Source organism: Onychomys torridus, chromosome 8 (genome assembly GCF_903995425.1).
Source record: "Onychomys torridus chromosome 8, mOncTor1.1, whole genome shotgun sequence".
Taxonomy (NCBI): domain Eukaryota; kingdom Metazoa; phylum Chordata; class Mammalia; order Rodentia; family Cricetidae; genus Onychomys; species Onychomys torridus.
In genome coordinates, this window is record NC_050450.1 from 50,992,812 (window position 1) to 51,064,407 (window position 71,596).

The 71,596-nt window shown below is 42.9% G+C and overlaps 2 protein-coding genes and 2 non-coding genes across 7 annotated transcripts; all 4 read right to left on the minus strand.

The window, feature by feature from the left end:
• Window positions 1–466: 466 nt before the first annotated feature.
• On the minus strand, window positions 467–538 carry Trnaw-cca. Its single transcript has one exon. It is a non-coding gene; the product is annotated as a tRNA-Trp (tRNA).
• An 8,175-nt stretch (window positions 539–8,713) lies between these two features.
• LOC118589395 (zinc finger protein 624-like) lies at window positions 8,714–27,546 on the minus strand. Of its 2 annotated transcripts, XM_036196650.1 has the most exons (4): window positions 26,993–27,546; window positions 15,704–15,830; window positions 14,027–14,122; window positions 8,714–10,103 (listed from the first exon to the last, which is right to left on the minus strand). In XM_036196650.1, the coding sequence occupies exons 1-4, from the start codon at window positions 27,008–27,010 to the stop codon at window positions 9,958–9,960; spliced, it is 387 nt and encodes a 128-aa protein (XP_036052543.1). In that variant the 5' UTR covers window positions 27,011–27,546; the 3' UTR covers window positions 8,714–9,957. The 2 variants fall into 2 exon arrangements, 1 of the variants encoding a protein (XP_036052543.1); XR_004945668.1 differs by lacking the exon at window positions 15,704–15,830.
• A 9,313-nt stretch (window positions 27,547–36,859) lies between these two features.
• Znf286a (zinc finger protein 286A) lies at window positions 36,860–60,641 on the minus strand. Of its 3 annotated transcripts, XM_036196649.1 has the most exons (7): window positions 60,549–60,641; window positions 60,092–60,260; window positions 59,227–59,312; window positions 55,340–55,454; window positions 54,175–54,267; window positions 43,736–43,826; window positions 36,860–37,216 (listed from the first exon to the last, which is right to left on the minus strand). In XM_036196649.1, exons 2-6 carry the CDS (start codon window positions 60,120–60,122, stop codon window positions 43,783–43,785), a joined length of 369 nt encoding a protein of 122 aa, XP_036052542.1. In that variant the 5' UTR covers window positions 60,123–60,260; window positions 60,549–60,641; the 3' UTR covers window positions 36,860–37,216; window positions 43,736–43,782. The 3 variants fall into 3 exon arrangements, with proteins under 3 accessions (XP_036052542.1, XP_036052540.1, XP_036052541.1); XM_036196647.1 differs by lacking the exons at window positions 36,860–37,216; window positions 43,736–43,826 and adding an exon at window positions 49,460–50,853; XM_036196648.1 differs by lacking the exons at window positions 36,860–37,216; window positions 43,736–43,826; window positions 60,092–60,260; window positions 60,549–60,641 and adding exons at window positions 49,460–50,853; window positions 59,017–59,136 and having other exon boundaries at window positions 59,227–59,292.
• Window positions 45,198–45,325, minus strand: LOC118590525. The gene has a single exon (XR_004945815.1).
• Window positions 60,642–71,596: the final 10,955 nt, after the last annotated feature.

Consider the following 71,596-nt stretch of genomic DNA (forward strand, 5'->3'; position numbering starts at 1 on the left):
TTTTAATTCCTCTCATTCCTGGGTTTTAAGTCTCTGCTGTCCTCCACAGCTTGAAGTGTGGAGAACTTGAAGGGTGGCACAAAGGACTTCAGCGAAAAATTTTTGGTCACCTCAACCCCAGCTTAAATGTGTTCAAGCCTCTAACACCCGGAATAAAACTAACCAGCCAATCAAACAAAGCTCAGAGTTTAATTTAAAACTTAACTTTCATTCTGTTGTTTTCCCTCATTTATTTATTAAATAACACACTCTGCTAAGTTTCTAGCACCTGTTTGTTTCATCTCCTGTGAACTGATTCGACCCTTTGCTTTATTCATAGCAGTAGGGAAGGTGGTTTTGCATTTAAGTGGCCAATTTCCCCGGTCAGCATAGAGAAGCGTGGGGTAAGTCCTTTTTATATATTTGAAAATGTCGCCACTCTGCCCTTCCTAGTTCGCCGAAACGATTACGGGAAAACAGGTACACATGACCCCGACGTGATTTGAACACGCAACCTTCTGATCTGGAGTCAGACGCGCTACCATTGCGCCACGAGGTCCCTGGTACACAGTGATTTTTTTTGATCACTCTAAGGCTCCAGCATCCTGGCAGCTTTCTCCCTCCTCCTCCTCCTCCTGCTCCCGGACCTGCGCGGAGAGCCCGGGCCGCAGCGCTGCAGGCCCAGCCCGAGGCAGGTCCTGTCCCCGGCGCGGGGAGCAAGGAAAACCGACCCCCAGGTGACACTTAAGGTGACTCTGGAACAGCACCAGAACAGAACGCTCCGAGTCGGGTCATTCTTTTCTCTAGCCATAAAACTTAAACGTAGAGACAATTGGACATCGTGGAAAACGCCATAGGCGTTCGCTGCTGACAGCAGGTGAAGGGGCGGAGCCAGCCCTGCAGACCCAGCTTTGCCAGCCAGGTGCAGCCACCCCTCAGGGCGTGGTTTACCGCCCCAGGAGCATCCTCCAACACTGTGGTTTTGTCTGACACGCAGCTCACTTTTAATCTTCGGGAGGTTTACTATCCATCTACGTCCCCAGCCCCCATCAGCTAAACGAATGGCGTGTCCTTCTCAGTATCTGCCATCCTGAGACTCAGGAGGTGCGGGTCTTTAGTAGGTCTGATTACTTAGATCACGTGGTTACACGAGGTCCGCCTGAGTTTCTTCATTGTAAAGCTACTCTTCTCCCATTTATAATGATGAATAGCTGGCGGGTGGGGATATACTATCCATCGTGCACATTTTTCTCCCTCCTGCAGCCACGGATCGCAGTATCCATTTTACCTGGAACAACTGTTAACCCGTGGTATTTGACTAATGGCGCTTTTCATCTACAATTACCATTATATTTCTCCTTTGAGAGAATGCTGGTTTTTCTTATTTGCATATGTATTTGCACTGGCTAGAGTTATGTCAACTTGACAACGATCTGTAATCTTCTGAGAGGAGGAAACCTCCATTGAGAAAATACCTTCATAAGATCGGGCTGTGCAGAGCCAGGCAGATCTCTGTGAGTTCGAGGCCAGCCTGGGCTCCCAAGTGAGTTCCAGGAAAAAAAAAAAAAAGGATCAGGCTGTGCACCAGTGTGTAAAGCATTTTCTTAATTAGTGATTGAAAGGCCCAGTCCATTGTGGGATCACCCCTGGCCTAGTGATCCTGGGTTCTGTAGAGAAGCTGGTTTACAGTAATGTGGAGCAAGTCAGTAAGCAGCATACTTCCACGGCCTCTGCATGAGCTCCTGCCTCCAGGTTCCTGCCCTGCTTGCGTTCCTGCTTCAGCTTCCTTCAATGATGGACTACAATATGGACGTGTAAGCCGAATAAACCCTTTCCTCCCCAACTTGCTCTTTGGTCATAGGATTATGCACCAATAGAAACCCTGACTAAAATAGTAATTCAATTCTTTATTTGCATCATACAGACTCATGGATATTGTTAATTCATAGAATTTTATTATTAATTTTGTTGCTGAAAACATTTAACTTTGGCCATTATGAGCTCCTCCAGTACACCACCACCTTCTGACCAAAAAAAACATTCAGTGTATTTTATGTTTTTGATAGCCTTTTCTTTCCTAAATTTTCTTCACAATAAGCGATTTAGAGACTTCTTTAGCATCTCACCCAACTGCACAGTGTCGCTTCTCATTACCGTCTAATAATGTGGCCCCTTTGTCAACACAGAGTGATGCAGACTCTCACCCCAATCCTGGACATGCCTCTTCGTAGGGGTGAGCATCTTCTGCATCTCTGTTGACATCTCAATAAAATCTCACCCTTTGAACGGCACACTCACAGGAACAGCACCAAAGACAGATGCTAACAACAGGTGCTCACATGTAGACAACCAGGAAGAGCAGTGAGCACGGATGGCATCCACTGTGTAATAAAAGTGCTACAACACATGCTAACTGCTGTCAATGGGAAATTTTCTTTTTTCTTTTCCAACACGAAGGCTGGTAGTCCAGGAAAGTTCAACAGGTTTGTTCACAATGGTCTTAAAGTGGAGCTGCTGAAGTTGGCTCAATGGAACCCGGATGCACACACAGAGGAAAACAGAAAATGGCCAATACTTGATTCCCACCTCTCATTTTTCCACTTAAAATTACATCTATTATATATATTACATATATTTATGTAGTTTTTTTTTTTCTCCCATCAGAAGAAACATCCTAGTATTCAGAAATGCCAATGAATGTGAAGAGCAGACGCTTTTGGAGCGCATGTGTGAAATGTTTCTCACTGGGTTGGACTGGGAAGCAGCTTTTCCTTGCATGCCCGTGCCCCTTGGCACAGCTGTTGCACATCTGCACAGAAAGTGTTTAAGTTGGGGGCCTGGGGTGGGTATCCTTCCCCTCATTTTGTATTGGTTAGCTGAGACAAAGAAAGGGAAGTAAACAGGTCCAGGACTGGCCTTGAGTTTATCTGACCAGCCTGGACCAATTGGTTGGAAGGGGAAGGGGCTGCTGGTGGAGGAGAAGATAAAGTCTGCCAGGCCTTGTCAGAAATTTGCTATCTTTGTTACTTATCAGTGGTCTCTCTCCCTATTTGTGTCGTTCCCGGGCTCTCACATTCTCTTCTCAGAGGTCACCCTGTTTCTGGAGTTTTTTTTTTTGGGGGGGGTGTTGTAGACCACTCTGCTTAAAGCTGACAAAAGGGGCATCGTAGGAAGGGGCCAGCAGTCAGAATCCCTCCCAGGGGGTTGGTCTAAGGGGCGATGGTGGAACTCAGTCAGTGGTGGAGATCCACAGTGGAGAACAGCCGTTTGAGGATAGCGCATCTCCTTAGGGTGTGCGATGGTGAAGTGGTGTCTGTAACATACACAAAGTAAGGCTATTAGTATAATTATAATCCTGCTGAGAGCGTAGTTAGGAAAACAGTTGGTCAGGCTTCCCTCATTAGAGGAAAAGAACAGGCAAAGCAAAACAGAACAGAACAAAACAAAACAAAACAGAACAGAACAGAACAGAACAGAACAAATCATCCAAAGAACCCCTGGCCAGCTTTGTCACAGGTGTTAGTGAACTTGATGATATCTTTGCCACCACTGCCCGCCTTAAGGTAGACATCTTGAAGACGGGTGTTGGTCTAGCTCAAGAACTCGAGGAGGTTTTCATGGTCCAGTTTCAATGCAGAGGTCGGCTGTTGGTTCTATTACAACTTTGTGGGAAACACTGAGAGATAAGGCCAATGAAAATTCCTCAGATCAGGGTTACCTTGTCTTGTTTAATAAGGTGAAATAAAGAAGCCCAGTGAGATCTGGTTCCTATTCTTGAGGATACAAGCAGACACCAGCCTCTAATTGTCAGTCTAAGAAAGAAATACACTTCACTGGGGCTTGTCTTGTAAGATATACTGGGGTTCTCTGTGAACTCCACTCAGGTATCCCAAACAATTTCCTTTAAACCTGTGAGTTCGGCAACAAGATACTGGTAGCCTCTTTTAATCAGAGAACATGGGTGATTAGGGTACAGAAGGCCATGTCACAGTTTTGATAAGCAATCTTTCAGAGTGAACATGTTCCATAGTTGGTTAAAAAAACAAAAAACAAAAGAACTTTACATTTGTTCCCAGTGTCTGAGAAGGTGAGCCTGTTTGTTTTAGCTGCAGGGAGGGGCTGCAGTGTTGAACTGAGTGAGGGTCATGAAGTCCTATGGCTGAGCAGCATTCTCCTTATCAAGGAGAAATCATTAGTGAGAGATCTCTAGGTTAAGCCTTACGTCTGAATCCTGTAGTCCCTTGGACTGTTTCAGAACCGTATCAATCATTTTAGTCTTTGATTATACTTTTCTGCTGGGCACTTAAGACCACACAGGTGGTCAACAGTAATAATTTTCTTTATTGTCAAGGCCAGTTGAGGATCTAGTCCTCAGGGGTACTTGGACTTGGAGGAACCTCTGGCTTCTCTATCCTTCCTTTTACCAGTTATCTATCTATGTGAGGATAAGTCAGAGGCCTTGCTTGACTTGGAGGAACTTTTTCCTGGGTGTTGACCCCCCTCTTTTCAGACGAGATCCTTGGCTAGAATTCACCCAGTGGATTTTCCATGGCCTTCTGAACAAGATAACAGGAAACTCATCAGAGGCAAGGGACATTTTGAGGATGGTCACAGTTTCCTGGGATTTAGTTGACTTTGGAGGGTAGGGGGAAAATATTCTCCATTTTAATTCCTCTGACCATCAGTATTGGCCTCGAAGCACGGTTACTGAGCATGTCAGTTACTCCAGTCCAGTATTTTTAACTGTTGTGCAGTGTTTTAAATTAGCTTTGGTGAGACATACATCATGTTTTTTTAAATCAGTATTTAGAATTATTACCAAGAGTAGTTTAATAACTTCTGAGAACACCATTGTTTATTTTATGTAGAGGTTTGATATTAATCAGTGTATTAGACTTTAAACTTGGAAATTTTGATATTATATATATCATCTCAGCTTGTTTATGACTTATTTTAGGCTTTTTAGATTTTCTTTCCATTTTGGAAAAACATCCAAGTATCTTCATCACTGTGTACAAATAATTTAAAAATATCTTTATTTCTATACCCTTTTAAAACAACTCTCTTACCTACTTACTGGTTTTTGTTGTTGTTTTTGTATGCATTGGTGTTTGACCTGCATGTCTGTGTGAAGGAGTCAGAGCCACTGGAACTGAGATGCCATATGGGTGCTGGGACTTGAACCCGGGTCCTCTGGAAGAGCAACCAATAATCTTAATCACTGAGCCCCCCTACTTACTGTTTTTTTTTTTTTAAATACCCTTAAATGAGAGTTGGAGCCCAAATTACATAAATGACATATTGTAGTAAATTATGATTTGTAGTGGGTAGCCATCCCAGCATTGGCCTGGAAATTCCAACCCCCATTGAGGCTTCGGTAATGGTCACGCCCACAAGGCGGGGCTGAGGGAGGAAGCTGAAGACCCAGGATTGAGAAGAGAGGGCTCTCTTGGTTCTAGGACCCTGGACGCTGGAGGTAGACTGAGCAGAGTTCTCCAGAGAACCCCGCCGGACTGCGCCATACCTTTGCCAGACCCTACAACCTATCCTTTCATTTGTAAGTTACCTCACAAAATAAACCTCCCTTTTAACTACATGGAGTGGCCCTAATAATTTCACCAATATCTGGCACCCAACATGGGGCAAATTCCAAAGGTCTGGGTGGCTCCCTCCCTCAGCCTCCTCCCTGGCTGGTGGGTATCTAAACCCGCCTGCAAAGTTCCATTTAACCAGGGGATGCCTACACGATTCCATTCCTGAAAAAGGGAGCAGCTAGTCCTGCCTCAGTTCCCTAGCTTAGCCCTCAGACCAGCAAAAACCACTGTGAGTGAGGTGTTTCCACTCCTCCCTGAGTGCTGTCTCCCCACCATCTTGGCTCCTGCTATTATGGTAGACTATCATATACATTAATAAACAAATTTAGTAATATAGCAGCCTTAGATAATTTGCACTGTTATAAATTCTTATATGTTGATACAAATATAAACTATTTATATTCCTATTTAAGATAATTTGTATATTGATACAAATACAGAACTATGTTTGTTATATTGTACACATATTTTTATTCTTATTTAAAATTTTTGTATATTGATACAAATGTAAATTTATATCTGTCATACTGTATGTATGTTCTACTTCTGTTTAAGATATTCTGTATACTGATATATATTTAAGATTATTATCATATTGCATATTACACTATACATTCCTACCTCTGTTAAAGATATTTTGTGTATTGTCACAATTTAAAGTCATTGTCCTTTTACTGTACATTTGCTTACAGACTGTTTGCCTTATTTATAGGAAGCCTTAGTCCTTAGGTTGTTTAGGTAGATAAGACTTACAGATTTATTGTCACCTATGCTTGTCATCTCTATAATTATGTTAGTTAGGTTATCCAGATTTATAAATACATAGGTCAGATGGACAGGTAATCTTCAAACGCTTCATGGACCTAGAGAATATGGCATTTAAATAACTTAGAATTCTGTTGACGTGAGACACAATTGCTCCTGGCAGCACCAATTTGATCCTGAGAGAATGTTGGGCTTCTAAGACATTTCCATTTGGAAGTTTGTCTTCTTGGCACAAAATGGCCTACTGGGCAAAGAACTGCCCTTGCCTCAACTGCTGACAGTACAAATGCTGTCCTTTCTGGACAAGCGGGACACAAGGAAAGCAACCACTGTACTTTGCCAAGACAGGGTAAGATGGTCTTTCAGAGTTCCTGCTTCTGAAAATGGTCTGTCAGATACTCTAGGCCTGTAGCCAATTTGAATGCACCAACGATGCTGAGAAACATTAGGTGACTGTCCAGGCTGCCAGCTGTCTCTGTCTACTCTTGCAAGACTCCTGAAAGTTGCTTGCGCCCTTCTCCCATTTCTCAGGTATTATTATAGTCCTTCTCGGGTCTTTGATGAGGTTGAAGACTAACAGTTATAGTTACAACTTAGTATATATACATGTATAATATCTTAGATAGAATATATTAAGTATTAGACTCAGGTTCTTTAGGATAGAACACCTTTTGGAATGATCTTTGTAACATGCCACCTACCCACGCTCTAGACTTCCCTGGATTTTAGTATGTGTTTTTTGCTTGACATTGTTTGCACTTACTGTAATTCCAACTTATCTAGGTCATTATCCCTCATTACTCCTGGACAATATTTGATAACCATCTCTTTGTATATAGTCTTGTATTAGGTTGGAACTTTCTTATTTAGACAAAAGGGGGAGATGTAGTGGATAGCTATCCCAGCATTGGCCTGGAAGTTCCAACCCTCATTGAGGCTTCAGTAATGATCACGCCCACAAGGCGGGGCAGAGGAGGGAGCGGAAGACTGAGGATCAGGAGGAGGTCGCTCTCTTGGTTCCAGGACCCTGGACGCTGGAGGTAGACGAGCAGGGTTCTCCAGAGAACACCGCTGGACTGCGCTATACCTTTGCCAGACCCTACAACCTATCCCTTCATTTGTAAGTTACCCCACAAAATAAACCTCCCTTTTAACTACATGGAGTGGCCTTAATAATTTCACCAATAATGATTACTTATTGAAGTGGTTTGAATGAGATGTCCCCCATAGTCTCGGGTTTTTGAATACTCCAGGGGTCCCCAGTGGGTTTGGGGAAGCTTAGGTGTGGCCTTGTGGAAGTGTATCACTGCAGGTGGGCTTTGAAGTTTCAAAAGCTATGTACCATTCTCCATTCACTCTCTCTGCTTCCTGTTTTAGGTCTGGGATGTGAGTGCTCAGCTGTTCCTGCCACCACGCCTGTCTGCTGCCACGCTTCCCACTGTGATGGTGTCCCAGTTACTTTTCTGTTGCTGCGCCAAGACACCAGCATATGACCAACGTATAGAACAAAAGGTTTATTGGAGGCTTACAGTTTCAGAGGGTGAGTCCTTGACCATTATGGTGGGAAGCATGGCAGCAGGCAGGCGTAGTGCTGGAGCTTACATCTCAATCTACAAGCATGGTGCAGAGAGGAGGAGGAGAGATTGAAAATGGGAATGGCCTTGGCTTTTGAAACCTCAAAGCCCGCCTCAGTGACACACCCCTTTCAACAAGGCCACACTTCCTAGGCTTGTTTTGTTTCTTTTTGTTGGTTTTTCTAGATAGAGTTTCTCTGTGTAATTCTGGCTGTCTTGGTCCTTCTTAAATAGTTCCACCGTCTGGGGACCAGGCATTCAAATATACAAGCCTATGAGCGGGGTGCATATTCTCATTCCAACTACCTCAGTTGGTATGGACTCTTATCTCCCTGCAACTGTAAGCCCAAATATACCCTTCTTTTTGCAAGTTGCTTTGGTCACAGTGCTTTATTATAGCAATAGAAAAATAACTAATACACCTGCACAGATGTTTAAAAATATATTTACTTTTATGTGTTTTGCTTGCCTGTATGTGTAGGTACCACATGTGTGCAATGCTCAAGGAGGCATTGAATCCCCTGAACTGGTTGTTACAAATGGTTGTAAGCTGCCATGTGTATGCTGGGAATAAAACCCAGGTTGTCTGGAGGAGTAATAAGTGGTCTTAACTGCCAGGCAATCTCTCCAGCCTCATGTTCTTTTTAATTATTATGTTGGTCATTCTGTATTTTTTGTTTGTTTGTTTGTTTGTTTGTTTTTTGAGACAGGGTTTCTCTGTGTTGTTTTGGTGTCTGTTCTGGATCTTTCTCTGTAGACCAGGCTGGCTTCGAACTCACAGAGATCTGCCTGCCTCTGCCTCCTGAGTGCTGGGATTAAAGGTGTCCACCACCACTGCCCGGTAAGTGTGATTTTATTCTGAAAGATTCCACACATTTATTCAATAGGTAAGGTTTTTCTTCAGTGTGAATTCGCTGATATATAATGAGAGATGAAGAACACATGAAGGCTTTTCCACATTCACAGCATTTATAAGGTTTCTCTCCGGTGTGCATTCTGTGCTGGACCATAAGGCATGAATAGTTAATAAATGCTTTTTCACATTCATTACATTTATAAGGTTTCTTTCCTGTATGGATTCTTCTGTGTTCTGTGAAATTTGCTATATGGTTGAAGGCTTTCCAACATTCATTACATCTAAAGAGTTTCTCTCCAGTATGGATTCTTTGATGGACATTAAAAATTGTGGTATTCTTGGAAGATTTTCCACACTTATTACATTTGTATGGTTTCTCCTCAGTGTGGGTTTTCTGATGTGCACTAAGATAAGATTTATTTCTGAAGGTTTTCCCACAATCATTACATTTGTAGGGCTTCTCACCATTGTGAGTTTCCTGATGTCGTGCAAGTTTTGACTTATCACTAAATGCTTTCCCACATTGGATACAGTTATATATAGGCTTTCTCTCCAGTTTGAATTCTTTGATGCTGATTAAGGTGGGCACATTGGCTAAAGGATTTTCCACAGACATTACACTGGTAAGGTTTCTCCTTAGTATGAATCCTTTGATGTACCATAAGTGACGAAGAAACAATGAAGGCTTTCCCACATTCATTACATTTATAGAGTTTTTCTCCAGTGTGGATATTTTTATGTTGACTGAGATATTAGTGCTGGCTGAACATTTTCCCACATTCATTACATTCATGAAGTTTTTCTTTAGTGCAAATTCCCTGATATTGAATGAGTAGTGACATAACAAAAGTCCTTTTCACATGTGCTACGTTTATAGGGTTTTTCTTCAGTACTAGATTTCTTTCTCAAAATAAATTCTGAAATCTGCCTTATGGTTTCGTTGCCTTTTGTATACTTGCAAATTATGTTCCCCAAATGGGTATCTGAAATCAAATCTAAATTCTCTGTGAAAATTTTCCTCATGTATTTGGAATTCTGGATTGTGCCAGGATCTTCTGTGACAATTCCTGGTTCTGGAAAAAGAGCAGATCCAAATCTAAAGCCCCTTTGAGCAGCAAGAGTTTTCTTTTTTGTTATTATTCTTTGGTTCAGATGACTCTTCTGATTATTTTGCAGTCTTAATATCTTGTCATTCCATTTCCCAAACCTTCCCATTCTGGAGTCCCATAGGCCATTCTCTGTCAGTTTCTTTTATAATGATCTTCTGTGATAAATCTTTTTCAAAAACATCCTCTGAAAGTATAGCATCATTAGTTGTAGATTTGGTCTCCAGTTCTGGGGGAAGAAGAAAAACAAATCAAATTGCTTTTATTCCCTAAGCTGGGGGAACATTCACTAAATAGGTTAATAAAAAGAAAAGAATGGGCATATAATGAACATATAGTCTTACTCTTTGATATTTAACTTAATTTTCTAGGAAAATAAAAAGTAGAATAGAAAGTTGAATAATGGACCAAAATAATAAATGTATGTATGTATGTATGTATGTATGTATGTATGTATGTGTGAGACATGTATCTCAAGTTGGCCTCAAAATATGGAGCCAAAGGTGATCTTAAGTCTTCCTTCTTCCACTTCCAGAGAGCTGGGCTTCTAGGCACCACCACACCTAGTGTATATGGTGCTGGGGATTGACACCAGGGATTCGTGAATGCTGCGTATGCACGCTCCCATCTGAGGCACAAACTATACTCCTATCATTATTTTAATTTTACTATTTATTTTTAGAGTAGCATATTCAATGAGAATTTTCTCTATTAAAAATTATTCAGGAGGAGGCCTATAGAGATGGCTCAGTGGTTAAGAGCACTGGCTGCTCTTTCAGAGGACCTGGGTTTGATACTCAGCAACCATATGGCAGCTCACAACCATGTGTAACTCCAGTTCCAGGGGACTCCAACATTCTCTTCCCCCCTTCATGGGCACTGCACACACATGATGCATAGGCACACATGGAGGAAAAGCACCCCCCCCCCCAAAAAACAAACATAAATCTTATAAAAAAAAATCATTCAAGGGCTAAGGAGGCTCAACAGATCAAGTACCTGCTGTGCAAGAATGGGGATTTGAGTTCTGACCCTCAGGGCCCATGTAAGAATGATGGCCTGCTTGTAGCCCCAGTGCTGGGAGGTAGAGACAAGAGGATCCCCAGGGCTCACTGACCAGTCAGCCTACCCAATATGAGAGCTCCAGGTACAATGAGAGATCTTATCTCAAAAAACAAGCTGCATATAAAAACTTACCATTTTTAAGATCTCTCTTTCTCTCATGATTCTTCCCTCTATCATACACATATATGATTTTAATTAGAATTATCCTACATAGGAGATAATGCTCCTTCCAGAAGACATAGGTTGCTAATAAAAATCCCAGTGCCAGATACGTGATATCTCTTTGAGTTGTTGTTGGTCAGAGGTGTCTTAGAAATACCTTCCTAACAATATTGTCATTGCACTTGGTTGTTCCCAAGAACTTGACAGTAAGATCCTATTGCTGAAGACACCATACATTTTGATCATTAGAACATGGAGAAATCAAGTTGGTATCAACCTTTCTTCCTGCAATAAAAGGTGCTATGCAGGCTGTTGAGGGAGAACTCACCACAGTCTTATCCAGCTCTGACCCTGTGAACTATAATAATGACCAACATGGCAAGATATGATCATGGGCACAATAGTGGCATGAATGCCGTGTGTTTAATTAAAGAACCAATCACTTTCTGATCAGATTCAAGGCCTGCTCCACAGGATGAAACACATGCCTGGTACTGTAAATCTGGCCAAGAACCCTCTGTTGGGGAGCTCATAGGCATCAAGGTGAACACACTACTGTTATTCCGCCAAATGGAGACAGTATCAAACTACCCCTACCCCTAACTTAAAAGATTTTGGCAGTTTAAGGCTCCTGGAGAAGGGAACATCAGTTTTCTTTAAGGGTGTGGACCCTTGAAAGTTAACAATGCCCCCCTGGATGACTCCACACCCATGAGTATATGGGCATGGCAGCATGTGGTGTAACTCAGTACTGGGGACAGAGAGATGGACCTGGACAGCTTGCTGGCCAGACAGCCTAGCTGAATGTGGAAGGTTTCCAGTTCAGTTGAAGACCCTGTCTCAAGGCAAGAAGACAGGAAGCAACAGAGGAATACCTAAAGTCTTGGTTTGGCTTCAGCATGTGCAGACATGGGCACACACCCTGCATACTCACATACATACAAAACAAATAAACATGAATATCAAATAAAGACATTTTAGGCAAAACACTGTGGGGAATGTCACAAGCACACTTGAATAAAAGGAAATACTGGAGTGTTCTTTTTTTTTAAAGATTTATTTATGTATTATGTATACAATGTTCTTTTTGCATGTATCCTGCAGGCCAGAAGAGGGCACCAGATCTCATTACAGATGGTTGTGAGGTACCATGTGGTTGCTGGGAATTGAACTCTGTACCTTTGGAAGAGCAAGCAGTGCTCTTAACCTCCGAGCCTTCTCTTAACCTCAGCCCCTGAAGAGTGTTCTTTAGGCAGAAGAAAAATCCTAAACACTAGCTTAGAAAAACAAAACAAAACAAAACGGTAAAAGGAAAGGCAAAAATGTAAGTAAATTGAAACAAATATTGGCTTAATAGGATGATAACAATACTTTCTTATGAGAATCAACACAGAAAGTATTAAATAACTTCAATGATATATGTCAGTTTGGATGGAATAAGTGTCTCTAACATGCCTGGATGTGTGAGAAGACGGGAAAAATGCTGGACTGTTCAATCAATGAAGCATTACTAAGAAAATAAAACAATAGAAGATGATGAACCTAAAGGAAGGCCTAAGTGGAAAAAAAGAACCAGAACAAGTGAAATACTTTCACAAGAGATGGCAGTGTTAATACTATGTGTGAGCATAATGTAAACATGGATGAAATACAACTGTCATGTAGGTTAAAACAGTAACAACACACAAGTGTAAAAGAAACAAAATATAATGTGAATAAAGATAAAAGTGAACAAATGAAAAGATGCACAGAACCAACAATAACCAAAAGAGTGAAATTCTAGTGAAGTTAACACTAGGCAAGTAGATTTTATGGCAAAAACCATGACCAGGGAAAAGGCATTTCATGACAGAGCGCCTGATTTTATGATATTATCTTTATGTTGCCAATTTTTCACCTGAGTGGACACAGTTCTGACCCTTCAGGACTCAAATGTCTCTCTGCAGTGGCCTCTCCTGGATACTCTATTTAAAGGAGATATTGTGTATGTGTGTGTTGAATGCCATCCTCAATGGGTCTCCATCTCGTGTTTTGAGACAGTCTTTCACTGATTTGGATAGACTAGCTGGCCAGCGAGCCCCAGGAACTGTCTCGTTCCCAGCATGGCACTCTGGGGTTCATTTGTCGGTACTAGGGCTCTAAACTCAGGTCCTCATGTTCCCACATTAAGCACTTCACCCACTGGGCCACCGCCCATCCTCTAAGGGAGATGTCCTCATCACCATTATTCTTTCATATCTCATAAACCCCAGAGCTAAGCGGCATCACAACTGCTGGTTAGCTTCTTGTCTGTCTACTTGTCACTATGTATTTGTTGAATTGAATGTTTACAATGGCATCTTATTCATTCTTGATGCCTTGATATTTAACCTAATTCATAGTACTCAGATGTGCAATAAATACTAAATAAATGAATACTCTATTTGGAGTCCAGCTGACTCCTTGTTTAAATTCTCAATTGGTTAAGAACCTGGAGGAGCAGGAGAGAGACCCTTGGTTGAGAACCTTGTGGGCGAAGAATGTTAAACCATTAGAAACAGGCTCAGCTGAGGAGGAATCGGTGGTGACCCTTGAAGCATTATCAGGAAAGAAAAAAAGAAAGAAATGTCAGATGATGTGAGATAATGGGAAATGAGAAAAAGCACAAAATTCACCAGAAAGAACTGAAAGGGGCGTGTTACGAATATTTTCACAAAGAAGGGATAATTGTGAAAATTGTGCTCCCAAGAAGACAGAGTTGGACAGGGTTGGGACAGAGGAGTTGGAGAACAAAAAGAGAGAGTGGAGGTGATGGACACAGACGGAGCAATGGACTGGGGTGTTTTCCTTTGAGAAAGCTTTGGAAAAATATTTCATTCCTTTGTTTGGTATTCTCCAATGACTGTTACTGGAAATGAACTCATCTTCCTGATTACATTAACTTACCTCCATAGGAAGCTCTTGAGATTTCTCTTATAACTGCCCATGGACTTTTCCCATTTTCCAAATGAGATATCATGTCTGGTTTAGAAACTACAAGCCCTGAACAGAGAAAAAACCAACAAGATTATTGGATCTATAAACAAATACTGCTGCTAAATTCAGTCTCAGTGTTTAGTTTTCTGTCTGGGTGCCCATTATAGGAGGTTTCATCATCCAGTACGGTTACCAGCAGACACACATAACTGTTTAAATTGGAGCTGAAATGAGTTACAATCAAAGAAAATGTAAAATTCAGTTATTCAGATGGACTAGCTGCATTTCAAATGCACAAAAGCTCAGGAGGGTGAGGTCCATGGTATTCAAGAGCAGAGCACAATGTCCAGAGCACAGCAGTGCCCTGCACTGATGTGACGCAGATGGCCTCTCAGAGCGCCACTCTGATCCTGGTTAGGTGCGATAACAGATCATGGAGTGATCTGAGTTCGGAAGGAAAATAAACACATTTCATTCCATTCTTTCTAGAGCCAAAAGCAATTCCCACTTATAGAAATGACCAGAAAAAAAATTGGTCTGAAATCTATGGGACTGTCAACAGTCTTCAAGAGTCCAAAGAAACATGTATTTCTTATGTATTTCTTCCTTCCTTCCTTCCTTCCTTCCTTCCTTCCTTCCTTCCTTCTTTCTTTTCTTTTCTTTTCTTTTCTTTTTTTAAAGTTTTGACAGAGATACTAGATCTCACACAGAAATTAGTTTCGACATGACTGGATTTAGCAGACCCTGTTCTGGGTCAATTTTCACTGCCAATGTTCTTTCACAAAGTTGGGTCCCATCTCTCCAGTTCTTTCTGAACCTAGATCAGTCTGGTAAAAAGACTGAATCACTCAAAGGAAGCCACATACATTTTAAGTGGTATTTACTGTGGATTTAGTGGCACTGTGTATAAATAAAAGGGACTTTAAGGATAAAATGGCTATCCACAAAAATAAAAATTAAACACAATTGAGAGGAAGAAAAGGGAAAAACCTCAATAGTTAAAAAATATTAAAAATGGCAATTGTCAAGCAGGCAGCTGCCTAATAATGGCTTTTTTTTTTTTTTTTTGGAGCAGAGGATCGAACCCAGGGCCTTGTGCTTGCTAGGCAAGCGCTCTACCACTGAGCTAAATCCCCAACCCTATGTATTTCTTAATATACAATGAATAGGTCACCTAGCTAAGAATATGAAAAATCGTAAGGTAAACCTGGCTCTAAGGTTATGTGTTTTAAATGTGAACATGTGCATGTGCATGCAATACATGCGAGTGCATGTGTGTGTAAATGGACACATGCATGAATGTCACTGTGCACGTGTAAGCTAGAGGACAACCTCAGCTCTCTTCCTCAGGAACAGTGCCCCTGTTCGCTCACCTGCAGCTCATGAATCAGGCTAGCCTGGATGGACAGTGGGCCTTGGGGATGGGATGCCCCTGAATCTGCCTCTCCAGTGCTGTGATCACGAGTGTGTGCTGCTACATCTGGTGAACTCAAGTCTTCCGAGCAAGTACCTTACTGACTGAGCCTTCCCCTGACCCAGATCAAGAGATTCTGATAACAAAATTGAACCAAAATTTAGGGAAGCACTTTGAAGAGTCCATGTCCTTGGCAAATGTGGTCGAATGAGCAAGTCCATCGGTACATGTACCCAGGGAGAGTAGATTCCTGTCATTTTCCAGCATCACATCCTTGTACAGCTTCCTCTGAGAAGGGTCCATGAGTCTCCATTCCTCCAGGGTGAAGTCTTTAGCCACATCCTGGAATGTCACTGGTCCCTAACAAACAATCACCCAGACCAGTTAGGCAAATAGTAAATATAAAGCTGTGAAAATTCCAGAAACAAGAACCACTATATTATTATGACCATCAGTCCAGCTGATGCTTACAGCACACATAACAAGAATTTAAAATGTCAAAAAGAAGCATATTCCATTCTTAAGAGATTTACTGTTTTTGTTTTTGTTTTTTGTTTTTGTTTTTTTTGTTTTTTTTTGATTACAGGTGTGCGCCACCAGGGCCTGGCTTTCTCAGTGTGGTTATATATATATACATATATATATATATATTTTTTTTTTTGAGACAGGGTTTCTTTCTGTAGTCCTAGCTGTCCTGGAACTAGCTCTGTAGACCAGGTTGGCCTTGAACTCAGAGATCTGCCTATCTCTCTGTCTCCCAAGTACTGGGATTAAATGATGTGCACCACCATATCAGGGTATATAAATTCTAAATATTGGTTTTAAAATATTATCTGGCAACAAATTTCATGTTTTTATTACTTTTCTAAAAAGTCTTCTAGATATTTGATAATAGTTTCCACCCAAGTTATCTTTGCTCTCTCAAAGTCCTGGCTCCTGTAGTATTAACTGTTAAGTTCTTCACCAGGTCAAAGAGTTTCTATTTTCCTAAGGTTAAAGATCCCAAGTCTGAAGTCATTGTATTGGTTATTTTCCTCAGTGTTATGACAAAATGCCTGATTGATAAAAGCAACTTAAGGAAGGGAAGGTTTGTTCTGGTCTATCCCTCGTGGTGGGGAAGGAAGTCACAGCGGCAGGAACATGAGGTGGCTGGTCACATGGCATCTGCCGTCAGGAAGCAGAGAGAATGGATGCTGGTGCTCAGCCCACAGAATGGTGCCACCCACACTTAGAGTGGGTCTCATGCATACTAGATAAACCTTTAATCTTCCAAGTAGAGGAGCTGGGGGTGTAGCTCAGTAGAGTGTTTGCCTAGCATTTACAAAGACCTGGGTTTGATTTCCACTACCACATAACGGACAAAATTTATAGGTGGCACACACTTGTAGTCCTAGCACTTGGGAGATGGAGGCAGAAAGATTGAGTTCTAAGTTTTAAATAATTTCTCTTTCAGAAAGAAATTTTAGATTTAGTTATTTATTTTTCTACATGTGTACAAACAGTACACTGCATATGTAGAAGTCAGAGAAAAACTTCCAGGAGTCAGTTCTCTGCCTCCACTATGTAAATATGTAGCTCCTGGGGACTAAACCCAGGTCATAGGGTGAGTAGCCAGCACCTTAGCCTGCTGAGCCAGCTGGCTGCCTCCAGATAGTTTTTCCTAATTATACACGTCTAGGTTTGATTTTCTTTTTCCTGGAAAAAACATGTAGATTCTATATTTACTAATAAGACAGTTTAATAAATATAATAAAAAAAAACTTTTGTGTAGATGTGTGCCCATATCCATATGTGGTTGTGTGTGTGTGTGTGTGTGTGTGTGTGTGTGTGTGTGTGTGTAGCCCAGAGGTTGATTTTAGGTGTCTTCCTGACCACTTTCATGGGGAGGTGAGGAAGCCCTGAGGGAATATGTAAGGAAGAAGGCATGTCAAGGACCCAGCTACTCCAGACCAATGGCAATGAGCAAACTCTTCCCAGGTCAGTGTCAGGGAACTGGCAAACTCTTCCCAGGTCAGTGTCAGGGAAGTGGCCAAGCCTTTCTCTGCTGCATGTCTGGCTGTTGGCAGTGTGTGCAAAAATTAGCAACTGCATCTTCCTCCTCCCTGACGACTGCAGCCTGGGACGGTCTTTCAGACTGGCTAACTCTTCCATCTGTGCTGTACGTAATAAAAGTGCTTGTTTCTGGGATGCTGTGCAGTAGTTGGTCCAGCTCCATCAGAGCACACGAGTCCACTCCACCCAAAATTTTCTGTGTGTCCTTCCTTCATTCCTCTGTTGCCCCAGTCAGGTTTCCAGAACCAAGCTATGCTGGATGTGGAGACTTTCTATTTTGTCTATTGAGGCGGGGTCTCTCACTTGAACCAGATCTTGCCAATTTGGCTAACTTGGGTAGACATGCTCTGAGGATCCTGTGTCTACCTCCTAAACACTGGAAGTTCAGGCCTGGGCTACCGAGTGAGTTCCAGAAAAGGCACAAAGCTACACAGAGAAACCCTGTCTCAAAATAAATAAATAAATAAAAATAAATAAATAAATAAGTAAATAAAAAGAAAGAAAAGAAAAGAAGTCCCCCAAATGGATGCCGCCAGCTCTAGGCTACCATACCTCTCTAAGTATTCACTGTGAACTTTCAAGCAGCTGGGAATATAAGGACAGATCCAGAGGCAGTGAGGTATTTACTCTTTTTTTTCGGTTGTTCGAGACAGGGTTTCTCTTTGTAACTTTGCGCCTTTCCTGGATCTCGCTCTGTAGACCAGGCTGGCTTTGAACTCACAGAGATCCGCCTGCCTCTGCCTCCTGAGTGCTGGGATTAAAAGCGTGCGCCACCACCTCCCAGTGGTATTTACTCTTTATCCCCTCACGAATGATGGTAGATAGCACCTTCACCAACTCTGTTTCTTTTGCTGAAGGTACAGATCTTCACCTGGCTGTGTAACTTCAGAACTCTGAGGGAACACAGGAAAGGATCACTCAGTCCCTGCCTAGGACCTGCAGCAGAGCCTCAGTAGGCACATCAGGCCACCGCAGCTACAGTGCAGGTGATGACCTTTTCACTCGTTCACTTAGGCCGAGATTAGGCCCCTGGTGTCCAGGCATCTTCCTTCACTTCGTCTGAGATGGTGACGAACACACCGTAACAGGGGAAGAATATTTTAAAAGTTTTTAAACAGCAAACCTACCAAAATATATGGGGACTAGAGCTATTTCTTGGAATGCATGTCTTGTGCAAGAATTATTATTTGGATATTTCCAAAACCCATGAACACCATCTGTTTTCTACAATGGAAAAATCAGTCCAGGTCTGGGCAGACAGCCCAGCTGTGACGTGCTTGCCTTGTGAGCTCGAGGACCTGAGTTTGATCTGACACTCACAGAGAAAATGCTGGTGTGGTGGTACACACTTGTAATCCCTGTGCTGGGCGAGAGCAGGATCCTGGTGCTCATTATCCAGACAATTAAGGACACACATCTTCAGGGAAACATTAAAATGTCCAGATTTACTCAAGTTTCTGACCTTTCACTTTCCCACTGAAATCCATCATCTTGCTCTTTCTCTACCCTAGGGCATCACCTTGTACCCCTTCTTGCTGGCAGCATTTTCACAAGTGGAAACCGACACCCAAATCCCACTAGTAAGTGGGCACAGCCTGAGTCTACTGATCCTCATGAGATTTCCATGACCAGCTTAGAGAACATCAATATCCCACTTCTTCCCTTACACAGCACCCATTTTTTTTAAACATTCTATTTGCCTAAACACATTATATTGAAAGGCCATTGTAAGGGAAACAAGGGCCCCCCCAACTAGCTCTGCTAATTGTAGAGTCAGTGGAAAAAACTGTACTCTGCCCCCACGCCCCATACCAGAAAAGTTAGCCCATCATGCTGAGCCAACAGGATGCTTGCAGGATGACCGCCTGTGGTTGTGTTTGCAAGATAAATTGCTTGAGAAGAATGCTTGCCAAATAACCCCTTGCTAGATAAGCTTGGAATTCGTTTACCTACCCAGACTCTGAGAAAGACCGCGGAGACATCTGGCGTCCAGATGTCTGCACTCTGGGTGACCCCACTCCCCTGCCCTGGTAGAACTGCCTCATAAAAGGCCTGCGAGCCTTAAACTCGGGTCACCAGCTACTCCTCGCGCTGGTGTCCCACGAGCTCGTGCTAATAAAGCTTCTTTTGTGACCCGATATCGGAGTAAAGCTCTCTGTTTTGGACGCCGACCCTAACAATATAACGTATTTTTCGTTATTGTTTACTCCTAATGAGACTGTAGCTCCTGGTGGCCAAGCACTGCGTCTTATACACCTTTATATATACTGTGTCTACATCATCTACTAAACTTGAGGTCTTCTTAGTGGGTAGAAAACAGAGAGCACTGAGCATGGACAGGAGAACCTGTGAGTTAGGGGTACACACATGTGTGTGCATGTATTGGAGAATATGCCATCCTATGACCTTACAAATAAACATCCTGACTTCAAAAGTAAAATTTCAAGACTGGTATAATATTTAAAAATAACCCAGATATTTTTGGAAAGACCAGGTATCCTGATACTTTATTCAATACGTATTGTTGAAGGGGACCCTGTGGATGTCCAGGTAGAGAAGCCAACCACAAAAAGGTGAGAATGAAAACTCTGTTCAGATTGACTTATCAACCTGGATCAGACCTGGGGAGTCTGACGCCAGATGGTTCAATTAGCGTATTTCAAACACAGTACAATCTGGGAAAAAGTTTCCAGGCAACAATCACCCCAATTTCAGGTGCACAATTAAGCTTAAGGTGTGACTACTTAGAAACTCCTCTACAATGTGAGCATGAGGGTGGGTTCTATAGCTAAAGGCCTGGCATCTAGTGTGGCCTCTGATATAGTATAGAAGTCAGCAGGCCATAAAGTACACCACCCCCCTGCAAGGATGGGTTTAATTCGGAGCTAAAGATAAAGGTCTAGGGAGGGAGAGTCTGGGATAAACATTCTGGTTGAGGTCTGCTCTACAGCAAAAGGTGGGTGGGGTCTGCCACCACAGATAGCAAAAGGTCACCAGGTCACTAACAATATCCATTCCCAGCCTTCTGGGTGAGAAAACAGGTATTTTATCTCTTCCACTGAGGAGAGACCCCTATGTATTTAACATCCTGGTTTCCTACTGCTCTGTGGGTATAAGGACCTTTGTGCCCCCAACATATAGTGAGTCCTTTTATAGATTACAACTTTTATTGTGATGGCCCACTTTTTGTGAGTCATACGATTTGGTTCTGCTCTCGGTTGAAGGAGTGTGGATGAGGCAGAGAAGCTTCACGATTCCAGGAACAGTAGACATGTTCTCCCGCCAGTGCAGCAGGTCAGAAACAGAAGACCCTGACTCACCAGAGGCCCAAATAATGTCTGCCTCTGTGATCCACTTTCTGGAAGGGAGGCTGTCCTGCCAAGAGGTGTGTAGGGAAGAGAAGAAAGCCATGAAGACCAGTCCTGGCTTGGGAATTTCAGACTCGTCAAGCTGGAACTCTGATATAAGTTTTTAGGACCTCCACAAGGGAACACAGGAGGGCCCCGTGAGGGAACACAAGGATGAACCCAGTGTGGAAACACAGGGATGAGCCCTGTGAGTCTGTGAGGGAACACAGGGGCGATCACAAGACCAACATTCTATTTTCTGGAGACTTGGAGCTCATAATATTATCAAATGTAGCCATAGCTGGTGGTTCAGACATTGTAAAGCAGCTTTAAAAATATATTATTGCCAGGAGGTGGTGGCACATGCCTTTAATCCCAGCACTTGGGAGGCAGAGGCAGGTGGATCTCTGTGAGTTCGAGGCCAGCCTGGTGGCCAAAGAGAGTTCCAGGAAAGGTGCAAAGCTACACAGAGAAATCCTGTCTCGAAAAACAAAAACAAAAAAACAAAAACACCAAAAATAAAAACATTATTATTTAATATTTAAGTCAATCTGATGGGCATTATTGTCCCAGTCCTCAAAAGAGGAAATTGACGCTTAGAAAATCCAAACCACTACTAAAGGCCTTGCAGATACATGCCTCTAAGTCAATTTAATTCCTAAGCTTGCACCTTTCCTACTAGACCAATTTGCAGAGTGAAGGAAATTGATCCGGTTTTTTCTTTGCCATATCTATCAAATACTCCATGACTCTCCGAGATAAGCGAATTTCCTGAAATCTTCAGGGGCTTCAACTTCTTGTAAAGGAAGCATTAGGACTTTAAGTCAGAGGCGTTGACTGTTCCCTCCCAATGTCATATTCAAGTAGGGTTTAACCTGCCTTTCTTATCTGAGGCCAACCCCAATACAAAGCCAGAATAACAATGGAGATTAAACACTAGCCCTTTAAGATTGAAAGAAGATGCTTAGGAATCAATAGGTGGAGGCCGCTGGGCCGACTTTGTTAAGGCACGCCTGGCGGGGATCCTGCTGTCCTATTTACTGAGAAAGAAACTGACTATCTCTACCACTACCTAGTAGAATGAGATGTATTTCTAAAAGGGGAGAGATGGAAACAAAGGTCAAACCTTCTTAGTAAGGATGGAGTCAAGAGAAAACTCCAAAACAATTGCTGGTGAGTTTTGAAAAAAAAAAAAAAAAAAGAGGTTATTAAAGATTTAAAAAAAAAAGCCTGGATTTCTGACAGAACTTTAAAGAGATTCATTTGACAACCCTAGATGCTTTGAAGTAAAAAAAAGTTTAAAAGTAATTAAAACATTAAACATTCAGCCAAAGAGAACAAATAATTAAGCAACCACAATTGAAGAGGAGGAAATATTAAGAGAAGAAACCAATGAATAAGAAAACAAAGTGTTAGTATTTATTTGGCGCTAGGAACATGTCCCGAACACGACAGAACCACAGAAGAGTTTTATTAAAGAGGATAGAGGTGACAGGCCTGCGTGAAACACACACGTGGGTGAGGAGATAAGGAGAGAGGGGCTCATGCAAGATGGCACTGGCTTTTTAAAGGTTGGGCCGCGCATGTGTACAGGGACTCCTGTGGGTACTCCACGCATGCACGTAGATTACATGGCTGCGTGCGTGCTTTACGCAACCACGTAAAGCCACAGAGTCCCAGTCCCGTGAGATGTCTGACCCGGAGATGGCTATTCTGAACCGGAAATAGTTAGGTGGTCCACCGGGCAAGCCCAACTGTGTGGACATGTAATTATCTATCACCCACTGCGGCCAGCTGGAGGTGCATGCTGGTTGGCGGAAGAATCACAAGCCATGGTTACCTTTTTAGAGCTTTTAGAGAGAGAAAGCTAAGATAAAGAGCAACTCTTTCCATTTGCCTGTTCGCTGGCCAGAATTAGATAACTCCCATAAAAGATTGGGATTTTTTGTTATTTTTTAAAGCATACTTGGGCTATCTCTCAGTACAGAGACTGATAAGCTTAGGAATCTTTAAGTAGAGCTGATTGAGTTGGAAGCCTTATTTCCCACTGCGCTACACACACCAGGAACTCTGCTCCGTTCACGACAGATCACTCTCCATTAGCCTGGTCGCACAAATCTGCATGCAACACTGCTACTGATTGGTGAGTTTTCCCCTTTTCTTTACTGGCTACCGCTGGCCCCCATTGCGGGCCTGGATTTCCAGCCACCTCCCACATCTGCAGCTTGAGATATTTCGTAAAGGGACCACCACCGTCAGGTGCGTCCTGGGGGCTGTGTGAAGCCGACATGTTCTTCGCACCCAATGGGGTGGCTGAGCATCAAGGGCTCCCGGGGAGACCTTTTCTTCACACGGCAGGGCCCCCACTTATCGGCTGACAAGCTGATAAGGTGGCTTGTGCCCAAGATCTGTCCAGACCTCCGGGAGGTCTTGGCTCTGGATCATGTTTGTTTTTCGTTTTTGCCTCTCTGCTGCAGACATGGGAAATAAGGCTTCCAACTCGATCAGCCCTACTTACAGATTCCTAAGCTTATCCGTCTCTGTACTGAGAGATAGCCCAAGTATGCTTTAAAAAATAACAAAAAATCCCAATCTTTTACGGGAGTTATCTAATTCTGGCCAGCGAACAGGCAAATGGAAAGAGTTGCTCTTTATCTTAGCTTTCTCTCTCTAAAAGCTCTAAAAAGGTAACCATGGCTTGTGATTCTTCCGCCAACCAGCACGCACCTCCAGCTGGCCGCTGCGGGTGGTGGCCAGCCATGAGAAGCACAGCTTTCCACTATTGATACTGCCACGATTTTCACAGTGAGTCTGCTGTTCTAATGGCTGAAATCTGAGCTATATGTTTGCCATGGACAATCCCGGGGGTTGTCCAGGCTGTGCTGGCAAGGCAGGCACATTTTTGCTTGGAGCAAAATGGCGTCTGGGGTCTACCGGGTGGACCCACGGCAGCACAGTCACAGCTCCTCCCATCCCTTGACAAAAGAGGGGGACTTGAGCTGATCTTAGATCTTACTTCATTCTCAGGACGCCTGAGTTGAAGTCTGATCCCGGTTTGTTATTTTAATTTTTTATTTTCCACTCAGTTACAGCCATGGGACAGAGGGCAGATACCACCACTTACATTGGCGGATGGGGCGGGTACCGGTAAATCTGGCCGCTTAACAGCTTTGCGGTACGGTACCGGTAAACCTGACCGCATAACAGTGTGGCAGGTACTTCAGCCAGCAAACGGGAAAATAAGAGTTGCTTCATCTCCAAGCTTTCTGCAAAAGCTCTAAATACTTTCTTTCCTTTCCCACTAAGGCGTCTGCCATGTGTAACCTTTTCTGTCTGACTTTTGCGCCGGTGGTGGGCAGGCTCAAATGCACAGGCTTGGGCGGTTTCTAAGACTTGCCCTAATTTACCTTAACTCCACCCACTCATTCTCAAACTGCCTTGAGAACCACAGACTGGTCTAAAAGCAGCTGAGATCTAAACAATTAAGTTTACAATAATCGGGATGGCTCCTAAGCCAAAAGGAATCAGCTTATAGCCTCAAGCAAGTCTTCCAAAAGGATCGGTTTACAGTCTGCCTACTGGCAGATCTTCCAAAAGCTGTCCTTAAGCCACCAATCATCAGGAAAAATTCAGGACACAGAGTAAAATCCATCTCTTGTTCCCGGCTAAAAGTTAAGTATCTGGAGAACAAGGCTCCTGACCCCATGGGCAAAAGAGTCATCTGTGGCGTTTGAGGTGTGCCAGGAAAGAGAAGCCTGAAAACGAAATTGCCAAGTGCTGGCACTTGCTGACTCCCGAAAGCTGTTGGGTCCCTGTTTTAAATGAAAAAGGCCATGGGCTAGCAAATGCCCTGCCCATCAACAGCCTTGTCCTTGTGCTGCCTAGAAAGACAACCAGTCAGCTAACTGCCCCCAGGCGCCAAGACACATGGGTACAGCAAGCTAAGACCTCCAGCAAACCTAGGCTTGGCTACAGACACAGCAGGGAACCCAGAACTCAGCAGGGAAGCAATCAGTTTCATTCCTTCTGGACACCAGAGCCATTGACTCAGTCCTGGGAGTTTTAGGATGTCACTCCTTTCTACTGTCGGGAACAGAGGACAGCCTTACTTACCTCACCAGATTCAACTGTACTTTCAGAGTTACTTAATAAGGATTTCCAACTAAGATAAGAGCTCATTGTCTCATTTCAAAGTTACCGCCTGTGTTTCTCATGTGCATACAGACAGGGCCATGATCTTTGCCTTGTACCTAATTAAAAAAAAAAAAGTTCCCTTCTATTCTCAAGCTCCAGAGGACACCAGGATCCACTGCCTTGTCACCAATTCCAGAGGAATAGGGTATCACCCCTTTCCCAACTAGGGCCACATAAAGCCGGAGGCAAAAGGGACCATCAAAATATCCAGGCGGTAAGGATATAACAATCTGTCGCTGTTCAATACTCAGCAACTGATCACCTGTGTTTCCCAAACGCTAAACTAGCAAAACAAACAGGTGCCTTAAATAAACCATGTCTCGGGTAAAAAAAACCAACCAGAGTACTGAAACATCACAGCCACCTTTAACATGTCTCCAACCAGACAGACCAGATAGATCTACCTCAGATAAATGTCAACTCCAAAAACAAAATAATAATGAGTCTTTTCTCTAAGCTTTTTATGTCACCAGTGTTTTGTCAGATAGAAGGTTCCCAGCCACACCATGGAGGACGGACAGCTGCTGGATCTCATCCTAGGACCAGCCACACCTTGGAGGATGAACACAGCTACAGGACTTCATCCCAGGACTTCAGGCAGCTTCCCCATCGCCCCCAAAGAACAAATCAACGTCCATCATTCAGCCTGAAGCAGTCTTTGAGAGAAACGGCGTCCCATACCCATCTATCCACATTTTTTTTTTCTTTTTTAAAACATGAGAGTCGGGAATGATAGATAATTACATGTTCACATGGTTGGGCTTGCCCGGCGGACCGCCTAAATATTTCCGGTTCAGAATAGCCATCTCCGGGTCAGACATCTCAAGGGACCGGGACTCTGTGGCCTTACGTGGTTGCGTAAAGCGCATGCGCAGCCATGTAATCTACGTGCATGCGTGGAACACCCACAGGAGTCCCTGTACGCATGCGCGGCCCAACCTTTAAAAAACCGGTGCCATCTTGCATGAGTCTCTCAGTCTCTCTCTCCTTATCTCCTCACCCACGTGTGTGTTTCACGCAGGCCTGTCACCTCTATCCTCTTTAATAAAACTCTCCCATGGTCTTGTCGTGTTCGGGACGTGTTCCTAGCGCCATTTAAATACTAACACAAAGAAAGACAGGCAATAAGTCCAAAAGCTAATTCTCTAAATAATGGACTAGAAAAGCCACTGGCCAGTCCAAACAAAAAGGAAAAAGAGCCAATAAAACAAACAAATAGTAGTGACTTGTAATAAATATTGTAAAACTGTCAATAAGAAAATAAAAAATTTCAAAGAACAACTTCTGTTCAATGAAATTTCGCTTTAGCTTGGGTTAGTGAAATGGCACAGTGGGCAGTGGGGCTTGCTGCCAAGCCTAATGGACCAGAACCTGTCACAAGTTGTCCTCTGGCCTCCACACATGCTCTGGGGCATGCACGGTCCCCCTGCCAGAAACATAAATGCTTAAAAATAAAATTTTAAAAAGTTCTCTAACGCTGACTCAAAGAGCAAAAATAAGTGGCCGGTGCTAATCACCTTGCAGCATCTTATCCTAAGACACCAGCCACCCTGCTACACGGTGGCCAGCTTCTGTTTGTGAGCCGAAGTTCTCAGGGAGGAAAAAAAAAAAAAAGCCACAGCTGTGTTCAAGATTCTACAAGGCTAACGGCCAGATAAAAACTTTGGTGATTATGGAGAACTGGAATGTTTCAGGTCTGGGGCCAAACTGTCATGAGCATTTAGCCCTCACCAATAGCCTACTTGAGTTTGATTTAGCATCTACCCCGTGACTGTTGGGGAAATCCTTTTGTAATGTACAAGCTTTTCTCCCATCTACTGTACAATTATCAACGGACTTAAGGAGAAACCTCCCTTGTGGTTCCCATGTCAGTGTATTAAAAAACAAAACAAAAGGAAGGGTACAGGCTCTGGCTGAGAACGTCAGCACCGCGGACCAGCCCAGCATGTCCTACTCAATACTCTTCATTCCACGATCGTGCCACGGAACAAGTGAGTTAAAAAGCGATCACTTGAAATGCCTTAAAATCAGCCAGCCAGTGCAAGCTGCCTGATGAAGGAATACAGCGCAGCTCTCAGCCGAAGCCCAGTTCCCGTGCTGCCGGCCTTTGAGTAACCGCTCTCCCCTTGCACGCGGGTCCACGGGTCCGCTGCTCGGGCGTGGCACTGCTGGCGTCCTAGTGGAGCTGCAGCCTCCGCGCTCCCAGCCCTTCGGGCAGGCCCTTGCCAGGCGCCCGGGCTCTACCGGAGACCGCTACACCCGGTCTCGGTGGCCGCAGAGCCAGCCTGCTCGCCCTCGGGATGGGCAGGTCCGCCAGGCTAGCTCCGGATGGGCTACGTCCCCCAAGCCGCCCCAGCCCCGCGGCCAGGAAGGGTGCGTGCACGGGGCTGGCAACCGGGCAGGCAGTACCTGGCGGCCGCTCGGTGGTCGGCGGGGGGCGTTCGCACAGAGGGAACGCCGACAGCGATGGCACTGCACGGAGGCCCCCGTCGGGCAGGCAAGTGCGCCTGCGCAACCCGCCACCCGCGGACTACAGCACCCAGAATCCCCCTTGGCCCCTCCTCGAGTTTAGGAACAGTTTACAGCTTACCAACCCTCGGGGCGATCTAAGAAATTCAATCGCGTTGAAAAATTTGCCTCTAGAGTCTATGGCCGTGTCACTCACTAGCTCTAGGTATCTTTTCCTCAGGTCACTTCGGTGGAGCTAAAGAAAGCCACCCAGAGAGCAAAGAGGCCACCTATAACTTAAAGCCTCAGAAGCCAGCAGAGTTGATGAAGGTCCACGCTTTTGTTTGACTTGGAATTTCTTGATAGAAAAGATTGGCGACACCTATCTACACTATAATTTCTGGTTCTGTAACCAGACTGGTGCCAGTCAATGGGGAAACTTGTGTCCTGGAAAGAGATCTTACAGTTCTGGCAACATACTAGTCCACTTTCCACAAGAGACTAACTGGGTCTTAGAGTGATGACAGAGAGGACCACACCTTGACCAAGACTGCCCTCTATTTCAACCACATGTCAGGACCACCAAGATGATGCTGGGGTGGAGGTGTCATTGGATGTGGACACATTGTGTGTGTGTATGTTGTGGGGATGTCACTAGACCCTTTTATTTGTTCTCAGTGTGACCGTATTGAATAGATCCCACTGACCTTTTCCCACCACAACTTCAAATGCGGCTGGCTGGAGCCAGGGGATTCTGAGAATTTCATCTTCCTACTCACCTTTCTACTCACCATAACTATACCAGCAATCCATTCCATAAGTATTCATTTTTTAAATTATTTAATCTCCACTCTGGCATATATATATATAAATTGCATAATGGTTTTGATTTGTTGATATATTGTTAGGTTTTAGGATTGTTTTTTGTTTTTCTACTCAGTATACTATAAGGTATTTTTCTCTGTATTTTTCTCTTACATCTCATGTACTTCTCTTTTTTTTCTTTTCTTTTTTTTTTCAAGACAGGTTTCTCTGTGTAGTTTTGGTGCCTGTCATGGATCTCGCTCTGTAGACCAGGTTGGTCTTGAACTCACAGAGATCCTCCTGGCTCTGCCTCCCAAGTGCTGGGATTAAAGGCATGCATCACCACCCCCCAGATATTTTCTCCCTTTTGAAAAAACTTCTAAATTATAGCTCCCAGAGCTTGGATAGTTCCTGAAATCTGTCCACAAGTATCCAAGCTTCCCTCCCAGCTACACGTTCCACCTTGATATACCTTTATATATATATATATATATATATATATATATATATATATATATATATATATATATATATTTTAACCAGATGATCTGCATCCACTCCCTTTCCCTAAGTTCCCTCAGTCAAAGCATTTGCAATATTCATGTGGGACTTAGTTGTGGTAGAGTTGGAGTGCCTGGTTCAGAAAATAGTTCCTCATTGCAGACATTCAGGTTGCCTGGTGTGCACTCTATAGTGTATTCCCTGAGTAAATGGTAACTGTAAGAACAAGCACAGCGGCTGTGAATTCCACTGTGCAATGCCATGCCAGCCAGTTAATGCCAGTCGGCCCCGTCAGCTTCAATGACTGTTGAAGGATAAACGACTGAGTATGTTGGGGGATAAACATTGAGTGGGGCATATTCAGAGCTTAATGATTAGGGGAGGGGGCATAGAAGAAGAATCTCATTCTAAAAACATTTCAAAAGAATCATCATAATATTATGAGTTAGGAAAAGAGATGCCAATCCAGATACAGGGGGCATGTAAGACACCAAATGGACAAGACAGAGAAGAGCCTCCTTTCATCATGTTATAACTAAAATATTAAATACACCAAACAAAGAAAATATATTGAAAGCGACAAGAGAGAAACATTAAGTCACATATAAAGGCAGGCCCATCAGAGGAGCAGCGGATTGGTCAACAAAGACTTTAAAAGCCAACAGGGCACAAAAGGATGTTTTTCAAGTTCTCAAAGACAACCACAGACCCAGAAAAGCTATCTGTCATAACTGAAGGAGAAACAAAAACTTTTCATGATAAAAGTAGGCTAATATCCTTATAACCGCTACTCGTATGTACAGAAGAGCCTACGACATCCTTCAGACTGCAGAGAAAAACAAATCCAACCATGAGGCCACGGGGCAGATTAAGCCTTCGAGAGTAATAGTTAAAGAAAAAGACAGTCATTACAAAGGTAAGAAATGGCGGGAACCAATACACATCTTTTTAAAAAACAAAACAAAACATTTGTTTATTATGTATACAATGTTCTGCCTACAGGCCAGAAGAGGGCAGCAGGCCTCATTACAGATGGTTGGGAGCCATCATGTCTTTGCTGGGAATTGAACTCAGGACCTCTGGAAGAACAGCCAGTGCTCTTAACCGCTGAGCCATCTCTCCAGCCCCAAAAGAGAGCCAATTTTTTTTTGTTGTTGTTGTTTTTGGTTTTTTAAGACAGGGTTTCTCTGTGTAGCTTTGTGCCTTTCCTGGAACTCGCTTTGGAGACCAGGCGGGCCTCAGACTCACAGAGATCCACCTGCCTCTGCCTCCTGAGTGCTGAGATTAAAGGCGTGTGCCACCAACGCCCAGCCCAATACACATCTTTTAACAATGACTCTGAATATTAATGGTCTTAATTCCACAATTAAAAGATACAGACTGGAGAATGGGTCACAAAGCAGGAACCATGCATTTGTTGTTTCTAATAAATGTACCTTGCCATAAAAGAGAAACACCTCCTTGGGGTGGAAGGCTGGAAGAAGGTATTCCAAGCACATGAACTGGTAAACAAGTAGGAGCAATTGTTCTAATATCTGCTAAAACAGACTTCAAGTCAGAATTGTGAGAAAAGATAAAGGCCACCTCATACTACAATCCATCAAGAGAATATCAGTACTCTAACCCTGTATGCCACAAACACAGTTGCACCCAGTTTCATAAAGTAGATACTACCAGAGGGAAAGTCAAAGAGTAACCCAAGAACAATGGTAGTAGGTGACTACGCTACCCTACTCTCATGAACTGACAGATGACCCAGACAACACAGAAATACTGGAATTCAGTGACATCATAGATCAACTGAACATAACAGACATCTATAGAATAGTCCCTCCAAATACCGCAGGATATACATTTCTTCACAGCTCATGGACCTTTCTCTATGATAGATCATGTATATGCCAAAGACACATTGGAGGAAAGACAGCCTCTACAACAAATGGTGTTGGGAATGAAGGGCTTGTGTTTACCAGAGATTTAAGAGGTCAATTCATCAGGGACCTTGGACATAGTATGGGCTTTTAAGGCACATGGTGGGATATAATCTTTATGTCATAGGATGGGCTTTGGTGATCTACCTTGGCTTCTAAATTGGATTTATAAAAACCATAAGAGAATTTAGAGGAGATAAGAGAAGGGCAAAACAGAGAAAGGGGGCTGTCTAGGTTACTTGACGACAAATGTAGCAAGATTTGTGTCACCTTGGCATTCATAGAGAAAAGACAGAAAGCGCAATGATGTGCTTGTGAGCTTCTGAAAGTTTTAAAGCCTGAGAAGTTCACAGGGGACATAACTGATAATCAATACAGGGTTAAAAAAAGGGTTAATTCTGTCCTAGGGGTGGGTACTGGGGGTATGTAGTCTGACTTTTCTTTAGACTGTCAGCTCACAAACAATGACCTGGAGACTTATTAATTATGAAAATTTGGCCTATTGACTTAGGCTTGTTCTTAACTAGCTCTTATAACTCAAAATAACCCATTTATATTGATCTATGTTCTGCCACATTGACATTACCTCTATCTTTTTGTTTGGTTTTGGTTTATGTTTTTTTTTTTTAAAGATTTATTTATTATGTAAACAGTATCCCCTGCAGGCCAGAAAAGGGCACCAGGTCTCATTCAGGTGGTTGTGAGCTACTACGTGGCTGCTGGGAATTGAACTCAGGACCTTTGGAAGAGCAGTCAGTGCTCTTAACCACTGAGCCATCTCTCCAGCCCGGTTTGTGGTTTTTGAGACAGGTTTTCTCTGTGTAGTTTTGGATCCTGTCCTGGAACTCACTTTGTAGACCAGGCTGGCCCTTGAACTCACAGAGATCCACCTACTTCTGCCTCCCAAGTGCTGGGATTAAAGGCATGAGCCACCACCACCTGATCATTATTATCTCTTATCTTGTACTTCCTGTTTCCTTTCAACTCTGCCTTTCTTCTTCCCAGTGTTCTCTCTCTCTGCCTGAAAGTCCCTCCTATACCTCCTGCCTAGCTATTGACCGTTCAGCTTTTTATGACACCAATCACAGCAATACATCTTCACACAGTGTACAATTATCCCACAATAGAGGTGGCGATTGTTTGCCCCGGCCAGCAGGGTTTCAACAGGGGGGGGGGTGACCTACCTGTGGGAGAGAATGAAAGGGACAGGGGACACGAAGGACGACAGCAGGACAGGATTCTGATCAAGCTGCAAATTTTATTTTCCTCAGCAAGGCTTATATAGCCCAGGAGGGGGAGGGGAAGGAAGGAGGGGAGGGGGAAGGGACATGCAGAACGTGGAAGGGGTGCAGGACGTGGGAGACGTGCGGATCATGCAACTGCAGGATGTTGGCTAAGGTCAGGGCCCATTTGTTCTGTTGCTAGGCTACCGGACCGTGGAATGCTCTTTACTGTTCAGTTGTCATGGCACTTAACTGTGGAATGTTCTCTTATCTTTGGGAGCCTCTGGTTAGTAAACAGGTGTTACTGCTCTGGGAAAGGGCAGTGGGCATATGACTTGTTCTCTGGCCTAGCTAGAACTTTTCCATGGTTCATGTTTGGTCCCTGACATCTTGGTCCCTGACATCTCCCCCTTCTATAACATAGCAAAACAAAGAAAGGAGGCCCAAATGTTTCGCCATGATGGGGGAGGGATGACAGAGGCTCTATCCCTGATAAGTTCGGGTTCCATTATTAATTGGTCGGTTCATGTAGGTGTCCCCACACGTCCCAAAGGAAGCTGGAACGATGCTTTTTTTTTTTTTTTTTAACAAGGGGTGGATTTTATTCCAGGAGGGAAGAGTATAGGGTCTGTATAACCGCCGTACAATAGAGCATGTCATCCAAGGCACCCAGGATGGTGGAGCACTTCTGCAGTCCCGGCTGCACCCTCAATCCCCTATACAGTGGGCTCCAGCTCCCAGGCACAGGTGCATCCTCCCCTGGGCAGAGGGGTCTGTGCTGATATGGAGTCTGTATCTGGTTCATCAAGACCACGTTCACAGAGGTCGAGGTGATGGTAATGAACCTGAATTTGTTTTGCCTGAAGTTTGGCCAGCTGACTGTGCACAAATTGAGTTAGTCGAGACAAAGCCCAAGGGCCGAATGTCAAGACAAGAATGAGGCCAACCAAGGGTCCCAGGAGTGACAGCAGGAGGGTGGTTAGCCAGGGAGATGCAGAGAACCAATTTTGGAACCAGCCTAGCTCTTGGTCCCTTTCTTTTTTGCGCTTCTCTAAGCCTTCATGGACCTTAGCCATGCTATCTCTTGCTACTCCTGTGTGATCAGTATAGAAGCAGCACTCTTCCTTAAGAGCAGCACAGAGGCCTCCTTGCTGTAAAAAGAGGAGGTTGAGCCCTTGGTGGTTTTGGAGGACCACCTCTGAAAGGGGGGTGAGGGAGGATTCAAAGGTGGAAATGCCTCACTTGAGCTGAGCTTTATCTTTATCTATGGAAATTCTAAGCTCTGAATAATGTTGATTAGATAAAACCAGGGATACTATGCCCATACTGGCCCCTGCAGCCCAACCCCCAGGAGGATGACTACAGTGATTGTGGTCACAGGCTCCCTTTTTGAGTGATGGGGGTGTGTGTGAGGGCGGTCATCTCTGCCAGTCTTCTCTTCCCATCTTCCCAAGAATTGATTTGGAGAATAATAGGTTAGCCTAGGGATAAGCTGAACCAATATGCAGAATAAGGGGGCAGAGGGATTATTTAAATGAAGAGAAATGCATGGTGTTAGGCCATCAGTACAGGCCCACCAAGTATCATTGGCAGGGAGAAGATATCCAGACTTAAGGGAGGTATTTAGGTTATCTGTGACACTGCAAAGGGGTTGATAAACGGGGAATGATAGCGCTTCGGGTGACAAGGCAGAGGCCTGAGCCCATAACTTAGGAGAGTGTAAGGCAAGTTGTGGGTCAGTGGTTAGGGAGAAATCTAAATCAACAGCCACTCCTTCATAAAATGGGGGGGCAGGATGATAGCAAAGCCAGTAGGTGTCAACCAAATCTGGCTTGGAGGTATTAAGTACCCGGTAGGTTTTTGTGATAAGGGTGGTAATCATATCCTTGGTAGTTGGTGGGGAAGGTGGGAACATGGGAGAAAAACCCGTGGATATCTGAGATATATTGGTTGTAGGAAAATCATTGTTGCTGAGAAGAGGGTTGGGTCCGATGGCAACAGGGTTAGGGGAATTAACAGGCTGTTTTAAAAGTTTGATGATAAAGGTGACACCTGTATCTCTTCCTTACTGATTTAGGCAAAGGCCCCAAATGAGGCTAGCCTCCCAGGCTGGGGTGGGTGGGGAGAGAAGCAGCAGAGTTACTTCACCACCGACGAGATGCTGCGGCTACCACCACTGCCGTTTTAATGGAGTGCTCGGGCTGCACTTGGCTCTTTCCGCCTAGGCGAAGGAACTGTGGAGAGGAGCCACACACTCTCATCCCTCCACTCTCCCGGCTCCCCCCCCCCCACCGCCTCTCTCCACACACACACACACACACACGCCACATGCCTCACACCCTGCCGGAGCCACTGGCCGCCCTCCCTTTTCCAGCATTTTTCATCAGTTGTTCCTTCTTGGAGAAACCAAGGACAACAGTCCTCTAAGTGACTAAAGAATTTGTTGAGGTCTTTTTTACGAACCCTTATCCCTCGTGTCTGGAGCGCTTCTTTAACGCCCTTTATGAACAAGTCGTGAGAAGAAGTTCCCTGTCCCATGGCGAAGTCTATAGTTTAGACTCACCTCGTCCTTCCCGCTCTCCTCCGGATCACCGGGACAACTTTGAGTTGGGCGGTCTCGATGGGCAGTCACTTAAAATCTCCACCAGATGTCTGGGCTTTCCTGGAGAAGGACGTTCAACTCCTGATGAGGCAAGGGTCGAGCCCCAACTTTGGGCGCCAGTTGTCCCGGCCAGCAGGGTTTCAACGGGGGTGGGGGGTGGGGGGTGACCCACCTGTGGGAGAGAATGAAAGGGACAGGGGACACGAAGGACGACAGCAGGACAGGATTCTGATCAAGCTGCAAATTTTATTTTCCTCAGCAAGGCTTATATAGCCCAGGAGGGGGAGGGGAAGGAAGGAGGGGAGGGGGAAGAGACATGCAGAACGTGGAAGGGGTGCAGGACGTGGGAGACGTGCGGATCATGCAACTGCAGGATGTTGGCTAAGGTCAGGGCCCATTTGTTCTGTTGCTAGGCTACCGGACCGTGGAATGCTCTTTACTGTTCAGTTGTCATGGCACCTAACTGTGGAATGTTCTCTTATCTTTGGGAGCCTCTGGTTAGTAAACAGGTGTTACTGCTCTGGGAAAGGGCAGTGGGCATATGATTTATTCTCTGGCCCAGCTAGTACTTTTCCATGGTTCATGTTTGGTCCCTGACATCTTGGTCCCTGACAATTGTTTGGCTATCCTGGGATACTTCAGCAACCGGGTGTGCTCAACAGAAAGGTGACAGCCACAGTGATATTCTGGAGCCTGTCACACCTAAGAGGCTGGCTCCAGTGGCGGGCAAGCTGGCTGGAGTGCAAGGCCAGCCCAGAGACTAACTGAGGTGGGGAAGTGCACCATGAGCCCAAAGAAATGATAGCTGACAAGGATGAAGCCAGATGAAGAAAAGGAAAATATCTGTGGATTACTGGGGGCCAGATGAGGTGACACCCACCAACTGTGCCACTGTACCCGATATTGAGGTAATACCTACCAACTGTGCCACTGTACCAGACACTGTTCTTTTGACAGAACAGCTGATAAAAGTGATGGGATATTTCTATACTGTAAGTCCCTTGTGCCACATGAGTGGCCACCCTCCCCCGAGGACCCCTAACTGCCAGATTCCTCCCACAGAATACTCTAACTGCCCTAACTGCTGGACCCTGCCCCCATCCTACAGAGTGAAAAGCCCCATCTACGGGTATGAAATCCCACCAATCTCCACTCTGGAAAGCTCTACTTTGAAAAGTTCTATCTCCTTCCCAAGAAACTCTTTCTAAGCCCTGTGTCCTGTCAGTTGGCTGTCGTTTATTGCCCAAGCAAAGGCAGCTGCCACCCTTCTGGTTTTCCCCTCCCAATAAATCTCTTGAGTTAGGTTTGTTATGCAGTGTGACTTTGTGGTATTCCTTGGCTCCTGGCTGCCAGGATACCTTTCCATGGGAGCTGTAATGCTTACACATACTGTACTGGCTCTTGCTAATGTTTCTTTTTTTAGTATCTCTGCAGCTAAGATCAACTGACACTGATGTGGATTAGGTGAGCCTGCAGAGGTTCTGCCAACTCTTTATAAATAGGTTTCTTTACATAAAGCTAACCCTTGAGCCTCTTAGAAATGGAAAAACATTGGCGGCGGGGGGGGGGGGGGGGGGGGGGAGAGGAGTAAAGACAACTGTGGTGGTATTGTGTTCCCCAAAATATTGTGCACCGTGATAAATGTATCTGAGGTCAGAGAACAGAACAGCCACTAGATACAGAGGCCAGAAAATGGTGGCATTCACACCTTTAATCCTGGCATTCCAGAGGCAGAAATCCATCTGTATCTCTGTGAGTTCAGGGCCACATTGGAAACAGCCAGGCATGGTGACACACGCCTTTAATCCCAGAAAGTGAGGGCAGAAAGCAGAAAGGTATATAAGGCGAGAAAACCAGGCACTAGCCTGGTTAAGCTTTTAGGCTTTTGAGCAACAGTTCAGCTGAGATTCATTTGGATGAGGACTCAGAGGCTACCAGTCTGAGGAAACAGGATCAGCTGAGGAACTGGCGAGGTGAGGTAGCTGTGGCTTGTTCTGCTTCTCTGATCTTCCAGCGTTCACCCCAGTACTGGCCCTGAGTTTGTCTTATTAATAAGACCATTTAAGATTCCTGCTACAGATAGCAGTTAAAAGTTTAGATGACAGCACCCTGCATGAGTACAAAGGGGCACTTCTAAGACTCACAACAATGGATGGGTAAAATCCAGTATCAGAGGTGACGACCCCAGTGGGAGTTCTTGGCCGAGAGACTAGCATAGCAGGAGTTGCTGTGATAAAACACCACAACCATAAACAACCTGTGGAGGAGTTTATTTTGGCTTACATTCTGTAATGGAGAGGAAGGTATGGTAGAAGGCAGTTAGAGCAGGAAGCTGACTGATTACATTTTTGCATCACACAGAAAGCCAAGAGAGTGAAGAGGAAGTGGAGCAAGGCTAAAACTCTCAAAGCCTACCTCCACATCCTAAAAGTTCCTTCATCTCCCAGAGAGTCTGCTGAGTCTCATGGTTTTTGTTTCTTCGTTGTGTTTTGCACAACTGTTGGAGGGTATGCATATTCCAGGTTGTAGTTCCCCAGCTTCCTGTTGTTTGATTTTGTGTGAGTCGTTCTGGTGGGTTCACTTGGATTTATGTTTGTCAGGAAAGCTGTAGTAACTATGGTTTTGACAGGAGTCCCAATGTTAGCTGCAGGAGGAAACACTATGCCTTTTTACTGTGTCCCTCATAAGGTTTGGAGACAGGAAAACTAGGGTCCTAGCTGCCAAAGATATAGTTTATAGTTTGTTCTTTCTTCTTCTCTGAGCCAGGGGTGTCAGTATTTAAGAACTGATGTGAAAGGTGAATGCAGGAGGGAGCGAAAGGGGGCAGAGTGAGAAGGAGAGGAAAGGACTTACATGGGTTTAGAGAAACGGAATGGCAAGGATATTGTGTGTTAGCCTTGGAGAGGACAGATAGAGCCGTTTCTAGCAAGACACAAGTTAAACATTAAAGTACAAAAGCAGACATACTAAGAAAAGAAGGAAAAATTTAAAAAGGTATGTACAAAATGGAAAATAAAAATTAAAATTAAAAAGCTTTTAAGGACAGGTGTTGTGGTGCATGCCTTAGACCACATCCTAGTACTCGGGAGTGAGAGGCAGGTGGGTCTCTAGGAGTTCAAGGCCAGCCCGGCTGAAGTTGCATAGTGAGATACTGCCTTGAAAACATGTGTATGTGTGTGTACCCAAATGAAATAGAAGACATTCTGTTTTTAGTCAAGGCTTCATCATTGAGGGAGAGCTCACACCATATTTTCCTTAGTTCTGTGCATCAGGATACTATATAAGCCTCTATCACAGACTTCCATTGACCCAGATGGCACCTTCCTGCTAAGGCCAGAGGGACAGACATTGAGAATCTCTTAGCCTGACTCTTACCACATGTCTGCCGCCACATTTCACCATTCGGCTGCCATCTTGCCAGGGTTCTGGTAGATCTTTTGTTCCACGGGCAATATCAGGAGTGAGAGGATGCCGAGTAGGACCGATTTCTCAATTTTAGGGTCCCTTACCCTTTCTCTAGAGCTGTGTCCGTAGGCTGCTGAGTTGTTCTTTGCTGGTGGACTCAGGTGGGCTAAGGGAAGCTCCTGCCAAACTCTTTCTACAGTCCGGTCCTGTCCTGAAGTTAGATTGCTTGCTCCTCTAGGCTACAGTGAGGGAAGGTGATTGTGATCTTTGGCAATCTCTACATCTCAGATTCCCATGCCCTTCCAGCACATTCATTGCATTAATGTGGCTCTCTTTAGTATGGCTTCTCATTTGTACAGGAAGTTATGGAATTCCCTGCGATCACTGCTATTGTGGGTCTCTTTCCTGTGTGAATTTATTGATGTTTGGTAAGTTCTGATGTCTGACTTAGTCATTTTCAACATGTGTGACATACAAAGGTTATGGGATTTCAGAGGTTGGTTAAGATGGCCATATCCACAGATAATCTATGCATAATTCTCTTTGGCACAAATTCCCTGAAGAAAAAGGAAGAGCTCAGAAAACAGTGAAGTTGCTTCTTTTTTTTTTTTTTTTTTTTTTTAATTTTCATCGTATTTACAGTTTTTTCTTTGCCGTGTATTTTTAAATGTTGGGTAAGGCATTCGGGTTGACTAAAAAGCTTCTCCTATTCATAGCTTTCACATTTTTTCTCTTTAGTATGATTTCTCTGATATTAAAAATGGTGACCCTTTCCATGTACATTGCATTTTTAAGGTTTCTTTATTCTACCAATTCTCCCATGATGTGAGGACTGCCTTACATTTTGACGCTGTGTGTTGCATGTATGTGCATGCATATGTGTTTGTGCAGTGCTGAGGGTTTAGGGCATACTAAGCAAGTCACTCTACCACTGAGACATACACCCAGCCCCATCTTTGATGTCATTAATTGGCTTACAAATTTCCTTTCTCAAGCAGGTTCTTGAATATTTATCTTGGAATGATCTTTCACATAGATAATTCCATGTGATACTCACAGACATTTGGTTGATGTGAATAGATTTCTTAGGGTTGGGCCTCCTGTTAGTGTGTCATTGTTTGATCTTTGGAAAACAGCTCATTTGAAGTAGATGGAAAGAGGAAACTGGATGAATTCACCCATGCTGGGCTCTGTTTTTGGGTTGCAGTTTAATTTGCTGTCTTTACCACCTGTGCAAGTTACATGAAGGATAGACTCTACCTTCCATTGCTCCAGGATTTGATATGCACTTAGGCCTGAGCAGAGTGAGGCAGTAAATAGTTTAGTGGCCAGTAAAGCTCAAGCAAACTTAATGTCTTAGTTAGAGTTTCTATTGTAATGAAGAGACACCATGCCCATGGCAACTCTTGTAAAGGGAAGCATTTAACTCTGGCAGGCTTACAGGTTCAGAGGTTTAGTTCATTATCATCATCATCATCAGGAAGCATGGTGGCGTATAGTCAGACTTCTGGAAAAGGAGGTAAAAGTTCTGTATCTGGATTTTCAGGCTGCAGGAAGAGAGAATGACACTGGGTCTGGCTTGAGCAGCTGAAGCCTAAAAGCCCATCCCCAGTGACACACGTCCTCCAACAAGGTCACACTTCCTCTAACAAAACCACACCTCCTAAGAGTGCCACTCACTATGAGCCTATGGGAGCCATTTTAATTTAAAGTACTACATTCCACTCCCTGGTTCCTATAGGCTTGTAGTCATATCATAATGCAGAACTGCATTTAGTTCAACTTCAAAAGTCCCCATCCATAGTCTACCACAGTCTCCACACTATTTAGAAGTTCAGTCTCTTCTGAGACTCATGGCAGAAGCTTTAATGTATAAAATCATATCATCTGCAAATACAGATACTTTGACTTATCCCTTTACTATTTATAATACCTTATTCTTTTTCAGTTGTCTCTTTGCCCCATTTAAGATTTCAAGTATAATTTTCAAGAGGTATGGAGAGAGTAGACATCCTTGTCTTGTTCCTGATTTTAGAGAAAATGTTTTTAATTTCTGTAGAGGATGATGCTGGCTGTGGGCTTGCTGTAAATTGCCTTTATTATGTTGAAGTATACCCCTTTATTCCCAATCTCTCCAAGGACTTTTAATCATGAAGGGTTGTTGGATTTTGTCAAGGTCTTTTCTACATCTAAAGAGATTATCATGTGATTTTGTATTTTAGTCTGTTTATATGGTGGATAAGGTTGATTTATGGATGTTGAACCAGCTTGCATCTCTGGGATGAAGCTGACTTAATCCTAGCAGAGAATCTTTTTGACATGTTTTAGATGTGGTTTGCAATTTTTTATTGAGAATTCTTGCATCTGTGTTCATAAGGGGTATTGTTCTAAAATTTTCTCTTTTTGTTAGGTCTCTGTATGGTTTTGGTATGAGGGTTAATAGTTTTATAAAAATAATTATGAAATGTTCCTTCAGTTTCTATTTTGCAGAATAATTTAAGTTTTGGTATTAGTTTCCTTTGAAGGTTTAGTCAAACTAAGCATGGCCATCTGGTCTTCGGCCTTTACTTTGGTAAGTCATATATATATATTCATCCACTACTTTTAGGTTTTCCCAGTTTGGTGGAATACAGATCTTTCAAATCAAATATGTCCTCATGATTCTTGGAATTCCCTTGGAGTCTGTTGTAATGGCTTCCTTCTCATCTCTAACTTTATTAATTTGGGTCTTCTCTGTCATTTGCTTAATTCCTCTAAAGGTTTGTCAATCTTGTTGATGTTCTTAAAGAACCAAGTCTTCATTTTGTTGATTCTTGTATTGGTTTTGTTGTTTTCTATTTCATTGATTTCAGCCCTGAATTTGATAATTTCTGCCTACTTTTTTAGTTATTATTTCTTCCTGTTTTAGATCTTTCAAGTGTGTTGTTATTTAATGAGATTTCTCCAGTTTTTTTTGCTGTAGGCACTCAGTGTTAGGAATCTGTTTGAGGACTGCCTTCATTCTGTCTCTTAGATTTGGGTATGGTGGGTTTTCATTTTCATTTAATTCTAAAACGTTTTGAATTTTCTTCTTCATTTCTGTCTTGGTTCAGTTTCATTCAGTAGTGGGTTGTTCTGCTTCTCTTATGCTGTCTGCCATTTCTATTTTTGCTAACAATTTCTAATCTGTCATGGCCGGATGTGATGAAAGTTTTGTTTTGTTTTTTAAATTTTCTTGTATCTGTTAAGACTTGCTTTGTGGGTTGGGGATTTAGCTCAGTGGTAGAATGCTTGCCTAGCAAGTACAAGGCCCTGGGTTCGATCCTCAGCTCAAAAAAAAAAAAAAAAAAAAGACTTGCTTTGTGTCCTAATTTGTGGTTAGTTTTAGAGAAAGTCCCACAAGCTGCTCAGAAGAAAGTATATTCTTTAGTGTTTTGTGGAATGTTCTACAGATTCTATTAGGCCACTTCGATTTATGATGTAATTTAACTGCAGTGGTTCTTTCTTCAGCTTTTTGTCTGGATGACTTGTCTATTGGCATTATTGAAGTCATCCAGTATCACCATGTTAGCATCTATAAGTTATTCTACCTATAGCAATTTCTTTCATGAGTGTGGGTGCCCTTGTGTTTGGTGCATGAATGTTTAGAGTTGTAGTATCCTCTTGGCAGATTTCCCCTTTAATGAGCATGTAGTCTCCTATCTCTTCTGATTAGTTTTAGTTTGAAGCCTATTTTTGTCAGATATTAAAAGAGCTATGCCTATTGCTTGCTTATTGGTTCCATTTGCTGGGGATACCTTTTTCCATCCATTTATTTACCCTAAGGCAGTGGTTCTCAACCTTCCTAATGCTGCAACCATTTAATGCAGTTCTTCAGGCTGTGGTGACCCTCAACCATAAAATTATTTTGTTGCTACTTTATAACTGTTATTTGTTATGAATCATAATGTAAATATCTGATATGCAGGATATCTGATATTCGACCCCCCAAAAGGGATCATACCCACTGGTTGAGAACCACTGCATTAGGTGATATTTGTTCTTGATTGTGAGGTGTGACTTTTGAATAAAGACTGATCATGTTTTCTAATCCAGTCTATTAGTCTGTGACTTTTTATTGTGCAGTTGAGACCATTACTATTCAGTTATTAATGAGCAGTGTCTGTTCTTGTAATTTTGCTGTTTAAGTCCCCCCTTTTGATTAACAGTTCTTGGATTATTTATTCCTTGTTTCTTCTTGGGCATAATTAACCTCTTCAGACTGAAGTCTTCCTTCTAGTGCTTTCTGTAAAGCTGGACTGGTGGATAGAAATTGGTTAAATTTGTTTTTATTGTGATTTTTTTTTTCTTTTCTTTTTTTTCCCTGAGACAGTGTTTCTCTGTTTAATAGCCCTCACTGTTCTGGAACTTGCTCTGTAGACTAGGCTGGTCTTGAACTTAGGAGATCCACCTGCCTCTGCCTCCCAAGTGCTGGGATTAAAGCATTGCACCACCACCAAGGGCTATGAAATGTTTTTCTTTCTCCATAAGTTGTTATTGATAGTTTTGGTAGGTATGTTAGTCTGAGTTGGCATCTGTGGTCTTTCAGAGCTTGTAGAATATTCATCTAGGCCCCCCTGGTTTCAGAGTCTCCACTGAAAAGTCATGTTATACTAATGGGCCTGAATTTATATGTGACTTGTTCTTGTCCCCTTGAAGCTCCATATATTTAGTATTTGATATTTTGTAGGAGTTTCTTTTTGGTCCTGTCTATTTGGTGTTCTGTATGCCTCTTATACTTTGGTAAGCATCTCTTTGTTGGGATTGGAGAAATTTTCTTCTATGATTATGTTAAAAATATTTTCCATGCTTTTGGCCTGGGCTTCTTCTTTCTCTAAAGATACTAATTTTTTCAGGTTTGCTTTTTTCACAGTGCCCCAGATTTCCTGGATATTTTGAGCTTGGACTTTTCTTCTAGATCTAAACATTTTATTTATCCGTTTTTTTTTTTTTTTTTTTTTTTTTTTTTTTTTTTTACTTTGTCTTCAAGACCTGAAATTCTCTCTTCCATGTCTTTTAATCTGCTGGTGAGGCTTACTTCTGTTGTTTTTGTTCAACATTTTGGATTTTTCATTTCCAGTTTTATTTCAGTTTGTGTTTTCTTTAAAGATTCTATTTCTTCATTGAATTCTATTTTCATGTCTTGAATTGTTTTATTTTATTCAACTATTCATGTTTTCAGGTTCTTCATTTAGGCATTTATTTATACCCTCTTTGAGGTCATTGAACATATTCATAATTGGTATTTTGAAGTCCTTGTCTACTGCTCAGCTAAACTGCTTTCTTCAGGATTGATTACAGTAGATTGCTGACCTCTGGAGGTGGCATATTGTATTAGTTGTTCATGACTATGTTTTAGTGCAGATCTAGGAGGCACATGGAGTTATGTCTGAAGTATTTCTTGTTGCAGACATCTGGACTTCTCTTTCTTAGGTGGGTGTTCTGTTATTAGGCTTCTGTTGTCCACTCTGGGTCCGAGCCAAGTGTGCTGGCTGTGGGTACTCTGGTAGAGAGCTGTTCTGTACATTACTTGGGAATCACAAAAAAATGGAAATGGGCTAAAAGGAAAGCCTGAAAGGGGTGGCAGGGAAGAGCTAGGGAGAACCTGGGTCTACATCGAGAGGCCAAGTCCCAAGGGGATGGAGCTAGGAGGAGGAGCACAAGCAGGCTGAAGGCAGGGATAAGGGTAAATCCAGAGAGACAAGAACAGAGAACAGGAAGGAGGATAAAGGTCACCTACCTGGGTCCCCGCCAATTGTGTGTCCCTGGCAGAGTGTGGTCTGTAGGTCAGTGGGAATCACACAGGAATGGAGATTGACTAGAAGGAAAAGCTGCAAGGGGCAGCAGGGGAAACTATGAGATCCCTTGCCTGCACCAAAAGGCTGAGTCCTAAGTGGATGGAGATCAGTCAGCATAATGTTAAGACAGATGATCTCATAATAGAGACAATTATATGGTGAAGAAATCTAATTACTCGACAGCAGCAATCAAATTATACAGAAGTGGGTTGGGGATTTAGCTTAGTGGTAGAGCTCTTGCTTAGCAAGCACAAGGCCCTGGGTTCGATCCTTAGCTCAAAAAAAAAAACAAAACAAAACAAAAAACAAAAAACAAACAAACAAACAAAACCCAAAAAGATACATTAACAAATTATACCGAAGCTCATAAAAACAATGTTATATGTGTTACCACAGGGGAATAGACCCTCTCCAATCTTTTTTTTTTTTTTTTTTTTTGAGCTGAGGATCGAACCCAGGGCCTTGTGCTTGCTGGGCGAGTGCTCTAACACTGAGCTAAATCCCCAACCCGACCCTCCCCAATCTTGCCAATAAAACTTATGGTAAGGGATAGCTCATGTGGCTCTGGGCACCAAATAAACCAGTTGAATCCAGTTGAATAAAGAAGGTTTTAATGTCAATTTGATGCAGGCTGATGTCATTGATAAGAGGGTACCTCAACTGAGAAAATACCTCCACCAGATTGGCCTGGAGGGCATTTTCTTGATTAATGATTAATGGGTCCATCCCATAGGGAGTGGTGCCACACCCAAGTGGGTGGTTCTAAACAATATAAGAAAGCAGGCTGAGCAAAGCATGGGGAGCAAGCTAGTAAGCAGTACTACTCCATAGCCTCTGCATCAGTTCCTGCCTCCAGGTTCCTGCCTTGAGTTCCTGCTCTAACATCTCTTCATGGTGGACTATGATTAGAACACACAAGCTGAAATAAAACCTTTCCTCTCCATGTTACTTTTGGTCATGATTTTTTTTTAAGATTTATTTATTTATTATGTATACAGCATGTATGACTACAGGTCAGAAGAGGGCACCAGATCTCATTACAGATGGTTGTGAGCCACCATGTGGTTGCTGGGAACTGAACTCAGGACCTCTGGAAGAGCAGTCGGTGCTCTTAACCTCTGAGCCATCTCTCCAGCCCTGGTCATGATGTTTTATCATAGCAATAGAGTCCAAGACAGGAGAGAAAAAGAGAAAACATGGACATGGAGCTCCCACTGCGAGATTTTCTGTTTTTTTTTTTTTTTAAAGTGAAAATATATATGAGAAATTAACTACTATAAAAGACTTGATAACCAAACTAGTTACCTGCCAGATTTGTACAGTTTTTTATGCAATGTTGAGTAAGCATACACACTTTCTCCAATTAAGGTTTAATTGAAAAAGAATAGCAAAGTTAGTGCTGGAAAATGTTGGGTATTTCAGTCAACCCTTTGGTTTTCTTCAATAAGGGCTGCTTTCTCCACCCCTTTGTCTAGGAGGAGTGTATCAGCGAAGTCTTGCTTCATCAGACTCAGCCTTCTTGGTCCTCCAGTTACGGCTGGTATTTTTATGCAATAAGTTTTATATTCTGAATTGGTGACATTGACGTCCTCAAATTAGATGTAATTAAAACCTCAACCCATGTGTGTGTTTACACACATGTGGGCACATACCTATGTGTACTGGTAGCCAGAGAGCAACATCAAGTGTCTTCCCCAATCATTCTCCACCTTATTTTTTGAGATAGGCTTTCTCACTTCATCTGGAGTTCACTGATTTGGGTAGACTGGCTAGCCAACAAACCTATCCATCTCTGTCTCCCCAGCACTGGGGTTACAGGTGTATAACTGTCACACTTGACATTTTATGTAGGTGAGTGCTGGGGACTGACTTCAGGTCCTCATGTGTGTGTGGTATTTTACAGACTGACCCATCAATTGTTTTGATACCCTAAGTCGTTTTTCATATAATGGCTACTTTAGCTATAGTTTCCAGAAAACTACTCTCTCCTTTGCCTGCCACCCATGCTAAGTGAGTGGTGCTGTATCTGGTCTGAGGAATCAAGTACTATCTAGTACAAACTCCTTTCCTTTACTCCATTATCTTCTCACAGACATGGCTTGCTGAGGGGGATCCTCAAGGATGCCTCCAGAAATTGTGAAGTTCAAATAAACAATTACTGATGTAACTGCTTTCTTGAAGGATATGGAAATGTTTATGTTTGGCCTTTCTTCACATTTTAAAACACACTCAAGGTATAACTGAAAAATAAGATATACAAGCTTCTGACAATACATGTACAAACAACATGTTTATTGACAGACCCTTAGAGCAGTCAAATTCAGTTTATAAGTATCAAGACATTCAAAATGAAATAATTAAAACTTCCAGGATTCATATCCGAATATAAATATGTAGTTAGGTTGAATGTAGGATACAAAAGGGGCAGACACTGAAATACAAAGGACCAGAGTTCCCAAGGACTAACTTAAAGGACATCCCTTGGTGTGATCTCCACTGCAAACTCGAGCCTCTGGAACCCTAAGATGGATCCTGCTTCCTGATATTCAGAAGGGAAAACGGCAGTTTCTGTAACATCTCAAGGGGACTGAGAATGGAAGCAATGGACAGAAGCGAAGCCAGAGACACTGAAGCATCCCTGTAAGATGGGCCAGACAACAGCACTGCCGCCTCTAAGTCAGTAAACCAAGAGGGATGAGACGTACCCAAGCAATTCATTCTGATACAGAGTCGTTCCATTAAAGTGTGTGTTCACATACATATAATAAATACTGTTTATGTAAACAGAGAATGAACATGCTTGAGAGCACACATGAGCAAGTGGGAGGAGATAGGTGGTGGGGTTGTCTAGGTAGTTACCTAATGTGTACCAGGTCCTTTTTAAGTATTGTCATTTATGTATATATATATTTTTTTGAGAGCACATATTTGCTCGGAGGGAATAGGAGAAATCAGACTCAACTTTGAAAAGCTCACATTAGTCTTAATTCACTAGTCAGATTTTGGCTATCAATTGAATTGTTCCATCTAAGCTTTGAGGATACTGAAAAGGTCTTAATAACTGAAAAATTCTCTTAGAGATATAGAGTAACATCCTAAGGCTAGGAATACTTAAATGTGTCATTTCTCACCTTTTACTTGCCCATTTTACTGTTCTCAGTATCCCAAAATCTTAAACTAGATAGGACTACTGAGGCCCCGGGCAGTTGCACTTGGTGTGTTCATTTGCTCTGTTCTGCTTATCAGTCTGGCCTAAGAGGGTGAGTAGAATGTTTTCATTCCCTAGTGAAGGGCAAGTTCAACATCATTACGACTTTTCTACTCCATCTGATTTCTTAGTGTTTTTTTATCCCTCTACCTGACTCCTTGACATGGATGATCCAGCACAGGGCCAGCAAACATTTTCTGTAAAGAGCTAAACAGCAACTATTATGAGATTTAGGAGATGATCTGCTATGGACCAAATATGTCCTTCCAAAATTCAAGCGTTAAAATTTTGTCAGCAGCATGATGGTATTAAGTGGGATCTTTGGGAGGTGATTGGATCATGCCAGAAGAGCTCTTGTTAAGGGGATCGGTGTGTTTAGAAGCATCAGAAGAGACAACAGTTCTTCCCTCACCCTATGATGATGAGGTACCTTCTGTAACAAGGAAATAGCCCCTCACCAGTCCCAAACACACTGGTGCCTTGGTCTCCAGGATAAAATTTCAAGCTTGGGTTTGAATTTTCTCTTGGGTTATAAGGTACAGACCTGCTGTCCTTAGCCACTCATGTTTATAAAATTGGTTACAGCAGACATAATCTCTGAGCAACTATTCCATTCTGATGCTCCACACAAAAGCAGCCAGACAACACGTAAACACCGAGTGCAGTTGAATTTCAATATGATTCATAGAAATAGGTGGTGGCTAGACTTGGTCAAGAATCCCAAACGTAGTTTGCCAAACCCTGCTCTTATAGATGCTATACTGACTCAGGTAATGAAGGAGTTGAGCGCTTCTCCCAGAGTCAGCCACTCTTCTAGTCTGACTTCAAACCCTGTACTGGCTAATTTTATGTCAACTTGACATGAGTGACAGTCATCTGAAAGGAGGGAGCCTCAACTGAGAAAACGCCTCCCTAAGATCAAGCTGTAGGATATTTTAAATTGGTGATTGATGGGTGAGGGCCCAGTTCACTATGGGTGGTGCCATCTCTGGGCTGGTGGTCCTGGGTTCCATAAGAGAGCAGGCTGAGCAAAGCCATGAGAGCAAGCCAGTAAGTAGCATCCTCCATGGCCTCTGCATCAGCTCCTGCTTCCAGATTCCTGCCCTGTTTGAGTTCCTGTCTTGACCTCCTTTGATGATGAACCATCATATGGAAGTATCAGCCAAGTAAACCCTTTCCTCCCCAAATTGCTTTTGATCATGGTGTTTCATCATAGCTATAGAAAGCCTAACCATGACAAACCCTAAGCCTTTCCACCCAACTTAACCTCCATAAGTCATTTCTGTTCATCCCCAAATGTCTTTCTGAAGAGTCCTTTCCCTTTACTTCCCATGATTTCCATCACTACTGAATTTATACTCCATTCACCCATCAGACAGTGCTTTCCATGACCATCACTTCTTCAAACTAGCCCCTAGCTTCTTTCAGTCATAAAATGCAAAGTGTACTGAAATGAATGATAGAGGGAAGGCAAGAGAATGAACTGGAAGGGTAGGACCCTAGAGACGAGAAACTAAACTAACGTGAATACACCATGAAAGCCAGATAAATGGGAGATAGAAAGATGTTCATCCTCAGGCACGTCACTTCAGGGCTGTCCCATGAGCTTTTCCAATACTTGCCAGGAAAGTATGCCATGATGCCTCACAGTTGCTTCAGCTCTCTTCTTGATTGGGACCCCAAATAAATGAATACATTGACCCCTATCAACTTTTCAGATATATTCCAACTGCAATACACTTAGGGAGTTTTCTGAAAGTGACAGAGCACAGTTCACAGAAAGCTGAATAATGTGGTGGAATGAACTCTCCTTGATGGTCTGATTATAAAAACCAAAGGCTCAATCAGTGCCCAAGAAGAGAGGAGAGGACCCTGGCAAACCAAAGTCAAGGGAAGATTCGGATCCACTAAGTACTTTAGGGTAACTCCAAGGGAACAAGAAAACGAATCTTCAGAACAAAGGGATAACAGTGTGATTCATGTGAATCAATGGCCAATGCCGTTCATGTAAACCTAGCTTAGAACCTATGATAAATAGATTTTAGTTATATTTGTCAAATTAGACAGCACTCTGTAGGGGAATGGAACCCTAAGCACCTCCCAACCTTTACTTTCTAACACAGAAATTACTCTCTAAGGAAATGATAGCATGTGGCTGTCTTTGAGTTCAGAGTAACGACAGTGTCTTCCTGAGGATAAGGCTGTGTAAGTCTCAAGCCTAACCTGCAAAACAAGATGACCTTATGAAATGAAAGGCTCCAGCAGACCCTGCTCTTACTAAGCAGGGGAAACCAGGTTTCACAATGTTCACAGCACTAGTGTCTCCCTAACATTTCTTGAATTAAAAAAAATAGGGTAATTCAAAATTTGGAAATAAAAATTTTGAGATCTATAGCCAGACTTAAAAAAAATGCATATTTGGAAAACTGGGAAGAAAAAATTTTGAGATCCAGAGCCAGAGGTTTTCATTATCTGTTGTTCAAAGTTATACACCAGACAAGTGAAATCATGTACATATACAAATGCTCTTGAGGGCCACATTAGGTACCGTCTATTTAAACATTTAAATATTAAACACAGTGATAAAGCCAACTTCCATTTCTTAACACTCAGTACGTTTTCAGGGTTGCTCTTCAGTGTGAACCCTTTGATGTCGGATGAGGGATGAGCTGCATTTAAAGCTCTTCCCACAGTCATTACATCTAAAAGGTTTCTCTCCAGTATGAGTTCTCTGGTGTTGAATAAGCGCTGATGAATGAATGAAGGCTTTCCCACACTCACCACATTTGTAGGGTTTCTTTCCAATATGAATTCTTTGATGTTTAGCAAAATTTGAGCTCCGGCTAAATGCTTTTCCACATTCATTACATTCATAGGGCTTTTCTCCTGTGTGAATTCTCTGGTGCTGAACAAGGTGTGTGCTCTGACTGAAAGTCTTCCCACATTCACTACACTCGTATGGCTTTTCTCCGGTATGAACTCTCTGGTGCTTAGTAAGGGAAGAGCAGTGGCTGAAGGCCTTCCCACATTCCTGACATTTATAAGGCTTCTCTCCAGTATGAGTTCGTTGATGTTTAATGAGTGCTGACGAATGAATGAAAGCTTTATCACATTCATTACATTCATAAGGCTTCACCCCAGTGTGAATCAACTGATGCTGTGCAAGGTGTGTACTTCGGTTAAAACCTTTCCCACACTCACCGCATTCATAAGGTCTCTCTCCAACGTGAATTCTCTGATGTATAGCAAGGGATGAACTTTCTATGAAGGTTTTCTTGCATTCGCTACACTCGAAGAGAATTCTAGTATGAGTTCTCTGGTGTTTTGTTAAATTGGCTCTGTGGCTGAAGGATTTCCCACATTCATTGCAGGTGTAGGGTTTCTCTCCAGTATGTACTCGCTGGTGTCGGATAAGTACCGAACGGTAAGTGAACAGTTCACCACAGTCATCACATTTATGAGGCTTTTTCTCTTTATAAAGCCTCTGCTTTTTCATTAACTTTGATTTCTGCTTCAATCTTTTCCCAAGTGTATGAAAGTCATAGGATCCTTTGGGAACTCTCTCGTCAGTCATTAGGAGCGGTTTCTGATTGCAATTTTCCCAATATATATCATGTTCACTATCGTTTTCCACAGGGAGGGAGTTCATGTGAGGGAGCATTTGTCTTAAGTGCCTTTCCTGATTTCCATGCTCGTGCTCTAACCAACGCTCACAGTCGTGAGCTGTCCCCAAGCTGGAGTCATAAACGGTATTTTCTGTCAGTTTTCCTGCTCTTGTAACCTGGTGTGCTTCTTCTGTGGAAAAGTCTTGCACTGAAGTTGAATCCTTGCTCTCAGGCCTAGTTTCCATGTCTGCAAAGACATTGCAAATGCAATTTTTCTTTGTTTTCTGTGCTTAACAAAACACAGTTCTATAACAGGTAAGAATTAATAAAGATGAAAGTATGGCTTTGTGAAATTAGTAGATCTGACACTCTTATTGGAAGGTTTGCAAAAAAGAAGAAAATTGAGGGAAATAAATATGAAAATGAATAGACTCTATCCAGGAGGATCAGATGGGGGAAAGATGGTCAGAAATATAACAAGAGGAGGGGAAAAGATGAAAAAATGTGTCAGGAGGAGCAGGCAATCAGTACATTAGATCTGGATTGTAAAAACCACATTTTATAGAATATCTTCTGTTACAATATCTAGGAAAACACATACAAAGATGTACAGCTAAGTATATATACATTTAATGATATGTAGTCCAGTAGTAAAATACTATGTTCTTTTTTTTTTTTTTTTTTCTGTCTTTTGAGACAGGGTTTCTCTGTGTAGCTTTGCACCTTTTCCTGGAACTCACTTGGTAGCCCAGGCTGGCCTCAAACTCACAGAGATCCTCCTGGCTCTGCCTCCTGAGTGCTGGGATTAAAGGCGTGCACCACCATCACCCAGCCTATGTTCTTATAAATACTATTCAGTACAGTAATCAAAATAGTATGGTCCTGAAACATAGACAAATAAGCCTATAAATATTCAAATTTTATATATATATATATATATATATATATATATATATATATATATATGAAGTGGGTGTTGGAGGATATTTGTTTACACTGTGTGAAGATGTGTCATTGTAATTGCTTTAATAAGGAGCTGAATGGCCAATAGCTAGGCAGGAAAGCTAAGTGGGATTTCCAGGCAGAGAGAGGAACACTGGGATGAATCAGGGCACAATGGAGATGCCAGAGACATTGAAGAAGTCGGACATATGGTACAGAGGGGAGGTAACCGAGCCACACGGTAGAACATAGATTAATGAAAAAATGTTAATTTAAATTATAAGAGCTAGTTAGGGAAAAGCCTAAACTACAGGGAAAAGCCCAAGCTAAGAGCAAGCTTTCATAATTAATAAGTCTCCATGTATTATTGAGCTGCTGGCCCAAAGGAAAGTGTGACTACAATTGGATTTACCAAAAGGTAGCATTACAAATCACTAAAAGATTACTCAATAAATGATACTGGATATAGGCTGTAAGCATGAAAAATACCCACTTCACATGATTTACAAAATAAATATCTGCACAACAAAACTTGAATATTTTATAATAAAATTCAGATTATATTTCTGACACTGGTATGACAAGAAAATTCACATAAAACACCTACAGGGAGGCTCATAACAACACTCTACAACTCCAGTACTAGGGGATCCAACACTCTCACCAGGCCCACACCCATACACAGAAAGTAAAACCAAATGTTTTTAAAAGATGTATCTTTAATTTTGTATGTGTGTCCACATCTGGGTATGTATGTGTGAGTCAGATGCCCCAGTGGCCAGAGGCTTTCGACTCCCTAGAGCTGGGGTCATAGGCAGTTATAAGCTGCCTGACCTGGTGCTGAGAATCATGCTCAGGTTGTCAACAAGAGCACTATGTACTAACTTCTGAGCCATCTCTCTGGCCCCTAAAATGAGCTAGGGATGTAACTTGCGAGTAGATGCTTGCCTACCCTTTATAAGGCTTTGGGTTCCAACCCCAGAATTGAAAAAATAGAAATCAGTAAATCTGACCTTAAAATGTAAAAGTTTAATATACTAAATTTGGGGCCTATTCATTATGCCCCAGCCTGGAAGAATCAATTCCTCCTTATTTCTAACACGACCACTATCATACATTAGAATCTAAACTTACAAATAGCTGCAGCAAATCAAGGAGGCCAGGACAGGCAAGAATCACAAACACTTACACGGTTCATATTTAGTACTCAGAGAAATGAAAACGAAAAACAGGAAGTGGCATTTTTTTATAAGATGGACAAGAGCCACTAAGTCAACTGGTGGACAAGATGGGAAAAGACCTTAACAAACCTAATAAAACTAGTATGCGACACTTGAAGACCCATCTGTCTTCTTCCAGCCATCTACTTTGATGTCAGCTCTCAAGAGGAACATGAGTAATAAAAGACAGTCACACAACTCTGCTAATGGCCAAAAATTAAAAACAAACTGTCCAGTTTCCTCACACAATGCACTTATTCCACACTCCGTATTGTTCAAAAGAAATATAGACAATTCATTACGTACTAATAGAGACTGATAGCAAAATGAAATGGTGGAGCTTAAACATAGATTACAGAAGAACAATTGTAACAATGAGATACACATTTTATGTACATGCGTATGTGTGGACATATCCCTGTCCATGCAAATACAAGAAGGTTCACAGCAACCTCAAGACGAAGTGGTCCCTTCTAGAGAATGAAAGAATGAGAAGACTTTATCTGGATCTCTAAAATGTTTATTTCTTAAAAATCAAAAGACATCACGTAGCCATAGGAATGGCAAAAATAAACACAGATAATATTGTATTGATAAGCATGTGGAAAAACTAGAAGTTGTAACTTCTCTCAATGGAAATGTCAGTGGAAAGGTTTTTGTAAACCCTCTTTGGCAATATCTACATTACATCCCCCCCCAAAAAAAAACAAAAACAAAAACAAAACCAACCCATACGTGTTCATCAAAAGCCATGTGAAAAAATGTACATTGGAGCAGTATTCCATACAACCCAAACTGCACACTCTCCAATACCTGTCTTCAAGAGAATGGGTAAGCCGTGACACTGGAATACTGAAAGGTCACACAGCGCTAAGAAAGAACTAATCTCAGCAACATGCCACAACACGGGTGCATCTCACTGCGAAAGCTCAGAGAAGGGGCCAATCTCAAAATGATTCCATTTAAATGAGGTCCAACACCAATCAGAACTAACTATGGTGTCGCATGCCGAGATAAGGTGACCCATGGGGGAGGGGTGACTGAACACCGGGCATGGGGTGCTTCTCAGGAGACTGGTGTTTTCTTGATCTAGGCAGTAGTTACATGAATGGGTTCAACTTGTGAAAATTCACACACACATTGTAGTGCTTTTATGTATTTTTACTGTTGCAAAAAAAAAATAATAATAAGGAAAGAAAGAAGGAGCGGAAAATGACATAAACATTTTTTTTAGTTTTGGTGATGGTTATTTTATTGTATTTTGATTTATGTATTTAAAAGCTGCAAATTTTAAACTGCTTTGAAAATCAAGGCACCTAGGCATTTCTAATACTCTCTCTCAAGCTCTGCAAAGTGCTTCCTGTCCACTCTTCTGCTGGATGGAGGCGCCCATCGAGTTCACCTACCTGAGTGACTGCATTTGGGAGGTTTTTCCTCAAGCTTCAGTAGTTCTTTTCCAGCCTCCAAATTATAGTCCTCAGGTTTGGAAATGGGAAGCCCTGTTTATTAAAAAGAAAAGGAAAGGAAGAGAGGAACATGAATGAAACAACTATTTATGGAGGGCACAAAGATCTCTACTGGAATTTAGCTCCATGCCCTTCATCTAGACAAGACGTGGCAAGGCCATCTGGAGAAAGGGAGGAAGGACCTCTCAGTGGGGCTTAGAATATCTGCAAGAGTCTAAAACTGGTGCAAAGTTAAACTGAGTTTATAAAGACAAACCCGTCTGTTGTAAAGGAAAAGAAAGCGTCTCATTTCCTTACTGTCTGTGGGGCTAAAGGACAACAGTGCAGATTAATCTTCAATTCAGAAAAGACTATGAAGAATATGGGACTTCAGTGGCACCCCAAAACTGTGACTGTGGAACTAGTTTTTAATCTTCTAATATTTTTCCTTTCTTTTTCAGTTACTAGAATTTCTTTGGGGATTTATTACATGGCACTTTGACATGGGCCACCACAGCCTGTATCACCCTCAAATAAACAAGTGCACACATACAGAGTGATGCACATGGGATCCACAAGCACTGCCTCTCTTTGCTCTATATTGTTTATCTGATGGGTATATGCCCATTAGTTGAATTTTCAAAATAAAAGCATCTCCTTTCTTTGCTCAGCTCTCGAGCTAACTGAAGAAAAACCTAACCCAGAGCTGTTGCCACCTTGGTCACACAGAGGTCTCCTAAATTAAGAGATAAAATGGCAATGACAAGCCAGCTGACTTTAAACAAAATTCCAACGACGCCTTTGCCTCCCTAAGCTCCTCCCCATGAAGCCAGTGTACACTAGGCTGTCATTTGATTCTTGATAAACCAGAAGCCTGAACATTTCACCCGGTACCTAGAGCAGAACGGGGTGGGACAGAGCTCAGTGGCAGCATGCATGCTCAGCCTGTGCAAGATTCAGACTCAGTTCTCAGCATCCAGCAAAACAAAACATTTTCCTCAGCGCCAAAAGAAACGTGTTATGACTTCTGAATGAGAAGTGAAGGCTTGTTAATGCATTTCATTTTCACGGAGTCATGTCAGCTCCACGAGTGGATTTCAGAGTCAGGGGAAGCTGCTGTTCTTACAAAGTGAGACCAGGCTCCTGTAGTTCTCCAGCATCACGTCCCTGTGTGCAGGATCCAGCTGCCCCCATTCCTCCGGTGTAAAGTCCATGGCCACATCCTTGAACGTCACGGTCTCCTAAGACACAAACACACGTTTTCACCATCTTTCAGGTGATACCTGTGATGGGTATTCTTGGTTGTTGACTTGACCACGTGTAGAACTAACTACAAACCCAAGCAGCTGCATACACCTGTGAGGGATTTTTAGTTAGTTGGATCATTTGATGCAGGAAGTCCCACCTTAAAATGTCAGAAGACCCACCCTAAATCTGGACCACACTTACTCATGGTGGCTGATATAAGAACATGGGACAAGGAAGCTTTTGCTTTTTCCGTGCTTGCCCTCATTCTCACTGGTGAGTTCTATATCCTGCTGCTGGGGCGGTCCTTCACTGGCAGTAGAGCCTACTTCTTTGGGATCCTGACAGCTACCAAAGACCAGCTGAGATGTCTACCCTCATGGACTGGACAACTACTGGATTCTTGAACTTTCTGTCAGGAAGCAGCCACTGTGGACTAGCTGGACCTGTAAGCCACTCTAATAAATCCCTTTCTATATATTCATTCTGTCAGTTCTGTTCTTCTAGAGAACCTGATTAAACAATGCCCCTTCCTTCCATTCTGCTCCTGATGGAAACAATGCATATGGCCGAGACACACTCAACAAGAGAAGGGATGAGTTTTCTAGTAGTGTTTAGATCCCAAATAGTCTATGTACTTTCACTCTATACAGGCACACTGTGAGACTCAACAGAAATAAGACTGCTTGCACCACTGAGAGACTCTCATTTCCTGTCAAAAAAGTACATAAGATATAAGCACTGAGGTGGGGAGAAAGGATGTCTGCATACTCCTATAAGTCCTTAATAAACACAAAACACGTCATAGTCTTCAGAAGAATTATAATGCAGAGGTTGCAAACAGAGAGGTCACAGAATGAAAAAACTGGCAGTGAACAGCAAATCCAGCTAAATGTGCAATTAATTCAAGATAAAGGGCATTAACTAGAAAATGTAATAAACTAATTAAGGATACAGATGTCACTCAAAAGTGGTTATAAAAATGTTATAAAGTTACATCTTAGTAACATTATAAGGGGGGTGGCTACATATCGGTATTGAACATGCCCCTTTAAGCAAAGCCATAGAGAATGGGAACACTATTTCAAATTTGCTGAAACAAATATGTAACAAATGCTTAATTGGACACAAGGTACCTTCTATTTAAACATCCATGAAGCATTTGCAAAAGTCAACAAAGCAGATTTTAGTAAATTCCCCAATATGAATAAAGCTATACCTAATGATAATTGTAAAACTATATTGGAACATAAAAATAAAGAAGCAAAATGCAAAGTCCAATGCTAAGTGGCTAAAAACTCTGGGGGTACACAGCACTCTTGGAATTTCATTAGCTTTTAAACACCTTTCCTGTATTTTCAAAATATGTAAATACACAAAAAGGGCATACAAATCATATCAAAGAATATGGACAACAGAAAGAGCATTAAAAGACAGAAACAGAAATTTTATATACAGAAAAATAAGGCAGCTGGGAAATCTGGGAAAGGCCAAAGGTCACTGTATTATGCCAACATTAACGTCCCAATTCCAGAAACGAGATTAATGCCAAGTAAAATGTTAACTTCTGGAGTTTGGATGAAAGGGAGACAAGAGAACTGTGTTGTTATTTGTAATCTTTCCCATGTCTATATTTTTCTCAAAGTAAAGTTTCCAAAAATAGTTTGAGATTTTAGAAATCAAAGAATCATCTTTCAAAAATGAAATAACAGGCAATCCATGCCCCCCACCCCCCAGCAGCCACTAAATAGAAAAGACTTCATAAGAAATAAAATGTGACCTTGACCCCAGAATCTGGATACTCAGAGCTCAATCAGCACTCAGTGGAAATAAACTGCTCATCAATTTAATGGAAAAAATGGAAAAACAAAACAAAAAACCGAACAGCAAAGTTGAAAACAGTTATAAGCGAGGTAGGAAAAACTCCGTAGGAGAAACAGCACCACACACTAACTGAGGGAGCAGAGCTCCTTATGAAATGGTCTTGTTAAAAGCTCTATCCTGGTTGGGGATTTAGCTCAGTGGTAGAGCACTTGCCTAGCAAGCGCAAAGCCCTGGGTTCAGTCCTCAGCTCCAAAAAAAAAAAAAAAAAAAAGGCTCTACCCTATTTAAAGAACAGGTTAACCAGAACACCCCGGGGGAGGGGGGGGAGAAATGGAAGAAATACAGTGTGTCACGTGTTGTCAGATTCAGTACTCTAAACTCAACAAAATATAGAAAAATACACACCAGACAGTGACCTCTGTAGAAGGAGGTGAGGGGCTGATTTGGGGAAGAAAGTTATCATACCTATATATTTCTATGTTCTGTGCTGCTTATTAAATCAATAAGAACTAAAACTAATATACCTATTTTATAAATCTAGTAAGATTAGAAAAATTAACCAACTCAGGCAGACTTGAACATAAAAGTTCCAACATTAGCATTAAATAAAATCTAGTAAAATTAGAAAAGGACAGGCAAAAAAAATCCATAAAAGAGTCAATCCACCATGGTGATATAACTTAACAGTCTTCAGTCTAGTATGAAAATATTGAAATGCACCAACTGTTCACCCTTCTTTTGGTATCTGTACCCTGATTTGTCTGTGCCTCTGTGCTGGGCCACTCAAGCCTGTGGAGATCGGGTAGAACCGATCTGTTGGGTGTCAGGGGAGGAATGTGTCTACATATGTGTGCACTCGTATACTCCATAAGCTGCTACTCTTGGCCAACACCAATAATGGTGTAGGAAAAGGCCCTCCATGCTGCTAGGGGTAATCCCAGCACTAGGGGAACAGTTAACCTTCAACCTTGAAGATGCAAGCCTACCCTTGTTTGACGAGGACACTAGAAGAAAAGCCTGTTTAAAAGCAGGCCCTGTAGAGTTTTAGAAAACGGTCATCCAAACGGACAAGCTAGCTCTCCATGCTACTGCTGAAATTCTTTCCCTCGCCAAACCTGGACTTCCAATTAAGTGGGTCAATAAAGACCTCTTTTTGCACAAGCCAGTTTAAGATGAATATCTTAAGTCTCTTGGGTTAGTAAAGTCTGCAAGACTCACAGGGCAGTTGAGAAAGTATGGAAAAGGGCCAGAAATCATTTCCACAAGCATTATATCTAGCGGAGGCTGCCTGAGGAATCTTTGGGTTGCAGAATGCAATATGAACACAGTAATTAGTACAACCACCATCACTGCCTAGCCAATAATTCTCCCTTGACATCCTCGCTCTTTGTGGGAAGGACACAGAGTAGTAATAGGACACTGTAGACCCAATACTTCAAAGTGAGAGGAACCAGAGCCGACACTCAGATTCATCCGCGTGGAGGACTGGCTCCTGACTCTGAGTTTTCAAGCCTTCAGAGGCTTTCTTCTTCCAGGATCAGCTTTAACTGAGTATGCATTATTATTCTAATCACTGTTTTCTCAAGTTCCTGCTTACAGTCACATGTGTGCTGTTTCCCTTAGAAAAATGCAAGCGTTAAGAACAACATACTATATTACCCTTAAAATAGCTTTCCACATTACCAAATATAGAAATTAGCATGGAGGGAGGGGAAGAAGAGAAATGTGGCTTACCTGCCTGTAGAGAGAGAATAAATGCTAGATGGAGAAGAGAGGTACTATGAGTAAGAGGAAAATATTTCCCACTGAGTCCATTAGTCTCTTAGAGTTAGAACTCAGGTCTCTAGATGGGCTCTGTGGACAAAGAAATCCCACATCAAAAAGGGAGTGCATCCCTGCTCTGAGACACAAGATGGACTTTGATCTTAACCCACAGAGACTCACCTGGGACTTGGCTGTGAGTCTCAGGGCGGCCATTTCTCCTTTGGCACTCTTCTCTTGGGAAAGAAGAGAATCCTGGGAAGACAGAGCTAGGGGCAAGAAAACAGTAGTGACAAGGTCTAGATGCAGCTCGATACTCAGATTACAATCTAAAACCCCGGTCGCCAACCCCAATGCACTCCCAGTTAACAAGGACTGCAGGGAATCCAAAGCAAACTGGTACTTTCCAGTACTGTGGAATACGCCCAGGAACTTGGCTTCTCTGAGCTTAACACATCCCAGAAAACAGAACTCTCTGGTCTACAGACTAGAATAAGTAAGTTCCCATCATAATCTACCTAAAATCTTAGTTTTATAAAAAAAATCTTCTTAAAGCTTACTTAAGATGTAGCCTGCTAGATCTCACCTCCAAATGGTGATTGGTTGAACGTGAGGTGACACCTAGAAATCTGACGAGCACCCCTGGAGGGAATTCTGGCACAGGTCACAGTTCAAGATACACTGGTCTAGTAGTATTGAAGACAGCCCCACACTTCTGTGCCTGTTCAACACATACTGAGTTATCTGTGTTGAAACGGTACCATAACTGTGTGGATACAGTGGGATAATAGGTGTGGAAAAATACTTTTGTCAACTAAAGTCGAATTCTTGTATCCACGATGGAAACCAGGATGGGACTTAAGTGGATGGGGGCTGACCCTCACAGCACATGCTGCAACTACTCGGAGCCCATTTCTCCTCAAGAAAGTGTTGACAAGTCGCCCTCTTTCCCCAAGAACCACCTAACTCAAGGCAAAGGTGGGTTTTCCCTTCAAAGGGAAGAACTCAACTTTTCCATGAGGCAGAACCAACCCATGAGCAACTGTACCTCTTTTCTGGGGCACTTCAACCAAATCCATCTCCACGATCACTGCCTCTTCAATGTCCCTAAGGTGCCGGCCGCTCTTCTCTGGTTTGCAGTTTAGTCGTCCAGGGAGCCTTGAAGGGCTTCTTCCCTCTTGAGCTCTGCGGAGAGCGTCACTAGGATCACGTGGGACCTGGAAACCAGGGAAAGCATCCTGAATCTGGGTCCTCACAAGCCTGTCCCTGGCGCCTGGAGCTGTCCTTGGGGGACCAAGCACCTGAGAGATGGTACAGGGTACAGACAACCGCTCCTCGAACCCAACTCCGCCCCGCTGCTCCGGTCTGCACCCGGGTCCGGCGGAGAGCGATCCCGGCCGGCGCGTGGGGCGGGGAGGGGACGAAGCTCAAGAACTGCGAACTCCAGTCCCACCTGGCGCGGAACGACCACTGGACCACCGCAGCATCCCATCAAGCCAACTCACCTCCCATCCCGGGCCTGACAAAGGCTACGAACTTCTCGGGTTAGCTCCGAGTCGCGCATGCGTGACATTCTGCGGGGCAAAGCCAGAAACTACGACTCCCAGAAGCTCCTGCGCGCAGCCAGACCCCAGTTCTTGGCAGGTGGGCCCACGCGTGGCTCAGCAACAAAGCGGGATTCCTCCCTCTCGCGATAGAAAAGGGTGCATCTTCTGTGGTTAGAGTCCACAGTACCCGAGAGTGTCACGCGCAAGACACTGATCTCTCCCTTGCCTGCACAGTCACCTCCATGCACTTCAGCTCAAATTTCTTTACTGTAGGCATGAGTATATGGCTTTTAGCCGTGAGTTTGCCCTCATCGTTTGTCGTCAAACACAATATGAAAGCTGTATTTTTAGATCAGGATCCTGGCTGTACACGCATTCATTCCCATGGTCTTGTATCCAGAGACTATTTGCAATCCTAAAAGCTCATATGAGCAGAATGGAAGGTAGTGGGCCAGTTTCCACACACTTGAGCTTCAGTTCTTCGTAAGAAAAAAAAAAAAAATGCAGCGTTCGTCAAAAAAGTTGGTTTCTCGGGGAACGTGGTTAAGTCTCTGCAGTTGTGGAACTAGCCCGCCCACTTCCAATTCACCAAGTGTCAACCTCAGTGGGTGCATTTACTGCCAAGGCATCATTTGCATATGCCAGACTCAGACTATCATCAACTTTTGATGCTCCCCATCTAATCCCCATATCCTATTGTTATGTTTTACTCCCCAATTTGTTCATTTCTGTTTCCACTCTGCTCTCTACCTTCCTCCCCACTTCCTTCTTTGGACCTACACTCCCTGTCTCCTCCACCATTGTTTCCTCTACTACTATCACGAGCCCTTCTGATGACGTCATCCCATTTCCTCCCCTTCCTCATCCCCAGTGGCCTCCTGTTTGACATCTCCACTGTGCTCCAGATTCCTTGGACCCAGCCTCTGCCTTTCCACTGGGAGAAGCCCTCTCCGTCCTGAGTAAGAGGGGACTTGAAGAAGAGAGAGGAGACTGGGAGGGAGGCAATGGCCCTTCCTAATCTGTGTCTCATTTTTACTTCAGATCTGTATAACTGCAAAACCCCCAACTCCCCTTTCTCTGAAAAAAACCCCGAGTCCCGACTTTTCTCCTAGAAGTTGTTCCCCGTTCCCACCGCCTCTTCTGGGGTGATTGTCAACAACTCCTTATGACTCTCTCTGTACTTCAGTGGAAACTCCAACAAGGGGCAAAGGAGGCCTTCTGTCCTTGGCTGCTCGTACCAATGGGAGCCGAGAGGCTGCACAATTCAGAAGAAGCCTCCCCATCCAAATGCCCTGATTGAGACCCCAATAGGAGTAGGGTAAAAGGGCCAGGGAAAGAACACCCTGAACCCGACTTGACCCCAAGACCAGGGCCAAGGAAAAGAATACCACAAATGCCTGAGCTTGCCCCCAATCAGGCCACAACAATCCACCAATCCCAGGCCACCTGGAAAGCTCTGACCTCCCCTCCTCCAATAAATCTCTTGAGTGAAGTTTGTTGTGTAGTGTGACACTTTTGCTGGAGCAGAGTTCAGCTGTAACAGCGTTCACCAGAGCAGGGTAGAGCTATAATACTTCGTAGGAGCAGAGCTGCAATGCTTACAAGTGACTTGGTGGTATTTCTTGGCTCCTGATTGCCAGGGATACTGTCCCATCCGAGCTGCAGTGCTTAAAATAAGTTCTCAAGACTTGATCCCTTTTCGCTACCTTATGTCTGGGATTTGGGGTTCAGCTCGAACACCCAATAATTTGTCTAAGACAACTGATGTTCTCTAGGGACTGGAGGAATCTCCAGGGGTGTTCCTCCAATGATTGCAGGAAGGCTTTCAAATTTACATGCCTTTTGACCCTCTGGCTCTAGAAAACACTAGGGCGTTAAATCTGGGCTTTGTAACTCAACTGCTTCTGATACCTGCAGACAACTACAAAAACTAGAGGGGTTAGCTGGAATGAATACCTCCTAGCTTACAGAGGTGGCCCAGAGGGTTTTCTGTAGCTGAGGTGCTGAGAAACAGCACCAAGCTGCCGTGGCCACTGATCAAGTCACACACTGACAGAAAAAATCGTGATGGCTGCATTCCAGTCAGCTCTCCTGAGCTGCTAGCACAGAGTGGTGGGTAATCCTTAGAGCTGCCCTAACAGCCCCAATGTACTACATGGAGCAGGGTCGCCTCCTGATGAAAGCCCCACTGGCTGGCGGATCATTTCTCTGCTCTTCAGCTTGAAAGCCAAGAGGCTCCAACTTGAAGTGTTAACTCTTCCACTGCCCAGAAGCCCACAGTGTTGAGTCTCATTCTGAACAGCTGCAGGACTGGTTACCAGGCAACCCTGTGAACGCCCCTGAGGTTGGCTCCTCTGTCCAGAACACTGCGCAGAACCAGAGAGCCATGTGCTGCCCCCCCCAAAGTCCTCTGGGTTCCTTACCCCATCGTCTCACAGGTGATGAGTGAGTCCGGCTCTGGTTTTCTTGTCGCAGTATATTTCTGCAGACTCCAGTGACGTCACCTCTACCTCCTTGGCCTGCAGCACTGTTTGTCCCAGTTGCTTGCATCTGCTGATGTTGAGAAACACTTAGGCGAGAAGCCAGACGGAACCTTTTGCTCATCAATTTTACCACGATGTTGCCACAGCGATACCAGCTGAGGTCCCGATATGTGGGTTCATTACCCAGTAACTCCACCATCATCTGTGGAACTTGCTGATATTCCCTTCCCTTCTGCACCACAGAGGACCCTCTGATCTCATCTCCAGCTACGGGAGACAATTGTGATGAAGCAGTCCATCTATGTAGAGGATAATTATGATGACAGGTATGACTCTTCGGATTCTAGAACAATGAATACATCATCCTGAAGTGTTCCTATGCAGAGTGACCAGGTGACTCTGTCCACATCTACCATATACTCTCTCCTCTTGTGTGACAAAGTAACTATACTTGACATTCTATACATTATCAAGCAAATGTAACTTACTGAACTTCTTGCCCTTCACCGGAACATGGCAAATAGCTCTGCTCCATTGCTCTAGTGCTGGTCACTCAGAAAGGGCATCTGCTGCCCAGAACCCTGGGGGAGGAAGGCTGGGTGGATGGAAGATTGAGTAGGGACCTGAAGCTGAAGGTCCCTTTTACTCCTAAACTCAACAGGGAATGTTAGGTGAAAAAAACGATTGAAAGAATGCTATGTAAAAGGATTCCTCAGGATGCAGGGAACCTAAAGGAAGTAGCTTGGTTGCCAAGGGATGGTGCACAGGAACGTTATAGTCCTACACTCAAGATCTTTGAATCCAAAGCCCAGTACTGGACTTCAGAGCATAGTGGACAGCTCAGGTGGTTGTTTGAGCTTACACAGTCTTCAGAGACGAACTCCATTAAGAATTGTTCTTTTCACAGGAGCGAATCAAAAGCATGACACAATTGTGAGGCTGTTTGCAGTTGTGAGCTGCAGGAACCGCACTGTGAATGAACACAGCTTTGAGCTCTGTCAGGATAATGTAGCAAGTAAAGGACGTTAGAAAAATGAAGATAATAAAAAACAAAAAAAACAACAGCAAAAATGATGGTGGAAGAATCCAGTGCCGGGAGATTTGTCCCTTGCTGTCTTTGATGAAAACAAGTAGTGATGTTGGGGAGATCCATATTAAAGGGATCCCGCCTTAATCCTGAAGATGGTTTCCTGCCAACAGCCAGTGAGAAGATATTGCCCTCAGTTCCACCACCCACAGTACCCGAATTCTTTCCATGTGCTTAGGAGTAGATCTTTCCTGACTGTCCTCCCATGAGAACCCAGTCCCACCTGACTCCTTGACAGCAGGGCACAGAGTTAATAAGTGACCAGACAGCCACAGAAATGATAAGTATTGTAATGTACCCTCCCCCCCAAACAAGACCACCACAGAACCAATATCTGATGCAAGCACAAAGGGGTTTATTATAAGCCCAGGCTTGGTCCGAGTCCAACACACTGGCTAGCCAGGTGAAGGAGGGTGGCCCTGAGCTCTCAGGGTGAGGGGTTTTTAAAGGAAAAATCCCAAACTGGGGAAGTACAAGCTTTGGCATTATAAGGTTAGGTTACTGGCTGGGTCCAGGAGAATTTTTTTATCAACAAAAATCGAAGGACATTTGGAGAGTCAGACATTGTCCAAGGACATTTGAGCCCATCAGATGTAGTTTATCATAACTACTTCTTGGTCAGCAGCCTTCCCACCCTGGTGGGGTCGCCTTGACCAGGGTCCTAGCTGGTTATTTACATTTCCCTAAGAGCTATTTTGAAGGCTATTTTAAGTTTCACTGAAACTTTGAAAGGATAAACGGCGCTGGTTGTTCGGTGGAAGAGTTATGGGCCACGGTTACCAGAGTTAGAATGGGCTTTATCAGAGAGAAGAGGAGGTCGGCCAGGAGAAGCCAGGCCTGGCAGAGAGGAAACAGAGAGGCACAGAGAGAGCACGTGGGGGTCCAAGTCTGACTTTTTAAGGCGGAGACACAGTCGCCTGCTGATGACGTAAGGCAGCAGATAAGACCCGGAGCTGCGTGTGTACAGAATCCTAACAAACTTATTTCAGCTTCTTCTATCCTATTACTATTAGAAATGCAGTTTTTCTTTAAAATGAAGTTTGTCTCACTCTCTCAGTATGGGTAATTTTAGGGTGAGTGTAGTGGCGCACGCCTTTAATCCTAGCACTTGGGAAGGCAGAGGCAGGTGGATCTCTGTGAGTTCTAGGCCAGCCTGGGCTACATGGTAAGACCCTGTCTCAGAGAAGAGGAGAAGGAATAATAATAGTCCTAGAGAATTTTTTTGGGGGATACATACTAAATATATATTATATTATTATGCAAAAAAGAGAAAATACAGTATTCTAACAAACACAATACAAAGTTTAAAAGACACCATATAGTATAGTTAAACACAGCAACATTAAAAACAAACAATAACCCTCCCTCCATCAAACATACAAAGGTTCTTTTCCAGAGACAAAACACAGATTCTCTACAAATTCAAAGAAATCACAATGGAAAGAAAAACTGAGTATCCATGCTGTCTAAAATAGTGCACAAATATTAAACAGATGAACTTGTCAATAGCATTACTGACTACAATAAGAAAATGTAAGGTAATTTTAAAATTCTGGAATGTGGAACTCTGAATATAGAATTCTATATTTTGGGGACTTGGAGATAGCTTGGTTGGTAAGGTGTTCATCTTAAACTCACATTGAGGGAAAAAAAATCCCAGTTCAGTGAAGGTACAGACAAGTGGTCAGCCAGCCTGGGCTACTGAGTTCCGGTCCATTCAGAGACACTGTGGGGCTAACAGTGGAATGGAGTTTTAGCTTTGCTTTTTTCGAGACAAAGTTTCTCTTTGTAGCCCTGGAACTTGCTCTGTAGACAAGGTTGACCTCAAGAACTCAGAGATCTGCCTGTCTCCTGCACCGCCACCGCCCAGCATGTTTTATCTTTTGAACTTGCCGTACATTGTATTCCTTTCCCTTGAGTAGGATTTCCATTTCCTAAACCTGAGCTCATCTCCCAGCTGGAAAGAGCAGTAAATCTATGGAGGCAAATGCAGGAGAGGGAGACTTTAAGAATTAGCGGTGCCCCTAAGTGAGGACAGGGTTGATAAGTCAGTGCTTCCTGCCCAAATCCCCCAGGCAGGGCCGGGAGGAGGGAGGACAGGGGAATCTGTGGCTGATATGTAAAATCAGATTAAATTATAAAATTAATTTTTTTTTCTGTAAAGTACCTTATATACATATACAGTTCCACAGTCAATAGATTTCCATGTACTTAAAGACAACTATAACCATTGAACTCAAAGCCCAAATAACAAATAAAATACACATTTCTGTTTATGAAAAAAAAATCCCCCAAGCATGTAGAAAATGGAGCTGAGCTCTGTAGACTTACCTTCACTGACGAGTCATGTCCCGATGACTTACCTGTACTTGTCTGGAAATTCCAGGAAGAAGTACTTCCTGTTTAAAATGATAACCCCTGCAGTGGAGGCACTCGTGCCTCGTCCCCAGTGGTTTTATAAGATCATTTACTGTTCTTCATTTACTTTGTCCTCACCACATCTTTCTCTAAGTCTTTAAAGATTCATTTAGTTTGTTTGAGCGTTGGCCCGCATGTATGTACGTGTGCCACATGTGTGCCTGTTTATGGAGATCAGGTTTCACAAACTGCAGTTATGGGTGGTTGTGAGTCACCGTGTAGGTACTGGGAGCTAAGCCTGGGTTCTCTGCAAAAAGCCTCGGTGCTCCTAACCCCTGAGCCATCTCTCCAAGCCCTTCAGATCTAACTTTTGCTTTCTAAAATGTTAGGAGGATGAGGGAATTGGAATAAGTTTACAGATGTAAAATCGACAGAATTTTTCCGAGTAGACGTTTGAGGTGAAAGAATAATAAACAGCGTAACTGCGCAATCTCTGGATCCCATGTTGTGTTTCATCTCTGCATTATTACAATGAAATATCAGCAATAACCAAGTTTACAAGGGAGGAGCACTTAACTCCTTGATTCTGGCTGAGGCTCCCGCCCCACCGGCTTGGCTTCATGTGAAGTCTGTGGGTGTCAGCAAGAGTATCTTGTAGGGTGTCTATTGCTGTGAAGAGACACCATGACCATGGTAACTCTTACATGCAGAAAACATTTCATTGTGGTGCCTCTGCTTACAGTTCAGAGGTTCTGTCCATTATCATCATGGCAGGACATGGCGACTTACAGGCAGACATGGTGCTGGAGAGGTAGCTGTTACATGTTGATAGGCAGGCAACAGGAAGTAGACTGTGACACTGGGTGGTATCTTGAGCATAGGAGACCTTAAAGCCTGCCTCCACAGTGATGCACTTCTTCTACCAAGGTTACACTCCAACAAAGCCACAACTCCGAATAGTGCCACTCTGTATGAGATTATGGGGCCAATTATAGTCAAACTACCATATGGGGTAAGCATGAAAAGATTTATAGGAAAGTCTGGAACCCTGATGAAGACACATATTCACTGACCGCCAAAGGAGAAGTAACATATGTGAAGAGCTCAGGAATATGAAAACACTGTAGCTTATAGCCTATATGCATATTTCTGAGCATATTAGGACTGATTGATAGCCACTTTGACCTGCATTCTCCCAGGCAAGAGAAAGGCAATTTAAACAAACCCATGACTGAGTAACCATTTTGAACTAACACCCTGTAATCAAACGTTGTAAATCCCAGATTCCTCCTCCTGTCTCAGAGATCTCTGAGGTGTCAGGAGATTGCTAGTTCAAGTCTTGAGACACCCAGATGCCCTAAACGCAGTAAATCCCAATATGAACTCTCTGTACTGTGTATAACAAGGAGCTTGCAGCCCTTCCTCAGGACTACAGAGTCAAATAATTCTCTGTAGTCCTAACTAGCTGGAAGTTCCTCCCCCTTACCCCTGCCCCCCATGGTGTTTTTGAATAAAAATTGCTTCTGGTTAATAGACTTCAGTGGTCTGCTCCCTGTTAATTTGCACAGTTCCAGGTCCCAAAAATCTGGTACACATCACATATAACATTTCAGGAATAAATCTATAGGAAATAAAACCTGGTGGCCCAGAGAACGAAATTGATAATTTAAAATAATGGTGGCAATAAAAGTATGTTACAAGTTTTTTAAATTAATTTTTTTCAGTATAAGCAAACACAGAGTAGCCAGAATAAGAAAGCGAACCAGGTCTGACTGATGACGTGGATCTGATGGAAGAGAGAGTTCCAAGGAGAAAAAGGTTTATAGCATTTCATAAGCAATGCCCGAATAAAGAGACCCGAGAAATATTCCTTAGACAATACTGTAGATCGTTCCTTCATTTTGGGGTTAGTCCTTTGTAACATGTCTGTTATGTAATTGATTTCCGTTAACCTTCACTTTTCTACACTAGGTAAGATTTTTGGATCCACAGTGAGATTACTTTAGAAATAGTTCTCAACTTTTGAAGACACATGTGCTGTTTGTTTTGCCTGTAAAAATATTGGAAGAGTACTTTACAAGGCTGCCAGTATAAAACTCACACTTTACAAGGTTTAAGTGTGTGTGCTGGATAGTTTTATGTTAACTTGATATGAGCTTAAGTCATTGGAGAAGAGGGATCCTCAATTAAGAAAATACCTTCGTAAGATTAGGCTGCAGGCAAGCCTGCAAAGTATTAATTAGCGATTGATGGGGCAGGGCCCAGTCCATTATGGGTGGGGCCATCTCTGGGCTGGTGGTCCTGGGTTCTCTAAGAAAGCAGGCTGAGCAAGCCATCAGGAACAAGCCAATAAGCAGCACCCCTCCATGGTCTCTGCATCAGCTCCTGCCTTGAGGTTCCAATCTTGTTTGAATTCCTGCTGACTTCCTGATGATGAACAGCAATATGGAAGTGTAAGCCAAATAAACCCTTTCCTTCCCAACTTGGTTTTTTGGTCATTGTGTTTCATCGTAGAAACAGAAACCCTAAGACAGTGTGTCACATGTGGTTTAGGTAATAAAGATGAGCTAGTGTTTTATAGGCAAGTTCCGTGTGTGTGTGTGTGTGTGTGTGTGTGTGTGTGTGTGTGTTGGGAAGCTCAGGGAAATCTCTGGAAAATGTACAGCATTCAAGGTAACAGGAGAATAATATGATTGACTTGGGTGGCAATCTTAGGACCAGTCAAGAACGTTTTGGGGATATTATGCCAGTAGGAGAGAAGAAGCAATTTTAAAGCATGACCTCAGTTGTGATGAAGTTAATATAGAGGTAGAGGGGGATGGCTATTAAATCCCAGGGACAGCTTCACTAATAATAATAATAGTTCACTTCAATTCAGTTCAATAATGGTGGGTCAGGGTAGAAATAACTGCCATTATGTACCACCTGTTCATTCACCATTGGGATCTCTCCAGCATCTTTACAGGTTCATCATTTTGAAATTATCTCATTAGTACCTATGTTCTCCAATAGGCTATAAATTTAAAAAGAGTAAATGTATCTATTTCATAATTTAATCTTAACATATAACACAGTGCCTGTCCCATAATAGCTATTTTTTTTCTGTTTGTTTTGTTTTGTTTTCGAGACTGGGTTTCTCTGTGTAGCCTGGACTGTCCAAGAACTAGGCTGGCCTTGAACTCACTGAGATCTGTCTGTCTCTGCCTCCCAAGTGCTGGCATCAAAGGCCATGGCGTTTTTTTTTTTTTTTTCTTTTAGAGGGGAATCCTGTTTCTTATAACCCTACCTTGAGCAGGTCACTTCTGCCCCACTGGCTTTCCACAGAGCTTGCAAGCACTGTCCTTTTAGAAGCCTCCTTCTTCAGCTTGGGGATTCTCTGAGGTTATAGGTTATAATCTATCCAAGGAAATAAAGTTCTCCCAGGGATAAGGTTATCAGTTGGTTTTGTTCTGGGATTTAGAACCCCCTGGGCCTTAACTATCTTTTGTTTTATCCCTATTGTTAGGAACTACAAAAACCACATTTTTCAGCTTGTCCCTAATGTGGGGAGCAAGTGGGCTGATGAAATAAATACCCAGCAATATCTGATCATAGGAAAAAATGTAAGGATCTTAAATTGTAAGTGTGATCATATGTGTGCATCTTTAAGTTTTGTTTTTCACAGATATCTGTGACTTGCCTGGAACCTGTGTAAATGTGCTTAAGCATTTTGGATTTATCCACTCTTTATTATTTTCATTTTGAGACAATTCTTTATTTTTAGGACAAAACTACCATCTAAAATGAGTTCTCATCTCAAAGCATTTCCTTTTTTCTTTAATATTCTGTATCAAAATATTCCAAACCAATAACTTTTGTCTGGTTTTTTTAAACTTGATGTTTCCATTTTTTTTTGGTTTGTCATTAGAAACCATTTTTTTTTAAAAAATATTTTTTTATTTATTATGTATACAGAAGAGGGCTCCTGATCTCATTACAGATGGTTGTGAGCCATCATGTGGGTGCTGGGAATTGAACTCAGGACCTCTAGAAGAGTAGTCAGTGCTCTTAACCTCTGAGACATCTCTCCAGCCCTAGAAACCATTTTTTTTTTAAAACAAAATAACTATATTCCAGTGAAAACACAGGGAGCCGTGTCTGGGGAACAGCAGAGCATGGTACCAGTTCTTGGGCTCACTCTTCCTTCTTTCCTTTTCTCCTCCCCCTCCCCTCTCCTTCCTTCCTTCTCCCCCTCTCTTTTTCCTCACCAATACCTTTAAACCAACCAATACATTGATATGTAAGTTCTGCGATGATAGGTTCTTAGAAATGGCTTTTGTTATTTTGTTATTTTTCGTTTGATGGACGTCTGGATCAGAGGCTTCATTCTGTGCCGGCTCCTTTCCGATCAGTGCACTGCCTCCCTTTGCAGGTGAAACCCAGCAGTGAGTCACTGTCTCAACTGAGTTGTCTTGGAAGAGATCAAAACAGTTACTTATGCATGCAAAACTGCACCCTGGAACATGAGCAACGGCTTCCCGAGAACTGGTTCACCTCCTCAAGTGATAGAAACTTCTCGGGTTGTGTTTCAAAACCAGAACTGAGACAAGAACTAACCAGACAACACTGACCAAGACTGCCCAATTCTATAGACTGCTTGTCCCGTGTCTTAAACATTTTTTTTTTTTTAAATTTAAAACTCATGCAAGTACCCTGGAGATGGGCCTGGGGCCATCAGACACCAGGACTTTAGTCTTAAAACTCTGCTTACACCATGGACTTAAAAGAATTTGGGCTAAGTTAACCATTTCGATGTATGTGGTAACTCATTTGCTAAGCCAATTTTGTGCCATTAAATAATCTACAAACATAAGCACCTGTAGACAGTACATATACACATACAGCCATACATAAATACAGATTTTAGGGGCTGGAAGGATGGCTCAGTGGTTAAGAGAACTTACTGTTTGATTCCTAGCACCCATATGGCTGCAAACAATGGTCTGTAACTCTAGTTTCCAAGTATGGCTCCCTCTTCTGGCCTCCATGGGCACTGCATGCATGTGGTGCACTTACATGCATGCAAGTGAAACATATAC

Coding starts and splice junctions, on each gene's coding strand:
- LOC118589395 (XM_036196650.1), bottom strand. Junction 14,123..15,703: donor CAGGAATCTACTCTCCCTGG/GTACATGTACCG, acceptor TTCTCTGTTCAG/GGCTTGTAGTTTCTAAACCA. Junction 10,104..14,026: donor CTCAAGAGCTTCCTATGGAG/GTAAGTTAATGT, acceptor TTCTTCCCCCAG/AACTGGAGACCAAATCTACA.
- Znf286a (XM_036196647.1), bottom strand. CDS start 60,122: ATGGATTTGGTTGAAGTGCCCCAGAAAAGAG. Junction 54,268..55,339: donor CAGGAGCCTGGTCTCACTTT/GTAAGAACAGCA, acceptor TTTAATAAACAG/GGCTTCCCATTTCCAAACCT. Junction 50,854..54,174: donor TCCCAAATGCAGTCACTCAG/GTAGGTGAACTC, acceptor ATGTCTTTGCAG/ACATGGAAACTAGGCCTGAG.